This window comes from Rattus norvegicus, chromosome 7 (genome assembly GCF_036323735.1).
Source record: "Rattus norvegicus strain BN/NHsdMcwi chromosome 7, GRCr8, whole genome shotgun sequence".
NCBI classification, from domain to species: domain Eukaryota; kingdom Metazoa; phylum Chordata; class Mammalia; order Rodentia; family Muridae; genus Rattus; species Rattus norvegicus.
The window spans coordinates 132730700-132800925 of record NC_086025.1 but is presented as its reverse complement, the minus strand read 5'-3'; the positions used below and the strand labels follow the sequence as shown (position 1 = coordinate 132800925).

Genomic DNA, 70226 nt, shown 5'->3' with positions numbered 1-70226 from the left:
GTCATACCCAGCACCGAACGTACACAGTGCACATGCGTACACTCAGGCAGAGCGCTCACGTAGAAACAAAAGCAGATCTTCATTTTTTCCTTATTTGTTTATTTATTTTAATTGGGTATTTTCTTTACTTACATTTCAAATGTTATCCCCTTTTCCGATTTCCCCCGTGGGGCACCCCCTCTCCCTCCCCCCTCCCCCTGCCTCTAAAAGCAGACCTTTAAAACAAATAACGAACTTCGTAAGTGGGCTCTTTTTCTTCCTTTCTTTCTTTTTTAAAAATTTTTTTTTCAGAGCTGGGGACCGAACCCAGGGCCTTGCGCTTGCTAGGCAAGCACTCTACCACTGAACTAAATCCCCAACCCCTTAAAATTTTTTGAGACAGTGTCTCTCCCTGTAGTCCTGGCTGGCTTGGAATTGCCAGGTAGACTAGGCTGGCCTGAAACATAGAGGCTTGTCTGCCCCTGCCCACTTGAGTGGACTAAAGGAGTTCCCTGTACTACTCAGTGAAAGCCGTTTCTCAAATATAACAAGCAGATACGTTTGGAATTTTCCTTATAGTCTGTAAATTAAAAAAAAAAAATCACAGCATTGAAATATGTGCCCCCCCACCCCCACCCCCATTGTTACCTCAGGAGCGTATCTGAAGAAATACTTATCTGGAAGATCATGCTCCTGTGGCTTTAATTCTGTTTTCGTGCCTAATTCCTGATTGTCCCCATGCTGATTTAATTTGAAATTAGAACTCTGGGCTGAACCGAAAGATCAGAACATTTTAATTACAGCATAAAGGAGCACGGGTTGCAGTGAATCATAACTCGGAGATCGGGTGGGGAGGAAGGGGGCAGGGAGTAGATCCTCTTCCTGCACATCCTGTGAGTTTGTGAGCATTGGGCTGTGTCCGAGTCTGTAGGACCTCAGAGCCTCACCTCGCCACCTTTTGTTACCCAGTGCCTAAGCTCTGTTTGAACTTCAGCCTGCTGCAAAAGGACATTAGTGCTGCAGGAAATGTTCTTTAAAAAAGCAATGCACACACAGGGCGGGGTAGGAGTGGGGTGTATTTATCCTTTGAGAATTGAGAACCTCATTGGATCCTCCAGAACCGGAGTTACTGGCGGTTGTGAGCCGCCGAGTGGTTGCTGGGAATGGAGCCCAGGTTCTCTGCAGGAGTGGCCAGTGATCTTAACTGCTGAGCCATCTCTCCAGCCCCAAGGAATCTTTCTTGAAATACCACGCTTTGTCAAGCTGCTGTTCTTCCTTTAGTGAGATGTCTGAGCATGGTCTCTGGTGCGCCTACCTGGGAGTTTCTGAGTCAGTGTGTTCTGTCTGCCGATGGGCAGTGATGTCAACCTTAAGTGTACCCAACAGGTTCAAAGGGACCAGATTAAAGGGGAGGGGACAATATCCCAGGATGGATGCTCCTACAAATTCTCTAGAGCTAAGAGTCTTGTTTGGCTTTGGTTTTGGGTCATAGGGTCTCATGTAGTACAGGCCGTGTTAGCAAGCATGACCCTGGATTTCTGGCCCCTCCTACCTCTGTGATTTCTCAAGGGCTGAGGTTACAGGCATGTGCCAACCTGCCAGCAGCGAAGGCCTTTTTCTAACCAAGCACAACTTTCAGAAAAATGTATTTCAAGTCACTGAATGAAATGCCGTGTGTGAGGCCATCAGTCCGATACTTGGCACAGAGTAAACACTCGGTAAATGTCAACTGTGATTATCCTAGTTCATCCTCTGCCAAGGTAGGATTCCTGTAGTGAAAGGAGACTAGGGGGGAAAATGCTGGCATTCGAGTGTGGTCGGCCAACCACATCGTCTCCATTGTGAATGTATTCAGCTCATTAAACACCTTGATACATACACTGGGTATCACCTATTCAATCCAGCATCGAGATCTTAGACACAGAAGGTAGACCGCCTATAAAAAGGAGGGAGAGAGTTCGTTTATTTAAAGTTGATGGCTTCTGAGGAAAGAGATATATACCTAGACATAAGATCTGCTTCTTGTTAAAAAAACTGAAAATATTTTTTTGGTTTTTGTTGTTCCTCCCCCACCCCCTCCTCTGTATTCCCATTGCTCCCTCCCTGTGTCCCCCCTCCAGGGTATGGCAGTGTTTTGGTTTGTTTTCCCTTAGATTTCTATATATTACTATTTTATGTGTCTAAATGTTTCCTGTATGTATGTCTATGCACTGTGTTTGTTCCTGATGCCTGAAGCGGTCATAAAAGGTGGCCGATCCCCTGAGACTAGAGTATTGTGTTGATGATTGTGAGACACCATGTAGGTGCTGGGAATTAAATCTGGGTCTTTCAAATGAGCCCACTCTCGACTCCTGGCTTTTCTCTTTACTTTTCTTTTCTTTTTCCTGCTTCCCCCCACCCCCTCTGAGACAGCTTATACCGTAGCCAAGGCTAACATTCAACTCACAGTGTAGCAGGGGACTATCTTCAACTCCTGATCCTCCTGCCTCCACCCCCCATTGCACAACCTTTTCACAAAACAAACAAACAAAAAAAAAACAAAAACAAAAAACAAAAAAACACTTGAACAGGAAAATGAGAGTAAGAGTAACTCCCGGGTTTAATACATTACTTTTCCTCGTCACGGAGCATACTCGGCGCCATATGAGGGGTTTGTTCTCCTCGACTCCAGGGGTTTTTCTTCCTAAGATATGGCTTGAGAGTTCTTTATGAGGGAGATGATACTGGCTTGGCAGCTGAGTGCTGTCTGTTCTAGCGTTCCTCTGTAATTGAGAGGCACGCTAATATCCTCATAAAAGACGTTTGCTGCCTCTCGTTTAAATGCTCAGCTGTTCTGGGGCCGTTATTCCCCCTCAGGCTGCCAGTGACTAACTGGAGTCAGCAGGATTTTATGGCACTGGCACCCTTTGCTCTTGTATTTTTAATGTGCTTCTTAATCCTTCTTAATCTTTTTTATTCCTGCAGGTTTCTGCAACTGAGAATAGCCTGGTGGCCCACCCTGTCCCTGCAGAAGATGACACCTGTAAGTATTTGCTCTGAGCTCCGTGGTGGGGGTTCCCCTCCTCTTATTGTCTGTGGAGGAAGGAATATACCAAACCCAGCAACCAATCTCACCAGGGCCTGGGCGTTGAGGGCTGGTGCTGGATCCCCTTCACACATGTCATAGCTCGGGGAGAAGTTAAGTTAAACACCGTTAGCCAGCAGTGGCGGCACGCACCATTAACCCCCCCCCCCCACACACACACACACACACACACACACTCGGGAGGCAGAGGTGGACAGATCTCTGTGAGTTCAAGACCAACCTGATCTACAGAGTGAGTTCCCAGACAGCCAGGGAAACCTCATCTTGAAAAGGCCAAAAAGAAAAAAAAATTAAATGTGGTTAACATAGGATAAAGAGAATATTTCAGTTTTTGAGATTTTTCACCTACCGTGTGTGGGTGTTTGCCTGTAGTTGTCTCTAGTGTCTCTCAAGGCCAGAAGATGGCATCAGATCCCTAGGGACTGGAGGAGTCACCAGTGCTCTTAACCACTGGGCCATCGCTCTGGCCCTAACTGAAAGAATACGTCTAACAACATTCTCTCATCGAACTTATCCTATGTCCGTACTAAACTCTTCCAGGTCTGAAGCCACATAAACCAATCTTGACATTTTGCTCTGAATAGAGGACGTTCAGGAGAGAGTGATTAATTTTTTTTTTTTTTGGTTCTTTTTTTCGGAGCTGGGGACCGAACCCAGGGCCTTGCGCTTCCTAGGTAAGCGCTCTACCACTGAGCTAAATCCCCAGCCCCAAGAGTGGTTAATTTTTGAAGAACATTTTGAAGGCCTAGGGATTGTCCTGCTCACGTGCTAAATTTTCATATAATTTTATCCTGTTCTGGAGTATTCTAAGCCTGTTTTCTCAAAGATAAAAGATTTGGTGTTGACTTGACTCTTACCATCTCTGATTTTGGACACAGTCTCACTATACACTGTGGGCCTGGAGTTCATCGTGTAGAGGAAGCTGATCCCTCCTGCCTCCGACTCCTGCATGGGGCGGTTACAGACGTGAGATGTGCGTCACACACTTACGATGCTGGACCACTTCTGACTCTAATATTCAGAGTCTCTCTCTGCAGCCCTGGCTGTCCTGGAACTCACTCTGTAGATGAGGCTGGCCTCGAACTCACAGAGATCCACCTGCCTCTGCCTCCCCAGTGCTGGGATTGAAGATGTGCACCACTGTGGCTAGCTTACCTTTTTTTTTTAATTCTTGATAAGAGAATGATACTGTCACATTAAGGTTTTCTTGATAATTATCTCAGTTCCGGGCCAGCCAGGGCTGCACAGGCTACACCCCCTGTGTCAAAAATGTTTCCAAGGAATGGCTGGCGACTCAACACCTATCCCACGCTTTCCCAGCTTCGGCCAAAGCACCCTGGAAGTTACTGGGATTACAAAGTACCAGGAACCTGTCAGAGTCTATACACGGCCTTCAGAAATGGCAAAGGCTCCAGAGCAGAATGATGCACGGTGTGGTCCAGGTCCCAGCCTCGTGCTGCAGGTTGAGAAAGTCTTAGTGACAGCCTGACTCCTGGGGGAGCCCAGGCACTTTCAGTTGAGAACCTTCTTCAACAGAAACGCAGGGTTTTTCCTGATGCTAAAAGGACCGACCAGTCCCTGGTGGAAAGTACCCATGTTTCGCTTTTTCAAAGATCCCTTCCTGAGGTTTGCATGAGCTACTCTAAAATGCCTGTCTTGTGTAACTTCACCAGGTAACTCCCAGGGGAGGAGTGAGGCCCAGCAGCCCATATACACTAAGCCGCTGAGTCCCGACGCCAGGACCTCCAGTCTTCCGGAAAGTTCTCCTTCCAAAACAGCGAAGGTACGATGGCTCTCTTGAGTCCTAGGCTCTTGTTTTCAGTATTGTGAGTTGCAATTTTTTACTTTTAGTATTTTTTTTGAAGTTACTGGTATGTGTCCTGGAAAAGTATCTTTTTTTAAAAGATTTTTATTTATTTATTTTATATATGTGAGTACACTGTAGCTGTCTTCAGACACACCAGAAGAGGGCATCAGATCCCATTACAGATGGTTGTGAGCCACCATGTGGTTGCTGGGATTTGAACTCAGGACCTCTGGAAGAGCAGCCAGCAATCCTAACCACTGAGCCATCTCTCCAGCCCCATGGCGTGTTGCAGTTTTCATTGTTCTGTTCAGCATTACCTGTTTGTGCTTTCCTGGACGGAATGCCAGTAGGGTGTGCTTAAGAGTCGCTTTCATGGGTTGGGGATTTGGCTCAGTGGCAGAGCGCTTGCCTAGGAAGCGCAAGGCCCTGGGTTCGGTCCCCAGCTCCGAAAAAAAGAACCAAAAAAAAAAAGAGTCGCTTTCATGGGTAGGAGAGATGGCTCACTGGTCAGAACACCTATGGGTCTTTCCGACGACCTGCAGCACGCGGCTGGGACCCGGACCACGCCGTCAATTCTTGGCACCCACATGGTGGCTCACAACCATCTGTAACTCCAGTTCCAGGAGATCTACCATTCTCTTCTGGCCTCCTGGGATACCAGGAATGCATGTGGTACACATATATGTACACGCACGCAAAGCACTCATACACAGAACAACACAAAAGGGGGCAGAGCTGCTGTGATAGCCCAGGAGACTAGAAGCGCTTGCTGCGCGTAATCACGGAGACCTGGACTTGGCTCTCCCAGCATCTGTATAAAAAGCTGGGCATGGGGGTTGGGGATTTGGCTCAGTGGTAGAGCGCCTGCCTAGGAAGCGCAAGGCCCTGGGTTCGGTCCCCAGCTCCGGAAAAAAAAAGAACCAAAAAAAAAAAAAAAAAATCTCAGCTTCAGAGAAGCTGAAAGAGAGACTGGATTTAGGGCGGTCCATGCTGCTCCTGCGCCATGCACACATGTGCTGTGAGGATTTCCCTTCTGTGTCCATAATTGGTGTGTGGATGAACCCGTCAGTTCACAAAAAGGATGAAGGAAACAGAGCACGAGTGTCTGAAACAAAAAGAGAAAGCAGAGGAATCCAGCATTTAAAAAGGGCAGATTAGGAGGGCAGGGAGCAAACAAGAAGAAACGTTTAAAGGGAGCAGAAAGATCTGAGCCCGGCCAGGTAGCCAGTACCATGGGTTTGCTCCCTGTGTACCAGAGGTCAAGGTTTGGCTTGTGACTCTGGATCAAAAGTAGATTTAAAGCGGGGAGGGGACAGCTAGAGAGATGCATGCATAAGAGCACAGAACACTCCTGCAGAGGACCTGAGTTTGATTCTCAGCATCCACACTAAGCAGACTTTAACTGTCCTAACTCTGTTTCCAAGGAGAGGCAATGCCTCTGGTCTCCTTGGGTATCTGCAGCTACATAAGCACACCACACACAGACATGCATTAAAATAATAAAAATGATTTTTTTAAAGGATAGAGGGTGTGTTAGCTAGGGCCCCGCCCTGGCTCTGGGGTAGAGTACTTTCCTAATCTGTGAGACTCTGGATTCCATTCCAGAGCTCTCCAGAAAGAGGCGGGAAGGGGTTGGGGATTTAGCTCAGTGGTAGAGCGCTTGCCTAGCAAGTGCAAGGCCCTGGGTTCCCTCCGAAAAAAAGAAAAGAAAAAAAAAAAAGAAAAGAAAAGAAAGAGGCAGGAAAAGAAGACCAGTGTCCTAGTTAGGTCCCTGCTGCTGTGATAAACACTTTGACTAAAGCAAGTTGGGGAGGAAGGGATTTATTCAGCTTCCGCTTCCACATCAGTGTCCATCACTAAAGCAATCAGGGCAGGACTCAGGCTGGACAGGAACCTGGAGGCAGGAGCTGATGCAGAGGCCATGAGGGGCTTTGCTTACTGCCTTGCTCCCATGGCCTGCTCAGCCTGCTTCCTTACAGAACCCAGGACCACCTGCCCAGGGGTGACCTCACCTGCACAATGGGTTGCCCCCCTCCCGCCACCCCCAGGTACATCACTAATTAAGAAAATGTTCTACAGGCCTGTCTACAGCCCAGTCTTTTTTTTTTTTTTTTTTTTTGGTTCTTTTTTTCGGAGCTGGGGACCGAACCCAGGGCCTTGCGCTTCCTAGGTAAGCGCTCTACCACTGAGCTAAATCCCCAGCCTACAGCCCAGTCTTATAGAGACATTTTCTTGAGTTTCCCTCCTCTGATAACTCTAATGTGTGTCTGGTTGACATGAAATTTGCCAACCCTACCAGTGAAGTGGCCCAGCAGATACGGCACTTGACAAGCTGTTTGAGCCCACATGAAAGGGACCAGCTCTTGCAAGCTGTCCTTTGAATGCCTACACTGTGTTTCAAACCACCCCCGCCAAGCACACACGCACGCACACGCACGCACGCACGAAAACTCAAATGAAAAAGAAAATGGTACTAAACCCAGGGATGGTGGTGCATGTTGAGGATGGGGCAGTAGGATGTTAAATTCCAGGCTGGCCTGGACTATGCACTGAAACTGACCCTATGTGTATAAAACAATGACTCATAAGACAGACCTGGCTATGGATTCTTTGTCACTGAGGAATCTGAGCCCTGGTTTATCCGAGAGCTAACGTCTAGTCTTGAGAACATTATTCTTCAACATGGCCTTGCCTGTTTGCCTAGGTGACGCAGGGCTTGGTTATGCTGGCCCAGTTCTGGAATGAAATCCCTTCTGATTCAGACTCCAGGCCCCGAGCCAATGGGAGCTGTGTAAGAGGACATCACACAGGTGTTCCTAGTTGGTCAGAGAAGATACTTGGCTGTAGACAGATCTCTTTGTGCTTACCTCAGAGTTATGTGGGCTCCTTTGTCTCTGGTCATCAGCCTCTGCACACACAGCTCAGGGCGTGAAGCCTGTGTGAAAGACTAGGGCACGCTGCCCGGTTCCTTTGTGTTTGTCAGTAGTCCAAGGCTCTAAAGGTGTGTGGAGCGGTGCGTGGGACTCATCTTAGCTCCCCTTTGTCTAAGGGCTGTTTGTTTCCTCTTGCTTAAAGTCCCCTTGCAGCCTGTAGGCAAGAGAAATACCTCAGTAAGTATGTCTGGCAAGAGCTGCTGTCGTAACTGGTCTCGTGGCTCTAGACTTTGCATCAGAAGTCAGTTCTCTACTTTGGGAAATTACATGTAGCAAAGAATATACTTGCTCACTCAAAATAGATCTTTTTGAGTCCCACGCATCCTGGGGGGTGGGGTGGGGGATCTGTTCTTAGTGCCTGCCTGTTACTGGAAACTAGGGCATCCTAAGCAGGGAACTCAAACAATTTCAAGAGTTTTTTTTTTAATGTAAAAATCGCAGGTGACTGGAGAGTTGGCTCAGTGGTTTAGAGCACTGAGTGCCCTCGCAGAGGGCCCTGGTTCAATTCCCAGCACCCACAGAGTAGCTCACAAACTTGAGTAACTCTAAAGATTTATTTATTCTATGTAAGTACACTGTAGCTGTCGTCAGACACACCAGAAGAGGGCATCAGGTCCCATTACAGATGGCTGTGAGCCACCGTGTGGTTGCTGGGATTTGAACTCAGGACCCCTGGAAGAGCAGCCAACGCTCCTAACCACTGAGCCATCTCTCCAGCCCAGACATGAGTAACTCTAGTTCCAGGGGATCCAATGCCATCCTCTGTCCTCCTTGAGCACCAGGTACCCATACAGCACACATAACATACATGGAAATAAAACACGCATGCACATAAAACAAAAATAAATGTTGCTGGGCATGATATCACACTCTCTTAATCTCAGCTCTCCAATGTTTTGCCTGCACGAATGTTTGTCATCTGCCTGGTCCCTGAGGAGGTCAGAAAAAAAGCATCCGATCTCCTGGAACAGTAATTGCAGATGGCTGTGAGCCACTGTGTGGTTGCTGGGGATTGAACCCAAGTTCTCTACAAGAGCAGCCAGAGCAGCCAGTGTTCTTAACCACTGAGCCATCTCTCCAGCCCAATTACTTACATTTCAAATGTTATTCCCTTTCCCAGTTTCCTGTCCATAAGCCACCTCCCCCCTCCCCGACCTTGGGGATTTTTAAATACTTTTCAAAAATTGTTTTGCGATAGGATTTCACTATTCAGCTCAGTCTGGCCTCAGTTCACTGTATACCTCAGGCTAGCCTTAAACTTGTAATCCTGCTGTGTCTCCCTCCCAAGTACTAGGATTACAGGCATTTACCACCAGGCTTGGCACAGCAGGGGTTTAATTAACAGTGGTAGGGTATGGGAGAAAGACCAAGACCCAGGAGAAAAGAAAAAGCAAGAGGATGTGACCAACCCTGAGGGTCACCAATTTGTCCCCAGCTTCCTTAGATGGTCCTGCTGATGGATAAGGAAAGAAAGCACAACCAGCCATTTGGAAGGACAAGCATAGAGGTGCCCCTTCCCGTGTCTGCCTTGCTGTTCTCTGAGGGCAGGGATAAGAGGCTTTGTGGTTTTATTATATGGTGTTAGAGATGGAGAACCTCATGCATGATATGCAAACTTTTTCCAGTCAGGTCCCCACTGCCCCCAACCTGGTTTTATGTTCTTTTACAAAGCTAGGAGAATCACGACCAAAGGTCACCAGGATCCTGTCGCTGCTTTTCCCAGCTCCTGGGCCTCCTCTCGTAGGGACAAACCTATTAGAGACAGTCTATTTGGGATGTGAATGTCCTGAGAAGGGCTTCATAGAGAGTTTCCCTCAGAAGCTGCAGGCTACGCAGAGCCGCCCTCCACCATTTACTGCGTGGCAAAGAATTCCAGTTTTATTACCTCGCTGTTTTGCACAAACCCAGAAGGAAAGAATGAATAGCATTTGCGGTATCCATCTGATGAACGGAGGTCTGACCTCAGTGTGAATTCTTTCCAATTTCATTTTGTCAACCGCCCTAGCCTCCCGTTCTGTTGCCAGCTGTTTCCCTCCCCCCTCATCAGCGGATATGCCACCTACATGCCTGCCTTCGTCAGACTGAAATCGAGCATGTGTAAGACAAAGTGTCGAAAGGATTCCAGATGACAGGTAGACAAGTTGGAAACTAACCTAAAACAGATAGATAGATGCCCGTCGACAGGAGGTCTATAATGTTCTTCACAGGGGAAAGACTGTGTTGGTCAATGTGTTTATCTATTGCCCCACTCACTCCAGAATGACCTGAGGACAGTCTCTCCACATTCGAATCTGAAATCAAGCGAAGACTCACTCTCGTGAGCGTGTTGGCTGTGGGAGGGCCAGGGTGCTTGCACTGAATTAGTATCTGTCCTCTTCTCCTAAGACTTGCCCGTACAGCCCAGGGGCCTTTAGAAAACACTCCGTTGGTCTTCGAGACAGGAACTGTGGGTTTCCATCCTCATCCTGCTCTGACTGTTTGTAACCTTGCTCAGGCACCTGATACCCCTGATACTTTAGTCTCCGTGTGAGAAATGAGGCATAGAAAAAGGAATCAAACATTCCCGTGTCAGCAGGGTTCTGCATGGCTGTGACAAGTCAACCTGTTGTGGAGGCATGGGCAGGTTGTAATGGAGAATTTCGGGCACTGACTATGCTTCCTGTTGTCTGAATAGACGGGGGGTGGGGGGTGTTTACAGAAAAGTGGCTGAACACCCAGGACGGAGAATTAAAGGGAAGGCATGGCACGGCCGCTACTACTGCTCCTGTCTTTATGACAGTCTAAAGTCCCTCGCTGGACAAGCCTTAAATAATAGCAGGAGCTCGGATAGAAGCAGTGGGAAGCAGCAGGTCCCGTGCTCAGGTAGCAGGCTGTGGAGTTGATGTCAAGGAGGGGGTGACTTTTCACTTGGGTGTGGGAGGCTTCAATGAAGAAAGCAGCTGAGGGTCAGGTGTGGGAGGTGACAAAGTCCTAACAATGCGGCTGTGGGTCAGGCGTGGGAGGTAATAAGGAGGGAGGAACAATTATGAGCAAGACAGTCCTTGTGTGGGTGAGGGCTCATAAAAGCCTTCTCAGCTGAGGTTGGATTCGCCCCAGGTGGATCTGAGAGGGGCTGGGTTTTACCTCCCTTAGCAGCGTTAGAATGTGGTCCTGTTGTTGGGTCTGAGTCTAGGTGAGCTCGGCTGCAGTTGAGGGCTCCAGGGCACATGGATTACTGTGTATTCACTGAAGGTTCCTATTTGTCTCTTCCAGCCTCTGCGTCCTGCTCCTGGCACCTAATCTCTGCTCCTGCCTTCTACTTTCCTCCTAATGTGAGCAAAACCTTTGCTGTCTCTCAAGTTCTTTCTATTCCCTGGGCTGCACCCTGTTGCAGTGTGCTTCTTCTGTGTGTGTGTGTGTGTGTGTGTGTGTGTGTGTGTGTGTGTGTACGCCTGCATGCATGTGTATGTGTGTATGTATGTATGTATGTATGTGTGTATGAATGCATGTGTACACGCATGCTCTCAGTGTCCCTTCCCCTCGTTCTCCCAAATCTATTTCAACTGTTAAACATACAGGATCCCCTCTTTGCAACTGAAGGAGATCCTCAGTCCGATAAACACATTTACCCCATTGCTTACATCATTTGAGTTATGACTTGGACGGCTTCTCTCAAGTAGCTCCAGTTGCACCATTATTCTCTCGTTTTATTCTGCATTTTAATGGAGGTCCTGCTTTGGGGGGTATGGGGGGAGACAAAAAACAAAAAATAGCCACCTCATCCTCTCAGAGAAAACCTTATTAAAGGGGCAACAGTATCTCCCTTTAAATCCAGTTGTGTCTGTAAAAGAAACCTGTTATTCAAATAATGGCCTAGTGACCTCCCACAGCTCTGTGCCGTAACATGGGCCAGCCTTAGGTACTTCCCCTCATGACTGGTAAACCGAGCTAGCCTCCGGCCTTTGGTCATTTCGCTATTTTTCCTCTCAGGACCCTGCCCCAATGAAGTGAGTTGCCCTCCAGTCAGCTCTGCTCTCTTCCAGAGCCCTTGAGACGCTGTGTGAGTGAGCGAGTCAGCGAGCGTCTGCCCATCATTCTGCCATGCTTTGCTCTACACTCGAGGCTGGGTTTCCTCCCAATCTGCTTGGAGAACAGTCCCCACTGATTTTGTTTGTAGTGAATAAACTTTTTTTACAGTCTGCCTTCAGGGCCGGTTGGCTTGTTGGTTGGTTGGTTGGTGTGGTTTGGTTTATTTACAATAGGGTCTCCCTCTAGCCCGGCTGGCTTGGTGGGCACTTGCTGTATAGACCAGAATAGCTTTGAACTTGCAGCCTTCCTCTTGCAGGCGCCTCCCAAGTACTGGGATGGTAAGCGCAAGCACCCACACCCGCTAGGGTTTATTTTTTAAATCTAAAGTTTGCTTTGCCCACCACCTGGTCCTCTCAGGCTGAGCTAAATTCAGGTTCCTGGCCTGGGGATTAATTTGCATTATTTATTGTCTTACATCTTCTGCAGAGAGCCAAGCTCATCTTCCGCCCCACTCGGGTGCCTAGGGTGCCAGTGAGAGATGCCTGGCCATCTAATCTTTGTGTTGGAGCGAGTTGGGGGTATTCACACTCAGGAGTAGAGACTTCTGGGGCCCCACCCATGTAAACGCTTACAATGTTACAATGGTTTTTTTTTTATTGTTGTTTTTGGGGTTTTTTTTGTTTTTTTTTTGTTTTTTTGTTTTTTTGTTTTTTTTGGATTCTGGCTTTTATCAGGGCTACAACAGCTAACCCGTATATATTGAAGGGAAGACTTTAGGGTCTTATGAATCATAGGCTTGCCCCAAACTTGCTGTATAGCCGAGGATGACCTTGAACTTATGACCCTCCTGCTTTCACCACTCAAGTGTTGTACCACCATGCCCAGTTTTACTCATTGGTGAGCAGTGAACCCAGGGCTATGTACAAGTTCGGCAAGCTCCCCACCAACTGAGTAGTTCACAGTTAACTGAGTCGTTACTGGGCCCTGCTTTCATTCTCTGTTAGTTTTCAGACACTGTAAACAATGTATCGTTAGCAGGAGAGGCTTCCTTCTGGAAGCCCAATAAGGTAGTCTGTTTCTCTTTTTTTTTTTTTTCTTTTTTTCCGGAGCTGGGGACCGAACCCAGGGCCTTGTGCTTGCTAGGCAAGCCCTCTACCACTGAGCTAAATCCCCAACCCCTAGTCTGTTTCTCTTACAAGATGGCTTAGCAGGTAAAGGCACTGCCGAGCTTAAGGACCTGAGTTTTATCCCCAGAATCCATATGGCAAGAGGGGAGACCAAACTCACCAGAGTTGTCCTGTGATCTGCACACATGCACAGCGATGTGCGTGCGCATAGATCCAGGAATAAAATGATAGTAGACATTTGAAAAGTTTTTTTTTAATATGCCACACACATTTAGATGTAACGGCTTATGCATACAGTCTTGGCACTTGGGAAGGTTGGGGTCACCCGTGGGAGTACGACGAGTCTGAGGACAGCTTGGCTAGAATGAAACCCATCCAGAGAATAGCAAAAGATACTCCTCTGGAATTGAAATACCTTTCCCTAATTCCCAACATGCACCGCCTTCCCTTGAGCATCAGACCCCAGCCCCTCAACACACACCAGGCTGTTACAGTCACCTCTCCACTTGAGCGTCAGACACTCCCACCCAGAAAGTCACCTCCTTCCCGCCACTTGAATCAGACTTCCTCCTTCTGTGTTGTGATTTCATTTTCTCCTACTCCCTGACCTTCTAACTACAGCTCTCCATCTCCAGTGTTTTCTGTGGTGTGTGTTGTCTGTGTGTCTGTCTGTGTCTCTGTCTCAGCCTGTCTACACCTTGCTCTGCAATGCAGCCCAAGCCCACCTGACCTCAAAGGCTTCTACACTTAGGGCAGCCATGTAGTTTGGTACAGAAATCCAGGAGAGCCTCCCAGCTCTAACAAGCCAGCTGGCAGAATCCGAGCAGGTGTGGTTCCTTTGAGAATGGCCCTTAGATGAATTAACTCCTAGGCCCGTCTCGGCAGGGTAACCAAGTCATCAGTGCCGCGGCTGAAATTGTCTGCTTCCTTGTCTAGAAGTTTCAGGCACCCGCAAGAGAGAGCTGCGTGGAGTGTCAGAAGACGGTGTATCCCATGGAACGGCTCCTGGCCAACCAGCAGGTGTTTCACATCAGCTGTTTCCGATGCTCCTACTGCAACAACAAACTCAGGTGAGCCAGACCCAAGCGGGCCTCTGTGGGCAGAGTGGGAGCGTACAGGGACCGAGGCTTTTAGAACACGGGCACCACAGGCTGCTGCACTGACACTACTGGGGTTCCTGGTAAAGCAGAAAACACTGGTGGTGAGTCCCTCATATGAACGATGATGGCGCTGGGAACTTCTCATTGTGGTCTGATGTGGTGATGTGATCTGTGATGTGTGATGTAATGTGATGTGATGTGTGATGTGTGAATGTGATGTGACATGTGATGTGTTGTGTGGTGTGATATGTGATGTGGTATGATGTGTGATGTGATGTGCAATGTGATGTGTGATGTGTAATGTGGTGATATGTGTGTGGTGTGATGTGGTGATGTGATGTGTGGTGTGATGTGATATGTTGTATGTAATATTTGTAATATGATGTGGTGTGTGATGTGATGTGTGGTGTGATGGTGTGATGTGGTGTGATGTGGTGATGAACTGAAGCCTAGGATCCTATGAACTGCTAATGAAGCCCCGCATCCATGACCAGATTTAGCACAACGTTTTCCTGTTGCCTCATAGAACCATAAGCCATTAAATCCCAAGGCATTCTAGGGCTGGTGACCTGGGCTTGGAATCCCAGCTGAGGCAGAAAGATTGCAAGCTCACGGCAACTGAGTGTGAAAAAAGAGGGCGAAGGATGTAGCCAGGGGTAGAATGAATGCCCAGCATTCCTGTCCCTTGGTTCAGTCGCCAGGACTGAAGAAAGGTGGGGAGAAGGACTCAAAGGAAAATTATCAATATGGCAGACTGGGAAAAAGAGTTCACATTAATTTTAATTACATAGTTTCAGAGGAAAGGAAGTATCCAAGGTGTCACTTACTCCCCCAAGCAGGCACCCTTCTAGAATCCTCTTGAAAGACGCCCTGGCACCTACAGGACACTTACGGGGTTTTGTACCTTACCATAGCTAGACCCAGCGGTAGCTCTAGGTAGATAACACTCCTTCACACGGCGCCAAAATCTGCCTCTGGGATCTGTGCTCTTCAGTTCCTTTTCTGCCCACTGAGTTAATTCTCCCTCCCTTCCTTCCTTCCTTCCTTCCTTTCTCTTTCCTCCTCTTCCTCCTCCTTCTTCTTCTCTTGTTTTTTGTTTTGTTTTTCACGATAGGGTTTCTCTGTGTAGTCCTGGCTATCCTGAAACTCCATAAATCAGGCTGGACCCAAACCTAGAGATCTACCTGCCTCTGCCTCCCAGGCGCTCAGATTAAAGGCATGTGTGCCATCACCACCTGACTTTGAATTAATTTTTTTCAACAAAACATATATTTCTCTTGGGGAAATACTAGCATTTTGTGACCTGTTGTAAAAATATAAAACATAAAACAGTCTTTTTACCTGCTCTAGGTCCGGCACCACACTACCCCAAAATATCTGCTAGATATCTTAAGTCTCAGTCAGCAAAGCCTCTCACCCACTCTGCTCCATCCCATATCACACTGCTGAAGGCCTCCCTCTGAGCTGGCAGCCATCTCTCTACCTATCTAGTTCCCAAGGCAGGTTTCCATGCCAGAAACACATCCCAACTCCATGGCGTCCCACACACTCTCCCAAATTCAATTCTCCACATGAAAAACCACACCACACAATAACCTCTGATCCAGTTGATAAGATATAATTGCCCACCTAGACATACAAAGCCCAGTACACACCCATCCCTTAAGAACATTCATAACAGCCTGTAAAGGTGCAGCGTGGAGTCTTAACATTAGCTTCCATGTTCTCTCCGGGCGGCTTCTCTCCCGTCTCCTCCTCTTCCTTCAAACTTTTCTCCTGCCCATCCTTCCTTCTCGTCCAATGACAGGCCTGTACCTGCCTCACCTGCGTGACATCATCCCACAATGACCCTTTAATTTTTTTCAATGTATATGGGTGTTTTGCCTGCACATGTGTCTGCAAAGCCTAAAAGAAAGCACCAGATCCCCTAGAACTAGAGTTGTGAGCCGCCATCTGGGTGCTGGGAATCAAACCTGGGACCTCTAGAAGAGTAGCCAGTGCCATTAATCACTGAGCCATCTCTCCAGCCCGTTATGATTCTTTTTTTTTTTAAAATAAAGATTTATTTATTTATTTATTTATTTTATGTATCCATTGCTGCTGTCTTCAGACACAGCAGAAGAGGGCATCGGATCCCATTACAGATGACTGAGTCACCATGTGGTTGCTGGGGATTGAACTCAGGACCTCTGGAAGAGCAGTCAGTGCTCTTAACCTCTGAGTCATCTCTCCAGCCCCCGTTATGATTCTTTACAAGCTATTATATAGTGGCCTGGGCTGGGGGCACACAGCTTCAATTCCAGCGCTCAAGAGGCAGGGGCAGGCGGATCTCTATGACTTCAAGTCTATGACGTCAAGAATAGCCTATTCTACATAGTAAGTTCCAGGTCAGCCAGGGCTACCTAGTGATTCTATCTTTGAATAATTAAAAAAAAATTAAACTGAGTAAAGTGTTATCTCCTGTTCCTTCTCCTGTCAGCATGACTTGTTTTTATCCCGTCAGGATTAGACACTGAGAACCAAATATTTGCAGCTCATTGGATCCATTCTAACAGTGTCGTTATTTTAAAATTAGCACAGCTGATAAACTAGGAAGAAGAAGATAGAACTTACAGGTTATAAATGCTGAAGAAATGTATGAGTGGGTTAAGACAGACTTATAGGAAAAGTAATTTTTAAACATTTTCACTGAGGAGAATGAAATCACTTGAAAACGAGGAATTCATATCCATTAGGATAGTGACCAGGGAAGGCTTAGTCCAAGGAGTGAGCATGTTTTGTGTAAAGGTAAAGACAGTCATGGCACTGCACACCTGAGATCTTATCAATCAGGAGACTGAGGCAGGAGGATTTCAAGTTCAAGGCCAGCCTCCGTTTAGCCCCCCAAACACACACACTCGAAAAACTAAAACAAAACAAAACAAAACAAAAACAAACAAGCAAAAAGCCTTAAAAGAAGATCAGGCAGGGCTTGAGAGATGGCTCAGTGGTTGAGAGCACTGACTGCTCTTCCAGAGGTCCTGAGTTCAAATCCCAGCAACCACATGGTGGCTCACAACCATCTGTAATGGGATCTGATGCCCTCTTCTGATGTGTCTGAAGACAACTACAGTGTACATATATAATAAATAAATGAATCTTTCAAAAAAAAAGGGTCAGGCATTAGGATAGGTCATCTATGCGCTTCTAAAGATATTTTCCTTGGACTGGGGTACACTGTTAGTATAGTGTTTGCCTGGCACACACAAGACCCTACACATTCACAGTATCTACCCTCCAAAGGGGAGGAGGCCTTTCACATCTTCAGAAAACACTGGCATTACCAGAAGCCTGCTGGTATAAGTGGGAGTGTAAAGGAAGAGTCACTGACTTGGTGTCTTCTCTTTTGGTGACAGTCTAGGAACATATGCATCCTTACACGGAAGAATCTATTGTAAGCCTCACTTCAACCAACTCTTCAAGTCCAAAGGCAACTATGACGAAGGCTTTGGGCACAAGCAGCATAAGGATCTGTGGGCAAGCAAAGGTGAAAATGAAGAGACTTTGGGGAGACCAGCCCAGCCTCCCAGTGCAGGGGAGACCCCCCATAGCCCGGGTGTAGAAGATGCCCCCATCGCCAAGGTCGGCGTGCTGGCTGCGAGTATGGAAGCCAAGGCCTCCTCTCAGAGGGAGAGGGAAGAGAATAAGCCAGCGGAGACCAAGAAGCTGAGGATCGCCTGGCCTCCCCCAGCCGAGCAGGGCAGTTCAGGAAGTGCCCCGGAGGAAGGGTTCAAAGTGTCAAAGCCCAAGTGGCCTCCCGAGGATGAAGTCTGCAAGACAGAGGCGCCGGAGGATGTAGATCTGGACCTGAAGAAGCTGAGGCGCTCTTCGTCCCTGAAGGAGAGGAGCCGCCCGTTTACTGTCGCGGCTTCCTTTCGAACCTCCTCGGTCAAGAGCCCCAAGCCCTTGTCGCCGTCCCTCAGGAAGGGTTGGAGCGAGCCGGAGCCCGAGCAGAGTGAGGAGTTCGGAGGAGGGACAGTGACACAAACGGAAAGCCCCAGGCCCTCTCGGGAGAAGGAGAGTGTGGGAAAATCACGCTGGCAGAGCGAGGAAGCGGAAGCGGAAGCGGAGGAAGCGCCGAGGGGCAGGGACGGTCGTTCTTTTGAGCTGGAGAGTGAGAGTTTTATAGGAAATGGCGCAAGCATAGCTGAAGACGACGTCGCCCCAGCACAGCGGTCTCCATTAGAACCCGAGTCTCCGGGTTGGCCTGGCTTTGGAGACACCACGACTGCTAAAGAATTCAATCAAAAATCCCAAGATGTCGGGTTCTGGGAGGGGGAAGTGGTCCGAGAGCTGTCCGTGGAGGAGCAGATAAAGAGAAACCGGTACTATGACGAGGATGAGGATGAGGAATGACCGGCCTCCAGCCTTAGATTCCTGTTAGCAACTCACTGCCCTTTATCAAGTGCTGCGCACAAACAGGCAGCTCGGCGCCACGGGTCTTTTACGTGGGAGCAACTTTGGAAATGAATTCCTGCTTGCAAAACAGAACAAAACCAACCCAAAACAACACCCCAAAACCAATTCTAAGTGCATTGTGGAAACACCATCTTAAACCTGGTGTGGTGGCACACACCTTTGAATCCCAGCACTCTGGTGGCACAGGTAGGGGAGTCTCTCTGAGTTGGAGGCCAGCCTGGTCTACAGAGCAAGTTCCGGGACAGCCAGGGTTACCCAGAGAAACCTTGCCTCAAAAGCAAAACCAAACAAAAACAAAGAACCCCTACATTTTAGCAGGGAAGGGCTAAGCAGGGATTTCTCTCAATGATGCAGCCCATGGTCTGCCGCATTCCCCCAAAATCAATATTAAAGTGACTAGATATTTAGAGGCACATTTTCACACTACAGAGACCATTGTGATATTAGAGACATTCAGAACACATTCAGGAGCCCAGCTCTCAACCAGAAGCACTTTAGCATAAAGGGCACAGTGTAGCAATTTTACCAATTTCATTTTTTTTTAATTTTTTTTAGTACTCAACTGCTGAAATCAAATATTTAGTCTTTTGAGCTTTTTAAATGCATTTTCTTCCTCTGGTAGATATGGGAAACTTACTTTCATCCTACTCTCTGCACTTTTAATTACCGAGGCACAAAACAGCAACCTTTGGCCAAGTGAGATGGCCCGCTGCCGCCAGGTAAAGGTGCTGATTTCAAAAGCCTCAGTGCCTGAGTTCAATCCCCAGAGCCTACGCCCAGGTGAGCGAGAAGCCTGCACACGGTCACCCTCTGACAAACGTCCCCTGTGGCTCACATTCCCGTCATCGGTAATAATAAACAAGTTGTTAAAACAGAGCCAACATTACAAACACCTCTGAGAGAGAGCCAGACATGGTACCCAGGTGATCAGTGCCCTATGCCAGTGTGCGCCTGCACTCTGGGTGTCTGCTGTCTGTCCTGGCTTCTCACATCCTACCGAAAGCCGCAGTGTTTGTATAAGACACTGTGGATCACCGTCCACCACACTCCAAGCGAAAGAGAACCGAAGATCTGACCTCCGAAGCCTCAGGGTTGAGGCAGATCTCGTCAGTCCTTAAGGCTCTAGAATGTATCGATTTTCACGGCAGATGATATTTCCGTCTTGGTAAATCAATTTTAGGCCTCTCTTCTCAGGCGGTGTCCTACTTTGATTCATTGTTGTGATAAAACGCTGGGCAGAAGCAACTTAGCAGAGGAAGGTTTGTTTCCACCCACAGGCCACAGTGAAGGGAAACCAGGCCAGAACCTGGGGGCAAGAACCGAAGCCGACTGTTCAGGAACAATGCTCACTGGCTTCATCTCTCTGGCTTACTCAGCTGGCATTCTTACGCCACCCAGGGCCACCTGACCAAGGTGACCCTACTCACAACACAGACAGACAAGGCCCACAGGCCATTCTGTTAGAGGCAGCGCCTCAGCGCAGAGTCCCACGTCCAGGCGAGCCTGTCAGGCCAGCAGACACTGGGGAGCACAGGTGGACTTCTCTGGTATTAAGGCTTTAGAACAGTATACGCGAGTGCATTTCTTATATGTAACTGATAATCCCAAATTATGTGTAGGAAGGGGACGGGGTGTTTTAAGATAGAGGCCGGGGTTGGGGATTTAGCTCAGTGGTAGAGCGCTTGCCTAGCAAGCGCAAGTCCCTGGGTTCGGTCCCCAGCTCCGAAAAAGAGAAAAAAAAAAAAAAGATAGAGGCCTTTTTGCATTTGTAGAGATTTAGCTCCGTTTTAGAGATGTAAGATAATCTGTTTCCTCATGATCTTGTTTAGCCTAAAACATTTTTATTCAATAAAGCTTTTAATTTACATTCTAAGTGTCCGCACCGCTCTTCTTTTCCACCGTTTCTTTTGCATTGTTAGAGTCTCTCCGGACCTGCTTCTGTTTGAGCAGTTTGAGGGGGTAAGTGCTATGAATTCATCTCACCACCAGATGGCGATGTTGAACCGAATTTGGCACATTTCGTCTATCCTGAAGAACACATTTTTTTCCCCCCTGAAAAATTGCAAGTAATTTGGCAAGAGAATTGGTGTGTGCATTCAGAATGAACTGTTTGTTTTACCAACTCAAATTCCAGTGGCAGTTTTTTTTACTGTTTACGGTACGCAACATTTACTAATTCACCTTACCATTGTGCCTAACACACAAAACAGGATTTCCAGCCATCTCTGCTGAAGACGCAGGCTCTTCAGTCTGGGTGTGAGCGTGTTTGGTTGATTTCTTGTGTAGAATCGGCTTCCCCAAGTGTTTCCTGCTACCACTGGTTTGTGGTTTTAATAATAGCCTGGAACCCAAATGTGGTGGTGGTCCATGCGTGTAATCCCAGGACTCAGGAGGCTGAGGCAGGAGGTTTACTAAATTGGAAGCCAGCCTAAGCCACAAAGCAAGACCAGATCTCGAATAGTCTGGAGAGACTGGAGAGTTGGCCCTGGATTTTATAGTACGTGCTGTTCTTCCTAGCACCTTCACAATCATCTGAACTCCAGCTCTGGAGAGTGTGATGCCCCCTACTGACACACACAGAAACACACTTAAGGGCCGGAGAGATGGCTCAGCGGTTAAGAGCACTGACTCCCCTTCCAGAGGTCCTGAGTTCAAATCCCAGCAGCCACATGGTGGCTCACAACCATCTGTAATGAGATCTGATGCCCTCTTCTGGTGTCTGAAGACAGTGACAGTGTACTCACATAAATAAAATAAGTAAGTCTTTAAAAGAAAGAATCCCAGCTACAGTCTTGCATACACTACTGATAGCTGGCCTTGAGCTCTACCAAGTTGGGGCTTTTCACTGGGTCACTGCAAAGACAATTTCCCTCCCTCGACCTGAGCTTCGAGAGGATTGCCCCACGTTAAGTACAGTCGTTTAGACATCACAGGGTTGTCCTGCTCAGAAGGGAGTTCTCCAAAGCCAGTGCAAGCTTCTTGGAACAGTGGCGACCCCAGAGTAAGGAGCCTAGAAGCAGGTGTCATGGCCACTCTATAACGGTCCTGGGGGCAGTGGTCCTGGAAGCTGAGCTGTACTGCCCTCAGGGTATGAAGCACTCACAGTAGCTGGGATGTCAAGATGGCTGTCAGCCGATCATCACTAGAAGGGTGGCTCGGTTATCAGCTCCTGGTTAAGTCAGGGCAGCTACGCACAAGTGCAGGGTCTGACAGCTGTCGGCTGAAGGGTAAAATGGGCGGATCCTCGGGACGTTGGCTTATTTGGAGTAAATATTAAAGAGTATGTACCAAAAGGCCTGTCCTTATAGCCATTTTAGCAGTGTTTAATGCCTAGCCAAACACTCTTAGGAAAAGTTAGATTCTTCAGCTCGTCTCACTTTATCATCTGTTTCAGTAGGAACGTTGCTAATTAACAAGCTAAGAATCGGTACATGCACATTTGGGAGGCGGGGGATTTTGAATAACATCTTAGACCAAAGATCATTGTATACCACTTCCCATATGTTCAGCTGACACGTTCTGAGTGCTCAGATTTAAACCCTATGGATCCAGAAGGCTATTTCTCTCTCGCTCTCGCTGTGTGTGTGTGTGTGTGTGTGTGTGTGTGTGTGTGTGTGTGTGTGTGTGTGTATTTCCAGACATGGTTTCTCTGTATAGCCCTGGCTGTCCTGAAACTCGTTCTGTAGACCAGGCTGGCCCCCAACTCCAGAGATCCACCTGCCTCTGCCTCCCCAGTGCTGGGATGGAAGGCGTGGGGGTAAATGGATTGTATAAAAGTCTGACTAGGTGAGCACAGACCTTAAATCCCATCACTCAGCGGGTAGAGGCAGGAGGACCTCTGCGTTAAGGCCAGCTGTATTTAGAGTGAGATCCGGGACGGCCAGGGATATGCCAAGAAACTGTCTCAGGAAAAAAAAAAAAAGTCCTACCAAGTGGGCAAGATAAGACCTGGATTCCTTGTTAGAAGCAAGTTTTATTGATGTTAGAATGAGAAGACCAATAAATAATGCTTTTTGCAAAGTCTATAAAAAATTACAATGACCCGGGGCTGGAGAGGTGACTCAGTGGTTAAGAGCACTGGCTGCTCTTCCAGAGGTCCTGATTTCAAATCCCAGCAACCACATGATGGCTCATGACCGTCTCATGTAATGGGATCCGGTGCCCTCTTCTGGTGTGTCTGAAGACAGTGACAGTGTCCTCACATACATTAAATAAATAAATCTTTTTTTTTTTAAAGGAAGAGATGCTGAGGATATAGCTCAGCTGTAGCAAGCATGCTTCCCATGTGCAAGGCCTAGAGTTCAGTCAACAACACCAAAAAAAGAAAAACAGATTAAATTCACTCCATGGGTTCTGTTCCGAGCGTCTCTGGTTGGGCCCAGAAACCTTAGAACACTCTCCATATGGGGCATGGGGTAAACTAATGTCTGAGAAGCACTGAGGTGAGGTAAACTTTTGAGTGTCCTCCCTGGATGGCTCTTTCATGACTGGCCCTCACCTCAAACCTTAAGGTGGTGAAGTTCCTTTATTCGTTGTTCTCAGAACATAAGTTGAGATTATTATCACCACCATCCCTAGTTAGTTTCTGGCTGTTAACCTTGTGGCTAGGTTTTAACCAATGTTCAGGGCTCTCTGGCAATTGAAGGACAGTTTAGTACCCTGAGAACTGCCTCGTCTCTTGTTTCCTTATTTATGTAGATTTACAAGAGTTCAGTGTTCACTTTGAGCATTTAAAGTTGAGGTTTGTAGGATAAGGAAACCAGGGTTCTGGAGTCTAAAGAGTTTCTAGTTACAGCTGTTTATATGACTTTGGGCAAACTATTCTGCCTCTCTTTGGATTTCAGTTTATTCCTCCCAAACTTCTACAGGACAGATTTCCTTTGCTTTTTCCCCCCACTCCCTTCTGCCCTGAGAGCCCTATATTGTATGTAAACTGGTCTTTAAACTCATGACAGTTCTCTTGCTTCAGACACCCAAGTGCTGAGATTACAGCTGTGAAAGACCACCTCCTGCACACACTCGAAAGGGAATGGGGGTGGGGTGGGGAGGTCTCATGAAGTTCGTGTTGGCCTTGAATTTGCAGAGAATAACCCTGAACTCCTGATCCTCCAGCCTCCAGCCCCCAAGTGGAATTACAGTGGAGGCTGGAATTACAGGCTTTTAATCCAAGGATATTTCAAAGCCCTGTGTTTTCTTTGAGGAAAAGTGAAGGTAACTTTTAAGGCCTAAAGCCAAGGAGGGGGGTAGAAATCAAGGAGGTGCACAAGAGACGTGGAATCAATTAGGATGAACAGCACAGCCGACTGGCTGGGACACGGGTCCTGTAAGAGATGATCAGGACCGTATAGACCGGCCCGGAGCCAGAATGGACTTGAATCTGCTGGACTAGGAGGAATGTTCCCAAAAGAGAGAAACTAGCCTGAAGTAAGGGTGTGACCACGGTGAGGTTAAACCTGCTGCAAGAAACTGGGCGGGGCTTGGGCTGCAGGTGAGGGGCGTAACCAGGACAGGTGGGCGTGGCCAAGACGAAACGGGCTAGCGGGGCGAGGCTGGGCTCCACCTGAGGGGCCTGGGCTGCTGGGGAAGTGGGCGGGAAGGAGGGATGGGCCGGGAGGAGGCCAGGCCTGTGGGAGAGGCGGGCTGGGCGTCTGGGAGGACCCGAGGACGGAAGAGGGTGGCCGTAGGCCGGGCCCCGCCCCGGGGCCGCCTTCCAGCGGGTTCTTTTTGCCTTGGCTGCCTCGGAGGCTGTGGCGGCAGTGGCCGCCGGGCGCGCGTAAGATGGCGACTGCGGCGGCGGAAGCCCTGGGCCTCCTGTGGGGCTGGCTGTGGAGCGGGCGCTTCTGGCTGCCTCAGAACGTGAGCTGGGCGGACCTGGAGGGCCCGGGCGACGGCTACGGCTACCCGCGCGCCCGGCACGTGCTGTCGGTGTTCCCGCTGGCAGCAGGTCTCTTCTCCGTGAGGATGCTGTTCGAGCGGTGAGCGCTGCTGCGCGGGGCCGGGAGTGGCGGAGGGCGGCGGGGGCCGGAGGCCGAGGGCCGGAAGCCGAGGCGCCGGGGCGGGGGCCGCGGCGAGGATGCTCGGAGCCCGGCGGCGCGCCCCGGGAGCCTGCGTGCGTGCAGACCGCGCGAGTCTGGGGTGTGGACGAATGAGAGTCGGGGGAGCACTGGGCCCCAGAAGTGCAGACCCCAGAGTCATGTGAAGCTCTTGAAGGCTGCCTCCCAATCTCCAGGAACCCGAGAGTGAGTCGTGCTCCCGCAGAGCCCCGCGAGAGGGACGGGAAGGGCCCGAGAGAACCAGAAGTTGGGGTCGTGGAAGCTTGTGGGCTCAGTGCAGGCGCCAGACCTTCCGTGCTACATAGGATGCGTGAGGCGTAATGCTTACTAAAGCTACTTTACTCCTGAGGTTTGAAGCAACAGGATCAGTTAGGCCCCAAGCCCTGATTTGTTAGCGCGTGGACGTCTGTGAGAATGACAGCGGACGTCTAGCTAGGATAGGGTGTGGTGAAGCCCGAGGCTTCCAACGCTTGGGGAAGGTGTCAAGAGGAACTGCTGAGCGGGCCTTGGAAGCCTGAGATGGGAGGAGTGGTCATTTTGAAGGGGATGGAGCCTGAAACTTTATTGGAAACAGCTTTGTGAACCAGTTTCTAAGGTTGTAGTATTCACAACATACTTGGCCCAACCATGTGCTCTGGGCTAAAGTTTTCCCCTTTCTTCGAATGGTTAGGCTTATCTGCTGCCAAAAAGATACTATTTGACAAGAATCTAATGCGATATGTTATGTGGATCCATCATAGCAGTGTTTTTGATAAAGCTTATTCGCTCTCCAAGGAAGTACTTTTCGCATAGGCAAACGCGCCTTCTGTAAAAACCTTATCTAGAACAAACACGACTGTGATGCAAGAATAGTGTGGAGATGTGGTTAGACAAAATAATCCACTGCTCAGAAGCGTCTGTTTTGGATTACTCCTGTGATTTGTCTATGAGGGTTTTTTTTTTTTATTTATTAATACTGTTTTTCTCTTGTAAAAATGCCATGCCAGACACTCAGATGCAAAAGTAAATATATAACGTAGTAAGAGAAACTCAGTCTTTTCTGGGCCCCCAAGAACTTAGTTTTTCAAGATAGTCATCCTTATCTTAAGTAACCCCGAGGTGGAGGTGCAGACTTAGGAGAAAATGATCCTGGTATTCTCTTCCATAGTGACAGCTGAAAACGAAATGTAAGGGCTATCAAGAAAACAGACAATCCAATACATTTTCCATTGTCATACAAGGAGTTTTTGTTTCTCCTACAACAGTTTTGTGGCTTACCTCTGCTGTTGGTACACATCTCTCTCTTCTCTCTCTGTCTCTCTCTGTCTCTCTGTCTCTCTGTCTCTGTCTCTCTCTCTCCATATATATGTGTGTGTATATATATGATATATATGTATATATATATGTGTGTGTGTGTGTGTATGTGGGGTGTGTGTGTGTGTGTCCGTCCATCCATCCATATATGTCTACGGATGGATGAATGGATTCCAATTCTAAAGGGCTCCCTCAGATGGCTGGAGACTGTTCCCCAGAGGAGTCACTGGAAACGATCCTTTCCCTGAGGGAATTCTATCTGCATGTTTCTATAGTGCCCCAGTGTCAGGGGATGAACAGCATTCTTTCTAATTCGATACTTCTTGTTTGTTTATCATATGATCTTAGGAAAAGTTGATCCTAGAAACAGTCTTGCTATTTTGTTTCCCTTTAAGACCAGCTATCTCAGAAAGTGCTTGGAATTGACTGCTGTTCTTTTGTGTGCTGCTCTTCGGTAAGGGAAACAAAAGCTATAAAGTACAGTAAAAGCCTATCTAAGGGGTTGGAGAGATGGCTCAGTCATTAAGAACTGTGCCAGAAAATCCAGTGCCTTCCAGAGTACCCCTGAGTTTGATTCCAAACACTCACCTGGCAGCTCACAACCAGGTCAGAGGATTGGAGGTCCTCCTCTGTCTCCAGGGGCATGCATAGATGCATGTCTATGACGTGAGACATCCATATATCCATATATATATATATATATATGTTATGATTTTTTTTCTGGGCATAGTGACACACACCTAGGTAGATGTCTGAGTTCAAGGCCAGCTTTGAACCATAATTAGTTATAGGACTACAATGAGATAAAAAAATTTCAAAAAAAAAAAAAAAAAAAAGCACACACCCCTGAAAAAAAGTCTATCCAAAATAACTGAGAAATTGTTTTTTTCCTGCATTTTCTTATTTCCCAAATCCTGCCTGTTTGTTTCTAGAAACAAATGATGTGGCAATCATAGACTGGTAAGTGGTAGATGTCAGTCCCCTTTGAGACAGTGAACTGAGTCTAACAAGAACTGGGGGTTTTGCTCTGTGGTAGAACACTGAGTTTCATCCTAGTACCTCAGAGTTTGGTGCCAGACCTAGCATTAATCTCACTTCCCATGATGGCGTTCTTTCAGAGTCTATGATAGGACTGTTTGCCTCAAGCCACCTTCAGGTGATTTTTGTTTGCTTGCTTGAGCTTACTTTAAGCAGGAGCTAAGTTATGAAACTAGCTGGCCTGATATTTTATATAGGTTAGCTGGTCCTGAACACACAGGAGGAGTTCTCTTTCCTTAGCTTCCCAAGTTCTGAGCTAACATTTATTTATTGTTTTGGTTTTTTTGTTTTTTGAGACAGGCTTTCCCTGTGTAGCCCTGGATGTCCTAGAACTCACTCTGTAGACCAGGCTGGCCTTGAACTCACAGAGATCTATCTGCCTCTGCTTCCCAAGTACTGAGATTAAAGGCATGTATAACCACTTCCAGGCCCTGGGATTACAATTTAATATGGGCTCCTACACCCAGCTATAATATTTAACTTCTACCCCAGTACTCAAGAAGCTGAGGCAGGAAGATCATCAACTTGGGACCCAGTTTCGACTATATAGTGAATTCCAGGCCAGCCAGGGATATGTACTAAGTAAGACTAACCTTTTGCAAGGGGAGGAATTCATGTTACTCCTGTACTTGCTTTAATGTGTTTATATGGGAGGGAGACTGAATTTTAACTGTATGTCTTTATATTATTATATTATATATTAATATAATATATATAAAGACATATATTTAAGGTATATATATACTTGAGATATGTAAATATATAAAAATAAATACTTTTTTTTTTTTTTTTACTAAATAGGATTTGGGAAATGAGAAAATACAGAAAAAAATTTTCCGATTATTTCGGATATGGAGTGGTAAATATTAAATAATGCATGTGGGACACCAAGCACCATGCTACTCACCTCATGCTACTCTGTCCCCAGTGGCGTCTCCATCTCCATGGCTAGCCCCACATTGGCTCCTGCTACTCTCTGGCCCCAGCAGCAGCCTCCCACTCTCTGCTTTGAACTCTGCTCACATTCCCAGCATCCGTACTCTGTTACAGTCAAAACTCCCAGTAACCTATTAAAATCAAAACTCAGTAACTCATAATTTATCAGTCAGATTTATATCAGTAAATTCTAACTCCACAAAACATCCACACAACAAACTCAGAGCCAATTGATATCGATATAAACTACCCACCTAGATAAGACAAATTGTCCTGTAAAAATCCATCCCTTATGAAATATTCATAGCTACCTGTGGCACTTTAAGGCCACACAGATCTGGGTGGTCCTTCTCTGCCTCCATCTTGGTTGTCCTTCTTTTGTGGGGTGAGAATTTACTAATATAAATCTGTTCGATAAATTACCAGCTTCTAGAGTTTTGATTTTACCAGGATGCTGGGAATTGTGATTATAACCACAAGGATGGCTGAATGGGGCAGGCTTTGGCAGCAACCACTACCATGGGAACTAGAAGGCAGTCGGTCGGTGGGTCGGTCAGTGGGTCGGTCAGTGGGTCGCTTCTGGGGCTAGTCATGGTGGCAGGGCCCAGAGAATAGCAGGTGGCAGTGTGGGATGGAAATTGGGAATTTAGGGAGTCAGGTGGAGACATTTTGCTGATTGAGATGAAAATACCCTGTGAATGCCATGTGGCCCACTGGTGCTGGCGATAGTGTGCGTTGGTGCCTTTTCTATTTTTAATATTTACCACAACATAGATAAACTTTGTTTGTCTGTGCGCGCACACATGCACACAGTAGTAATTCTGAGTGTCTTAAGTTATACAGTAACAACACAGTAACATTTAAGATAGGGTCTCTCTGGCTGTTCTGGAACTTGCCATATAGACCAAGCTAGCCTATGGCTCACAGAGATCCTCCTGCCTCTGCCTCCTGAGCCCTGGAGTCAAGAATTATATTTTATGTTTTAAGGAGTCTTAAATATATCCTACTTGGTAAAAAGCTTCCTCCTCCAGACAAGATCTTGCCATATATTCAGGGCTAGCTCTCAACTCAAAATCCTCCTGCCAGGGGTTGGGGATTTAGCTCAGTGGTAGAGTGCTTGCCTAGCAAACGCAAGGCCCTGGGTTTGGTCCCCAGCTCTGAAAAAACGAAAAAAAAAAAAAAAAAAAAAAAAGAAAGAAAAAGAAAAAGAAAATCCTCCTGCCCTTGCTAGGGTCATAGGTAGGCCCAGCCCGGTTGTGTTGTCTCAGCATCTCCTCCAAAATAGAGTTTACTTCCTTTTCCTTCTCATGAACCACAGTGCTCTTTTCTTTCCATATTCCCTAGAGAATTGCAGCCTCTTCTAGTAGAGATTACTTGAAAAACTATTTGACCATAAATAAAATATCTCTCCGCAGTCCAGACTGGCTTCAATTCTGTGTCACTTAGCCTGGCCTCTCATTCCTGAGAGGTTTTGTGCCCCCACTGATCAAGTGCTAGGGCTACAAGCACGAGCTGCCACACCTAGCACTATTATCTGTTTTGCTCAAGAATTGCAGTGTGGGCCTAAGGATATATAGGTAGGAGATCAAGTGCCTGCCCTGGGCTTTCTCTCCAGTACAGCACATGCAAAACCCAGAAGCAGGTACTACCTTTCAGCAGTGTGTGTGTGTGTGTGTGTGTGTGTGTGTGTGTGTGTGTGTGTGTGTAGTCCACAGTGAGCATGTGATCAATAGATATTCCCTGAATGGCTGGAAAGGGACTACTCATCTACACAGATACTCAAAGGGGGATTATCGGGAATATAGAGATTTCAGTATGAAATAGATATTTGCATTGACTCAGAGATGAGGATTCTCTGCCACCTCCCACCGTGTTGTGTGTGCTTAGTACTTTTCTATAGCTATAGCCTCTATCTTCCTTCCCTCATATGCACACTTAGGATCACTCTACCACAACATTTCTCTCTCTTTCCTTCAGTATTACATTGCTAGTTGAAAGCTGGAAGAGGGTTGGAGAGATGGCTCAGCGGTTAAGAGCACCCGACTGCTCTTCCAAAGGTCCTGAGTTCAATTCCCAGCAACCACATGGTGGCTCACAACCATCTGTAAAGAGATCCGATGCCCTCTTCTGGTGTATCTGAAGACAGTTACAGTGTACTTATATATAATAAATGAATAAAAATTAAAAAAAAAAAAAGAAACCTGGAAGAATGCTCTAAGTTAGATACGTTGTATCTTATTTTTGTTTGTTTTGTTTCTGAGACAGATAAGATCTCTCTCTTACTCAAGCTGCCTTCCCTCTTCCTGATTGTTGAGATTACAGGCATGAACAACTGCTCTGGATTTTTAAGCTCAACTTTGATATAAAATTGTTTAAACTTGATATCCAGCTCCTTGAGTATTTGTTAAATACCGATACACCAAGTCTAGGTAGACTAATTACTTGGGGTATGCCATTGCAATAGAAGCTTCAGTTGCTAGAAGACAGTTACTTTGTGAATCATGCAGAACATAGGTGAGCACTTTCATTTTGTTTATTTGTCATCTCAGTCCTGTCACTTCAAGCAGCTTCACTAGGGTGTCCAATGCTACCTTCCAGATAGCATGTCCTGTGGCTAGGAACTGAGAAGGCTTACTGCCGGCCTGTTATGTGTGACCTATTCTCTGAGGTGGGAGTCTCGTTATATAGCCTTGGCTTGCTTAGAACTTGATATGTAAAATGAACAGGCTGGCCTCAAACTCAGGGATCTCCTCTGCTGTCAGAGTGCTTGGGTTAAAGGCGTGCACCACCACAACTTGTTGGCATATTTTTTAAGCCTGTCTTCTCTCTGCCCCCACCACAGAGTTTCTCTGTGTCCTGGCTGTCCTAGAACTTACTCTATAGACCAGGCTAGCCTTGAACTCACCCTATCTCTACCTCCCCAGTGCTGGAATTAATGATGAATATGCCCAGCTTTTTCCTGTTTTCTCCCTCTTATGAAATCTTGGTGTCTCTACTACATAGCACACACACACATCCACCCAACCAGTTTTCCTCATGTCTACTAAGTGTAGCTCCCCCAACCGCTCAACCCCCCATAGCCCTGGCTTTCCTGGAACTTGCTTTGTAGACCAAGCTGGCTTAAGAGATTTCTCTCCTAGGTGCTATATCAAAGGCATGCACCACCATGCCCAGATCTAAATGCAGCTTTAATTTTCTTTTTTTTTTTTTAAGATTTATTTATTTACTGTATATAAATACACTGTAGCTGTCTTCAGACACACCAGAAGAGGGCATCAGATCTCATTACAGATGGTTATGAGCCACCATGTGGTTGCGAGGATTTGAACTCAGGGCCTCTGGAAGAGCAGTCCATGCTCTTAACCACTGGGCCACCTCTCCAGTTCTTGTTTTGTTTAAATAAGTAGCCTGGCTGCCTCTTCTCCTTGTCACATCATGTTAGCCCAGAATTAAAGTCCCCTAGAGACTAGCCTCTGAGAGGAATAGCCATGGAAGCTGATTAGTTAGAAGGAGTACAGCCCAAGCCACTGCTCCCTGCATTTGTTCTTGTGAGCATTATTGAATTGCAAATCATAGAATTAAATGGCATTTGCACATCTGCAGGGCGAGGTTGGAAAAAATGGTCACATGGCTCCATCTTAGTTCCTGAGAGTCAAAAGCTCCCTGTCCCTGCTCACTCTGTAAAACCTTCCCTCCACAGGTTTGTTTTTTTTTTTTTTTTTTTGGTTCTTTTTTTCCGGAGCTGGGGACTGAACCCAGGGCCTTGCGCTTCCTAGGCAAGCGCTCTACCATTGAGCTAAATCCCCAACCCCCCTCCACAGGTTTTTTTCTGCACAGTAGATGTTGGTATTCTGCAGACAACTCTATATTGTTGTCTTAGTTAGGGTTTTCACTGCTATGAAGAGAAGCCATGACCCAGGCAACTCTTATAAGGACAGCATTTTATTGGGGGCTGGCTTACAGGTTCAGAAGTTCAGTCCATTATCATCAGTGCATGGCCACATCCAGGCAGGCATGGTGCTGGAGGAGGTGAGAGTTCTACACATCATCCAGAGGAAGCCAGGAGCAGACTGTCAGGCAGCTAAGAACAGGCTCTCAAAGCCCACCTCCTAATAGTGTCAATCCCTGGGTCAAACCATCACATTCTACCTTGGTCCCATTCAAGTGCATGAATCTATGGGGGCCATACCTAGGCATTGCCTAATACAAAATATGTTTAGCCCAACTTCAAAAGTCCCATTGTCTGTAACAGTCTCCACAATGTCAAAAGTCTCTTCTGAGATTCATGCAATCTCTAAACTATAATCCCTTAAGAAATCAAAATCAAGGGCTGGAGAGATGGCTCAGTAGTTAAGAGCACTGACTGCTCTTCCAGAGGTCCTGAGTTCAAATACCAGTAACCACATGGTGGCTCACAATCATCTGTAATGAGATCTGATGCACTCTTCTGGTGTGTCTGAAGACAGCTACAGTGTAAATAAATCTTTTTTAAAAAAAGAAAAAGCAAAAGCAAAAGGCAGATATCTTACCTCCAGCATCACAGGATACAAATTACCATTCCAAAACCTCATGGTGAGGAAATACTGGGCCAGAGCAAGACCAAAAGCCAGCTGGGCAAACTCCAAACTTAGCATCTTCATGTCTGATATCAAAGTGCTCCTCAGATCTCTAAGTTCTTCATCTTTATTGACTGCAACAAACTTTCTCTTGGGCTAGTTCTACTCCCCATTAGCAGTTTTCCTCAGCAGGTCTTCCACAGCTCTGACATCTCTTAACATCTTGGGGCCTCCAAGGCAACTTCAGCCTTACAGCTTCTTGTTCCAATGTCTGTGATCTACACACAATGTCCTGGGCTTCTCCAAAGAGTTTGGGTAACTTCTTCAGCTCTGCCCTCTGTAGCACTCTAGGTTCTGGTTGACTCCACTCCACTCCTGCTGCAGTTCTTGGTGGTCATCCCGTGATACTGGCATCTCTAATACGCTGGGGTCTTCTGCTGCAACTAGGCTTCACTAATAGCCTCTCTTAGGTTCCCTCTGTGGTGCCACACCTCAGTTTCTTTGCATAACCCCTTCAGTCCTGGGCTATCAACTGCAACTGAGGCTGCACCTTCACCAATGGTCTTACCTGGCCTCTGACTGTGCAAAAAGCCTTAGCTGCTCACCATAACCTCTTCATACCTTCAAACAATACTGGGCAACTTTTACACGTTACCAGATCCATCTACTAGCATGAGGCACAACCTTGGTTATCTCTGGAACACAGTTTCTCTGTGTTCTCAGAACACACTTCCCAGATTTTACCTCAGTGATGCTGTGTGCCCCCGCCCCCACAACCCCCTGGCTGGGACATGGCTCCTTGTCCTATTACATCATCACCAGCTTTCTGTTTTCCAACTCCTTCACTGCCTGAGCTTGGCTGTTCTGGAGCTTGCTCTGTAGATTTGCCTGAATTCACCAATCTGCAGGGCTCTGCTGAATGCTTTAATCCCAGCTTTTCATGGCCATGATTCCTCAAGATCTGGATCACAGGTTTGCCCCCACCCCGCTTTTTCTGTATTGTACTTCATTCCAGATTAAAGGTTCAAATGAAACCAATAACCAGATCATAATAGTTCTTAGATATGACTATCCTATCTGCAACTGGAGAATCCTAAATTCAGCTATGTGGGATCTTGTCCTAAGGTCACCATTCCCTTAATTTCATTTAATGTCCTTGAACACAGGATTTAGTTGCACTCCACTTTCTGGCACCCCTTTACTCTTTGAATCATACGTTTTGTATTTTTCCTTTCTATGCTTGCTCCATTTCATTAAAGTGCTCTTCATAAGAGTGAACTTTAGTAACCACACAACAGGATTTACACCAGGCATGAATGCCTTTGTCAAAGAGTAAATAAATCTCTTCACCTTAGCCTCAGGCAAACTCTTTCAACAATAGCAAAAAGCAGCCACATTCTTCACCGAAATATCATAAGATCAGTCTCTTAGCCACATACTAAAATTCTCCTTTGAAACCTGTAGAGCCCAGCTTCAACAGTTAAATCACTCAGCAACAAAGTCTTCCGTATACGTGCTAGGATAGCCCATTAAGCCCCACTTAAAGCATTCCATTGCTTTCCAAATTGCCAAAATCCATATTCTTCCCAAGAAAAGCATGCTCAGGCCTATCACAGCAATACCCTAGTCCCTGGTACTAACTTCTGTCTTAGTTCGAGTTTTATTTCTGTGAACAGACACCATGACCAAGGCAACTCTCATAAGGATAACATTTAATTAGGCCTGGCTTACAGGTTCAGAGGTTCAGCCCACTGTCATCATTGGGGAACATGGCAGTGTCCAAGCAGTCCTGGCACTGGAGGAGCCGGGAGTTCTACATCTTCATCCAGAGGAAGCCAGGAGCAGACTGTCCTCAAGCAGCTAGGGGAGGGTCTCAAAGCCCATCCCTGTGGTGACACTTCCTCTAACAAGTGTCACCTCCTAATAGTGCCACTCCCTGGGCCAAGCATATTCCCACCAGCACAGTTGTCATGACTGGGACCAGGTTCTGATGTATCCCTAGAGACTGTGTGTCTGTCATTGAAAAGAAACGTGCTCCTTATTTTTTGCTGGCACCAAACCTTATTCAAAATAATGGTAGAATCTTGTAAATGGGTAAAGAAGAGGTTAACGAAAGAACAGAAACAGCAGTTGTACCTCCTTATAGAGTGGGATGGGGAGAGCTGCCTATTTTGAATTCCTCTCCAGAGATATTTTCAGGCAAACAAAATTTTACTTCTAAAGAATATAGACAGTTTTGACCATTTGTACTTGAATCTATTCCAGTTTTATCATTAGGGAAATTAACTGAGATGATACTGCAAAGGGAGTTAACTATTTCCAAAATCAAACAATGGCGCCAGTTTCCTAGGTAGAATAATTAGAATTCTATTGTCCAAACCAGCAATCACTACGTACTACATGTCTCTGAGGATTTCAAGTGTGAAGACTCAGAGCTGAGATGTAAAGTAATACACAGTACACCCTGGCTTTAAAACACCTCAGTCTTTACTTTTATTGAGGCAGGGTCCCTTGTGTCACAGGCAGGCCTCAGATGACCAGCCTGTCTGGTTTATAAGTCAAGGGCTCCCTTGGTGAGCACTTGAACAGCCGAGCTGCACGCTAGTCTACACTTTTTGCATGATTTACGTATTGATACCTTATACAGCTTTTGTCTTGTTTGACACAGGATCTCCTGTAGCCTAGGCTAAACTTAAACTCCTTATGTAGCTGAAGATGGCTGGCCTTGGACTCCTGCTTTCACTCCAAGAGTGCTAGGATTACAGGTGTGTACTATCAAATCAGGTTTAGCATTTTAGATTTGTCAAATAAAATCAATATAGTAAAAAACAACCCGATAGTGGCGGTACACTCCTTTACTCTACCACTTGGGAGGCAGAGGAAGCAGATTATTGTGAGTTCAATGCCAGCCTGATCTACAGATTGATTCCCAGGACAGCCAGGGCTACACAGCAAAATTCTGTTGGGGGAAATAAATGAATAATGTAAAAATAATGTTTTGGTGCTGATAGTGATAGCAGTTGTAGGTGGTTTGAGACAAGGTCTTACTTGGCCTCAAACTCGTAATTTTACTGCCTCTGCCTCCTGAATGCTGGAAGTGCAGTCGTAACCTTCTAGCTCTATTTTTTATAAAAGATGTATTCATTTATTTATTTATTTATTATATATAAATACACTGTAGCTGTCTTCAGACACACTACAAGAGGGCAGCAGATCTCATTACAGATGGTTGAGCCACCATGTGGTTGCAGAGAATTGAACTCAGGACCTCTGGAAGAGCAGTCGGTGCTCTTACCCGCTGAGCCATCTCTCCAGCCCATAGCTCTGCTTTTGATCTCCTAAAAATTGTGGCTAGTAGGAGCTGAAGAAATGGCTCAGTGGACCCAAGTTGGGTTCCTAGCACCCATACTAAGTGACTTACAATCACTTGTAACTCCAGCCCCAGGGGACCTAATGCCCTGGCCTCTATTCACATCTGTGCTCAGGTGTATAGTTAAAAATAAGTAGCAATAAATGAAGTTTGTCTATTAAAAATTTTACTCCTGTGCCTCATAAGTTTATTATCAGTACATTTATCTGTTGTGTTTGGAGTGTGTCTGTGTATGCTCCTGTGCAGGTGTGTGCATCCTTAAAACACTTGTGGAGGTCAGAGAATAACTTCGTTCTTTTTGAAAGTCTCTCTATGGGGGTTGGGGATTTAGCTCAGTGGTAGAGTGCTTGCCTAGGAAGCACAAGGCCCTGGGTTCGGTCCCCAGCTCCGAAAAAAAAAGAAAAAAAAAAAAAAAAAAAAAAAGAAAGTCTCTCTATTTAGCCCTGACTGTCCTGAAACTTCCTATGTAGACCAGGTTAGCCTTGAACTCACAGCTGCCTCCTGAGTGGGGGACAAAGGCAGGCACTACTACATCCAGCTTAGAGGACAATGTTGTTTGGTTTGGTTTGGTTTGGTTTTGGTTGGTTTGGTTGAGACAGTGTTTCTCAGGCTGACATTGAAACTCAGAGATCCACTTGCCTCTGCCTTCCAAGTTAACAAAAGATGTGAGTTATTATTTGGGTTCTGGGAACCAAAAATGGGTCTTCTCTGAGAACAGCAAGTTCTCCTTACTGCCTAGCCATCTATAGCTCAGTTTTCACAGTCTGGAGACACATACCTTCAATCCCAGCATCAAAAGCAGAGGCAAAGCCTGCCTGATAACAGTGAGTTCTAGGGCAGCCAGGGCAGTGGAGAGGCCTTACCTCAAGCACATAAAAACCAGGCATGCTGACATACATTATCTTATCATTAAGGATGGAGGCAGGGGGAACCAAAGAGCCCAAGCTCCAACCCCCACTGCCAAAAGTAGTAAGGAATCTAATCAACGCTGCCAAGTAGTGGAGTGGATCAAAGACTGACAAGATCAAAACCTCCGTTTGTCTGTTTGTTCGTCTTTTGTGTTTGTTTTATGGGACATGGTCTCTCTGTGTAGCTCTGGCTGGCTTAGAACTTGCTATATAGGCCTGGCTGGCCTTAAGCTCTGAGATCTGCCTCCTGAGTGCTGGGATTAAAGATACACATCACCTAGTAACAAAATCAATATCTTAACAGTGAGCAGGCTGAATGATTTTTAATATGTCAATTGTCTCTGAATGATAAGTAACCAAATATTCTATTTTCAGTAATGTTTGATAGGAACTAACAGGTAACTGTTGCTCTGTATTTTTACTTTTTGTCTAAATCTGCTCAGTAGTTAATGATCTATAAACAAGTTTGCCAAGTATCATATACGCACAGAAAGCTGCACAGCTGAAGAGGGCAGAGAAAATAATCACATTCTGTGTTCTCTTGTAAACCCGGGATTTCTAATTAAGTGTGGTGACACAAGCCTGTAATCCCAGTACTCATAAGACTAAAGCAAGATCACAAATTTGAGGGTGGTCTAGGCTATAGAGTCTGTGTCCAAAATAAACCAACACTAGAGGTGGGGGGGAGGAATTAAAGAGGATGTTTCTTGTAGATTTTAGCTTGTGGGTGGCATCTGTCTTAGAAGTCTCCATCACAGGCACAGAGTGTCTCCCATTAAATCAGACGGTTGTGGTTGTTGTCTTTTTAGGGAAATCTCTGATCGTAGATTAAAGTTGGTTAACTTGGGGCTGGAGAGCTCTCATCAGTTAAGAGCACTTATTGTTCTTGGGGAGGTTCAGTTCCCAGCATTCACGTGGTGACTCAGCAGTCCGTCCCTGACTGCATTTCCAGGGACCTGACATACTTATCACTCCCTCAAGCACTAGGCATACACTTGCAGGCAAAGCACGCACACACAGAATAGAATTTTGGTTAACTTCATTTCTGATTCCTCAGTAGTCAGTGACATCCTGCTTTGATAATGCACAAAGTTGACCCAGGAAGTGCTTTGTCTTTAAAGGTGGAACTGCACCATCTAACAGGGATTTTTATGATGGAGTTTATTCATTCATTTGTTCACCCATTCACCTGAGCGGGGTCTCATTGCATAGACTGAGCCGGCCCAGAACTTGCTGTTGTAGTCCATTTCACTTCATGGATAGAGGAGTATGTCATTGGTCGTTGTTCTTCGTTTGCCTTGTTTGGCTGTCAGTGTCAGATGCTGCTCCTAAGGTCTCATAGGTTCCAGGCAATGCTTTCTACCACTGAGTTATGCTCTCCACCCCCACCACTCTTTTTTTCTTTTTTTTTTTTTTAACTTTTTATTTTGAGATGGGTCTTACTAAATTGCACAGGCTGGCTTTGATCTCATTCTGTAGTTCAGGTGGGTCTTGAACTTGTGACCATCCTGTCACAGTCTCTGTGGCGGTTTGAATAAAAAGGCCTCCCCCAACCCCCAACACCTGTAGGGAGTGGCATTATTAGGAGATGTGACCTTGTTGAGTAGGTGTTGGGGGATGGGCTTTGAGGTCTCAGAAGCTTTTTTTTTTTTCTTCCTTTTTTTCCAGAGCTTGGGACCGAACCCAGGGCCTTGCTCTTGCTAGGCAAGCACTCTACCACTGAGCTAAATCCCCAACCCCAAGGTCTCAGAAGCTCAAGCCAGGCCTAGTGGCTCAGTCTTCCTTCTACTGCCTTCTGATCCAGATGTGGAACTCTAGTCCTTCCCCACATTATGTATGCCTGTCCTGTGTACATGCCACCGTGCTTCCTGCCATGACTATAGTGGACTAAACCTCTGACTGTAAGCCAGCCTCAGTGAAATGTGTTCCTTCATCAGAGTTGCCATGGTCACAGTGTCTCTTTGCAGCAGTGAGCCCTAGCTGAGGCAGTTCTGCGTAGGTATGAGTACAATCCTGTGCTGCCATGCCTCGTCCAAAACCTGTTCATTCTTCAGCAACTGTTTACTAGAGAGGCTAACTATGATACATACTTCGAGGACAAAGTGTAAATAATCTGGCTTTAGAATATTTGCTAGCATTCCAAAAAAGGTTTGATCAAAAACCATACAGAAAACTACCACCCCCACTAAAATCATGGCTTCAGTCTTTAGTGGGGCAGCCATAAAGCCAACAGTTAAGGTGTAGTCAGTGTGGTAGGCCCAGCACACCTATAATCACAGCACTAGGGAGGTGGAGGCAGGAGGATCCAAAATTCAAGGCTTTCTGTTACATAGACTGTTGGTGGACTGCCTGAGACCTGTGGTGCAGGGCTGTTAAACCTGGAAAAGTGCACTTTAGTTCCGAATACAGGCGCAGAGTCTAGTGAAAGTTGTTTATAGAATATGAAGTATGATAAGACTTTTTTGAGACAGAACAATTTTTTGTTGTTTCCTTTCCATAATCTGTGCTTCACCTTGAAGCACGTGCACTGAGATGTGTAATCATGAAAGTTAAGCGGGGCTGCAGGGATGACTCAGCAGTAAGAGTGCCAGCCGTTCCTCCAGACCAGGTTTACATCCCAGCACCTAGCACACTTTTTTTTTTGGTTTTATCTTATTTTTGGCCAGGCAGTGGCGGCACACGCCTTTAATCCCAGCACTTAGGAAGCAGAGGTAGGCAGAGGTAACCATGTCTTGAAAAATCATTAAAAAAAAAAAAAAAAAAGAAAGAAAGAAAGAAGCTAAGTAAGGGTGGGATAAGCAACTTGAGAGGGAAGGAGGGTTGTGGGCTGGTGAGCTGGCTTAGCCTGGTACCCTCTCCCCTCTTACCCTACTGAGCCATTGCTGCCCCTTGTGTTTTCCTGCCTTTTGTTTGTTCTGCTCTGTTATCTTGTGAGCATGAACAACTTATGTTAGCTCTACCTCTAGAGAAGGCCGCCCCCCTCCTTTAGCCATTGTTAACTGTCTGTGGCTCCTCAGTGTACCTTCCCTTGTTGTTTTGAGATAGGGTTTCATTGTGTAGTTTTGGCTGGCCTTGCTCTGTAGACCAGTGTGGCCTTGAACTCACAGATCTACCTGCCTCTCGAGTGCTGGGATTAAAGGTGTGTTACCACTGCAACCCTTTATTCTTGTTATACAACCACATTCACCCTTGCAGATCTAACTCTCACCTTCTTTTCACTCAAGTTCATATACACCCTTCTTCTTGCTGCCCCATTACTGCACCAAGTGTAGCTGCCTTCTGAATAGTGGTATCCATTTGACATTCAGCACACATCAGCAGATCGATCACTCACAAATGCTTGTCTTATTGTCTGTTTGGTAGATAACATAATTAACCTAGTGATCCCAAAGTTTCCTAGCCCCATAGAGCATTCTTGAGAGCCAGAATAGGTGTCTCAGTGTACTAGCCTATTTGTATGGCTTAAAACAAATCATCAATTAAGAAGCAGTCTGGACTTTAGATATTCCCGGATAACTCACATCCAGCACTGATGATAGAACCAATCATAGACGTAATAGAAGTGTTAGTGTCAAGAAGCAAAGTAGTAGGTTGTTATACTGACTCACCTGCTCAGGTGTTAATAGAGGAAGGGCAAAATGTAGTCATCCCCACAGTGCAGGTATACCTCACCTTCAGGCTGATCCACTAGACTTCCATCCTGAAGTAGTTAGTGAGAAGAACAGCTTTCAGGCGAGGCATGGTGGCCTGCTGCCCCATGCCCACTTCTCCTTCCTGGTAGCCAGGCCCATTGCACACCAAGCTGGACTGGAGGAAGGGAAGCTTAGCTGGTCTTGGGGTGGGTGCAGTATAGGATCTCAGTCTGCCCTGAGTATGCAGGCAGCAAACACACCTGGAACAGCTTTGGAGAACTGGCCTGTTTATTGGGGTGGAGAGGTGGCCAGGGTCTCTACAGCAAGGTCCGTGTGGCTGTATACCATTGGCCAGGGCAGAGGTGGGGGGAAAACACTGGACAGTCTTATAAGATCGACAAGGAGTGAAGCCTGATAAGTGTCAGGGTAATCAATTCTTTATTAGGGTTGATGATGGGGGAGCTGGTTTTATAGTGCCAAGTTGTAAGCGGGTAGGTAGCCAATTCCTGCTGTCCTCACGTTTAAGATATCCAGAGTTAAAACTTCCTCCACACTTCTTCCATAACCCTGGGCCATTACAATCCCACAGTGGCTCACAGTTATAATCTTATAATCAAGAGACCAACAAGAGGATTGCTGTGAATTCTGTGCCGGCAAGATCCTGACTCAACCACCTTACCAACCCCCTCACCCACAATACTTTTCAGGCTAAGGAGATAGCTCAGCAGGTAAAAGTTCTGGCTGCACAACCTGAGTTCAGATCCTCAGAATCTAAATAAAAGCCGGACCCAGTGTCCCTGCGTGTCCCATGGTAGAGGAGATGGGAGGTGGAGGCCAGAGAGTCACCGGAAGCTGGTAGGCCATCTAGCCTGGCTTATACAATAGTGAACAGAAGAAACTCTGTCTTAAACAAGGTGGGCTGTCCCCTGAGGCCACCTCTGATAGCCACACAGAAGAAATAGCTCCCATAGACTACTCACTGCCTGCTGTAAGGAGTAATTTCAACAGTTGGGAGCAAATTACCAGCCTGAGATACGCGTCACGACCCTGCCTCAGCAACAGTGAAGGTCATTCAGGGTCTTAAACGGGATTTTACTTACGTGAATAAGGTCTACTGATGTGTACTGCTACAGAAATTAAAAACTTTTAAATGTAACATACATTTAATAGTTAAAATAATAATGAGCTTGCTACATGGTAATATAACATCTTGTAAAAATAATTTTTCCAAACTAAGAAGAAGAGTAATTTGATAGCTTTGTCTGCTCACTGTCTGGCAGGTCTGTTCTCACGTTAGCTCTGCATCCATTCTGTCACAGTTGGATATGCCAAGTAGCTGTGTAGTTTCATTGTAAACCGATGGGAGAAAAGAATTGTTACAAGCTCATGGAAGTACTATGAAGGCAGTTTTGGCTTTATAGACCTTCTGAAGGATACAAATTCTGGGTCAGTAAGATGGCTCATTAGATAAAGGTACTTGCCTCCAAGTCCCACTGTCTGTCCCAGTTTGATCTCTGGGACTCACATGGTCAAAGGAGAAAACTTCCACATACTAATAAAATAAAGTCACTTTTTAAAAAGTGTTTGTTTTGACCAGACTATGGTTGTGCATGCCTTTAATCCAAGCACTCTGGAGGCAGAGGCAGATGGATCTCTGTGGGTTCAGGACCAGCCTGGTCTACAGAATGAATTTGGGGACAGCCAGGGCAAAACAGAGAAACCATATCTGGAAAAACAAACAAAAAGTATATATAAGTGCACTGTGTGTGTCAGAGTCCCTGGAGCTGGGGTCCCAGGTGTCTGCACCCACTCAGTATGGTGCTAGGAAATGAGCTTGGATCCTCTGGAAGAGCACACAGCAGAGGATCTCACTGACGCGGAAACTGACCGGTAGGCCAGTAGGCTGTCTAGAAAGCCCTGGAGATCCTGCTGTCTCTGCCTCCCCAGTGCTGGGGTTACAGGTGCAGCATCACACCTGCTGTTGGTTTGTTTTTCTTTACTGTAGATCAGAGGGTCTGCACACGTGCAAGGCACACACTTTACTGAGTGCACTATCTCCCCAGCCACAGGGTCCTCTCCCCTCCCTTCTCTCTTTCTCAAAAACAGGGTTTCCCTAGGTAGCCCTGTGTGGCTTTGGAACTTGTTTTGTAGACCAGGCTGGCTTCATGGTTTTCCACTGAAACTCTGAACTAATGAGGGTAAGAAATGAACTGTGTTAGCTCTAGGATCCCGAGTCCATCCCAAGGTCAGATAAGAAGAATGATAAGATCTCAGCTTTACCTGTGAGTGAAGTAGACTTCTTGCTCCGCCTCGCTGAGTGTGTCAGTGAAAAACCCAGATTGAGACTGTGTTTGTAGTGGGAATGACAGTAGACATGTGCCTGGAGCACAGGGTCTTCATGGGCATGGGCATGAGCTTCACAGGCACAGGCCACCACTCACAGCAGAGCCTCATCCAACTAAGCCCTGCTCTCAGTCCTGCTGTACACCTAGGGATGAACACTGAACCCCTGATTCCTCGGCCTTCCCCTCCCCATGCTGGGGTTACAGGTGTGCAGTACTAAGGATCAAGCCCGGGGCTTCACACTTAATAGGCACACTATTACCAATGGAACTACTTCTGTCCTGAAGTCATTAAAGCCACTGTTAATGAGTGTTTACTATCAGGTGCCAGACTAGCTGTACATCGCGTCATTCCGTCTTTAAAATAATCCTGTGAAGTGACTTGGAGGGAAAGGGCACTTGCTGCCCAGTTTATCATCCTCAACTCAATCTCTAGAATTTACATGACGATGAACTCTTATTCCCACAAGTTTCATCTCACCCTCCCTCACACGTGAGCATATATATAGCACAGGAGTATATATATCTACACACACACACACACACACACACACACACACACACACACACACGTACGTACGTACGTACGTACGCTAAATAAATGTTTAAAAAATTTTAAACATTTTGAGCTGGTTGTGGTAAAGGACTTTAATCCCAGCACTCAGAGACAAAAGCAGATGGGTCTCTGGTTTTGAGGCCAACCTGGTGTCATAATTTCAGGTCAGCCAGGGACACACAGGAGACCCTGCCTCAAAAACAACAGCCATAAAACCTTGGTTCAGATGGAGACAGCTGAGCACTTAACCACTGCTCTTCCGAGTCCTGAGTTCAGTTCCCAGCAGCCACATGGTGGCTCACAACCGTCTGTGATGGGATCTGGTGCCCTCTTCTGGTGTGTGCAGAGGGCTGCAGACAGAGATGGCTCAGCATTTACCTCTCCCAGAGGAGCCAGCTGGGTTTCCTAGCATCTATGCTGGACGACTCACAGACTCTTGTAACTCCCAGTTCCAGGGGAGTCCAAAACATCTGGCTAAGTACACAGTGAAATAGCCATTGATTGATGTTGCTTGGTTCTGTAGGCATTTGACCTCCTTAAGGTCTTGGTTGACAATATCTAACTCCAGGTCTGAACTTATTTCACTGTGCCTTTGGGTTGAAGAAGGGACTTGGGTAAGGGGCTAATTTAGGAACCACAAAGGCTGTTTTCTGCTTTTGATCTTCATAACTTATGTGGCTAAGAGGATATGCCAGGGAACCTTTTGGTCTCTGATATGGTGTGGCTTCAAAAACAAGACGACTGCCTTGATTGTCCTTTTGAATGATTTTCAACCCCAGATCCAAACTGAGGTCTAGTAGAGCAAGAACAGGTTTCTCTAGACCAGTTAGTTACCCGACAGTCAATGAATATCACTGTTAGAGTTTCTGTTGCTGTGATAAAACTCTAGAGCCGATAGCAGCTTGCGGAGGAGAGTTTATATCAGCTTCCACTTAACACTTCACAGTCCAGCGCCGCGGGACGTCAGGGCAGGAACTCAGGCAGGAATCCAGAGGTAGGAGTTGATGGAGAGGCCATGGAAGAGTGCTGCTTCCTGGTTTACAGACCCTTATTAAATAAAAATATTGTCTAGTATTTGTGTTTATAAGGACTCTGAATATAAGCTGGAGGTTAAAATCTAGCAGCACCAGCTTGGAAATGAGTATTTACCACCTATGCTGAGAAAGCGGGCTATAGGTGTGGCTAAATCTGTACTCTAAGTAACTGTTTGTCTAAAGTTTTCATAGAAGATATGACTGCTTCTTTATAAGAGAAAATAGTAAAGTTACTTATTCTTAGCCCTCAAAGATAATTAATGCTGAACTGGGGGCTTAGTTCTGAGCCAGAGAGACAGCTCGGTAGATAACGGTCTTGAGGGCCTTCATTGACTCTCCTGGGTAGGGCAAGCACTTCTCCTGTCCCTCTTGTTCTGTTCCTGCAGTGAGATGGAGTAGCTCACAGGCCAGCTATATGCTCCCAGAGCAGCAAACAACGAAGGGACTCTGTCTCGAATAAGGTTGTCTCTTACCTCTAAGGGTGCCCTGGCACACTTGCACACACATCATATGTAGACCAAAGAGAAGAGGAAACTGCAGTCTGCCTTCTGTCTCTTCAGCACACATGGTATACATGCATGCATGCAGGCAAAACACCCAGACACATAAGATTACCTAGGTCTAAAAAAGAAGAGAACATCTGGCCCCAGATATTGCATAAAAAACATTTGAGGATGATTCAATCCCCAGCAATAAAACAAAATGACCTGGGGACAAAAGAGCTGGCTCAGTGGTAAGAGAACTAGCTGCCCTTCCAGAAGACCCAGGTTTGATTCCCAGCACTTACTGGTCCAGGGGTTCTAATCCATCTTCTGGCCTTTTTAGGCACTGCATGCACATGGTACACTAACATGCAGGCAAACACACACACACACACACACACACACATCTTTAATTTAAAAAAATTATCAAAAAAAAATCACCCTTACTCCCCAGGGACTAAATTGAGATATTGAGATGGGAGTCTCTCTTTGTACTATGGGCTAATGTTCAGTTCTCTGCCTCAGGACCCCCACCCCCTCCCAAGCATGGGACCATATGTATGTGCCACCACACTTGGCTTGGTCGTCTGATGGGAGGAAAATGAACACTTCACTTGTGACAGTATTTCACACTCGTCTTTATTATCGTTATTTGTGTCTGGGAAACGCTGTCTTACTGGCTCCCTAGTGCTAGAATTAAAGGCATGTACCACCTACTGCACCACCACACTGGAAATCCAACTCTTTTGTTTTGTTTTTGTTTTTCTGTTGTTACTTTTTGAGGCAGTATTTCTCTTTGTATCTCTGGCTGGCCTGGAACTTAGAGATCCAGCCACCCTCTGCCTGTGCTGAGATTAAAGGCATACCCCACCACACCAGGCCCACTCCATCATTGTTTTGTTTTGTTTTTGCTTTTTTGACAGGGTGTCTTTTTATAGCCATAGCTATCCAGGAAGTCATTCTAGACCAGGCTGGCCTCAAACTCACAGATTCTCTTACCTCTGCCTCTGGAGTACACCACCACTACCCAGCCCCAAATCTAACCTTTTCAAATAGTCTTCCCAGGAAGTGAGTCAGTGGCAGAATAGGAAACCAAATAACAAGTTTCTGTTACTAGTCTTGTGTTCCCACTTTTTTCTCATATTATTATACTAATCAGGACCCCTCTGTCATAGTAGCAAACTATATTTAGAATTGGACCTTGCGTTTTCTCTGTTACAGATTTATTGCTAAACCCTGTGCACTCCGTATTGGCATTGAAGACAGTGCTGTCTACCAGGTGGAATCCAATGTCACCCTTGAGAAGGTGTTCACATCTATCTCTAAGGTACGTAAGCAGGACAAAGACCACAGGAAGACTGCTCCATAGATGGGGAAATAGCATATGTGAGGAAGGTAAGTGTGGTTGTTTGAATAGGTATGGCCCCCCATAGATTCATGTGTTTAATGCTTGGTTAGAGGAGAGGAGCACTAATAGGAGGTGTGGCCTTACTGGAGATGGGCATGTGACCTTGTTAAAAGAAGCAAGGCCCTGGGTTCAGTCCCCAGCTCCGAAAAAAAAGAACCAAAAAAAAAAAAAAAGAAGCATGTCACTGCATAGATGGGTTTTGGAGCAATATGTATCTGGCTGCCTCCAGCACCGTGTCTGCCTACACGCTGCCATGCTTCCCACCATGATGGTCTGAGCCTCTGCAACTGTAAGCCAGCCCCAAGTAAACATTTTTCTTTATAAGAGTTGCCTTGGTCAGGTGTCTCTTCACATCAGTAAAACCCTTAGACAGAAGTTGGTACCAGGGACCAGGTTATTCCTGTGATAGGCCTGACAGCGCTTTTGTCTGGAGGAATGTGGATTTTGGCACTTTGGAAAACAGTGGAATGAATGCTTTAAGTGGGGATTAATGGGCATCCTCGTAAAAGCATGAAAGACAGTGATGCTGAGGGGATTTGAACTCTGGGGACCTGGCTCGAGAGGTTTCAGAGGAGAAGAGTTCTAATATGTTACTTAGAGATCATTCTTGTGATGTTTGTGAATGTGGCTTCTTTTTGTCCTCATCTGAAGAGTCTTCCTAGGCTAAGGAGAAGAGATTTAGATTAATTGCATTGACAAAGGAAATCTCAAAACTGCCTAGTGTAGACTCTCCTGTGGTTCCTGTGGTTCACTCTTATGAAGAGTGTTTTGTTCAAGTGTAATAGCAAGCTTAGAAAAAAAAAAAGTATGATTCAAGGGTTAAAGGGGTACCAGAAAGTAGAATGTGGCTAATGTGTTCAAGGATATTAAATGGAATTAGGGGAGTGGTGACCTAGGCAAGGTCCTACCTAGTATCAAAGTAACCCGGGATGGACTGTTAACAGCGATTCTTGGTTGTCAACTTGACTATATCTGGAATGAACTGCAATCTAGAATTTATAAAGATCTTGTGTAAGGAATTAGGGAACGGTTAGGTCTAGGCAAGGTGGTAAATACCTTTAATCCCAGGAGCCAGAGGTAAGCAGGTCTCTGAGTTCGAGGTCAGTCTAATACAGAGCAAGATCCAAGTAAAGAAAAGCTCAGGTCCAGGTCTGATGCTACACACCTTTTATCCCAGCACTCGGGAGACAAGCATGCAGATCTCTGAGTTCAAAGCCCACCTACAGAGCAAGCTCCAGAACAGCCAAACTCAGGCGGTGAAGGAGTTGGAAAACAGAAAGCTGGTGATGATGTAATAGAATAAGGGGGCCATGTTCCAACTCCTGCAAGAAGCAGAACTTGGCAGCTTCAGCCATGTGGCTCTGGCTTTGAAATCAAGAATGGAAGGGACTACTGGGACAACTGATACTTGTTAGCCGGAGCTAAGAAATTATCAATGATTAAGAAGAGATCAGCTTCACTAGGGTGAAATCTTCTGGGAAACGTCTTCTGAGAGCACAAAGAAAGCTCTGTCCTAGAGGTAGACCTTGTCGCTGATGACCAGACTTGATGATAAGTGCGAGTCACCCACGTGGACTGGTTTTGAAGGCATGAAGGGGTCATGAAAGTGCAGCGGAAGAGCCCAGTCTGTCAGAGATGCCAGGACCAAAGGATGATCACCAAGAACAGCAGCAACAGTGGAGTGGAGACTGCCAGATCCTGGAGTGCTACCGAGGGCAGAGCTGGATGAGTGACCCAAGCAAGCCCTTTGGAGAGCCCAGAAGATCATATGTGGATCCCAGACGTTGGAATGAGAAGCTGTTAAGTTGAAGTTGCCTTGGAGACCCCAAGATGTTGCAGATGCCAGAGCCATGGGACACCTGCTGAGGAAAGCTGCTAACAGGGAGTCGAGCCAGCTCAGGAGAAAGAAGTGTGTTGTAGTCAACAAAGCTAAAAGGAATTGGACGTCAGACATGAAGGTTCAGAGTTTAGTTTACCCAGCTGGTTTCCAGTTTTGCTTTGGTCCAGTTTTTCCTCACTGTGCTCTCTTCCCTACATTTTGGAACAGTAATGTATGCCCTGTGCCATGATCTATTGAATGTATGTGATCTGTTTTTGATTTTGATTTTAATAGAGGATTACAGTAAAGAGATTGTGTGGATCTCAGAACATTGAATTTTGAACTTTTAAACATTGCTAAGACTGCGATAGACTGTAGGGACTTTTGGAGTTGGAATAAGTGCGTTTTGCATTATGTTAGAGCTATAGGCCTATGGGGTTCAGGGAGTGGACTGTGGTTGCTTGAATAGGTATGGCCCCCATAGATTTATGTGTTTGAATGTTTGACCTATGGGGAGTGGCACTAATAGGAGTTGTGGCCTTATTGGAGGTGTAACCATATTAGAGGAGGTATGGTGTGTGGTTTTGTTAGAGGAAGCATATCACTGTGGGTGGGCTTTGAGGTAATATATATGCTCAAGCTCTGCCTAGTGTAGTCCCCTTCTGGCTGTCTTTGGATCAAGATAAAGAACTTCCGGCTCCTCCAGCACCATGTCTGCCTGCATGATGACTTGCTTCTCACCATGATGATGATAATTGACCGAACCTCTGAAACTGTAAGACAGTCCCAATTAAATGTTGTCTTTATTAGAGTTACCTTCATCGTGATGTCTATTCATAGCAATAAAACCCTAAGGCAGTAAGGATAGGAAGGGGTGACTCTTCACACCTAGGTGGTCTCTTCTGTCTCTCTGTAGAGAAGGTTAGCCTCTTGGGATACCTTTCAGCCAGAATCTCTAAACTGTAACATGGACTAGAGAGATGGCTCAGTGGTTAAGAGCACTGACTGCTCTTCCAGAGGTCCTGAGTTCAAATCCCAGCAACCACATCCATCTGTAATGAGATCTGATGCCCTTTTCTGGTGTGTCTGAAGAAAGCAACAGTGTACTCATGTAAAATAAATAAATAGGGGCTGGAGAGATGGCTCAGCGGTTAAGAGCACCGACTGCTCTTCCAGAGGTCCTGAGTTCAAATCCCAGCAACCGCATGGTGGCTCACAACCATCTGTAATGGGATCTGATGCCCTCTTCTGGTGTGTCTGAAGACAGCGACAGTGTACTTACATATATGAAATAAATCTTTAATAAATAAATAAATAAATCCTTAAATGTAACACTTTTAAATTTTAATCCTTCTTAGCATCTACCTCCATTCCTCGTCCCTAAACACGCATGCATCATGTCTTTTTTTAACTTTTTCTTGCTCCGGCTTTTAATCAGTATGCATGTGGTTCTAGTGGCCTTTGTGTTTTTTGGGTTTTGCTTTGTTTTTGTTGTAACATATATGTGTTTTGCCTGCGTGTGTGTAATGTACCCCATGTGTGTGCCTGGTGCTGTTGGGGGACAGCAGAGGACATTCAGGTCTCCTGGAACCTGAGTACAGATGGTTGTGAAGTTCCACATGTTGTGTTGGGCGTTGAACTTGGTCCCTCTGCAAGAGCAACAAGTGTCTTAACCAATGAGCCATCTCTGCAAGCTGTTTGTGTTTTTGTGTGTGAGTGTGTGTTTGTGTGTCTGTGTGTGTGCGCTTGTGCGCATGAGGTAAATGGAAATAGAATTGATGGTGCTAAGTATAAAGTGCTAAGTAAGCTTAGTTGCTTTAGAATTGCCATTCCATTCGAACTGTATGGGAGTCCCCAAGACATACAGAGTTTGACACTGGGCAAATGTTTGACTTTATTAAACTAACTGATGTTTTAATTAAGTTAATTAGAATTAAATGGCATCGTTAAAATGATTTGGAGGTAAAACAGAGAAAGCACTTGAAGCCACTGTGGCTGTCATCCTTTGCCGCTCAACTAGAGAGGGTTTTACCGGGGAATTGTGGAGAAGGCGTGTTCTAACTCTGGCCATACATGTGCAGTATCCTGATGAGAAAAGGCTGAAGGGCCTATCAAAGCAACTGGACTGGGATGTTCGAAAAATCCAATGCTGGTTTCGCCATCGGAGAAATCAGGACAAGCCTCCAACGCTCACTAAGTTCTGTGAGAGCATGTATGTGTCAGTGGGGACAGAGAACGAGAAGGGTGGGATACAACTGTTCTCTTTTGGGAAATCAGTTTACTATTAGGATAACAATGTCTGACTCTAATGCTCAGGGGTAATGGAAGTGGAGCTTACGTCCTAGTGCTTCTCAGCTAGAGCTCCTCAGTGAGCCAAGAGCAGCAGTGAGAAAGGGCGAACCTGGAAGCCTGCTCACTCACATGTATTTACTCCCCTGCTTGTCCCTGCCACTAAGGCAAGATGATTCCCTTCTGTTCCTTCTTGGCAAGTAGATGGAACTTTAATCCCCAGCATTTGGAGGCTGGCATTGGCTCTCCAGTTCAAGACCAGCCTGGTCTATATATCCAAATTCCAGGCCAGCCATGATTACATAGTGAAACCCGTCTGCCTACCCTTTTTTATTTAAAGTGACCTGGAGAGTTGGCTCAGTAGTTAAGTGCGCTTAATACACTAACAGAGGGTGAAAGCTTCCTTCCTTCCCCACATCAGGGAGCTCCTAACAACCCTCTGTAACTCCAAGTCCAGGAGATCTGAAGCCTCTCGTCTCCTTGGGTACCTGCCCTCAGACACACACACACACACATACACACACACACACACACACACACACACACACACACACCAACTCCTGCATTTAAAAGTTAATGATACAATATATCTGTTTTTAAAAAGCCTGGGAGTGAGTTCCATTGAGTGCATTTAGATAGGTGGGCATGTATACCCTGCCCACTGTGACAGAATAGTGCCAGCTCGCTCTATATTTAAACTTTGTGGGAAGTTTTCCTTTGCTGAAGAATGCTGTACCTGAAATCAGAGATTTAATTCTCTCAAAATGGCTATTAGTCACTGCCGTGCAATTTAAAAACTGGGAACTGTGAAGGGTCTAATAGGCGAGTGTATTCTTGTGGGACTCTATTCTAAACAGAGGCTCAAAGCTGATGCTGGCTTTCTAGAGGACAGTTGTCCTAGTATACTGTCTTTATTTTCCCTAGCTGGAGTTTCCCCCCTTTGGAGTAGACATTTAAGTAACCTCTATTCTTTGCTCATCCAGGTGGAGATTCACTTTCTATTTTTGTATCTTCTGCTACGGAGTCAGATTTCTCTGGTCGGTGAGTCTGAACTCTCTGTCCTCTCACTGGGTTTTAGCCATGTCGAGATGCCTGGGTTCCTGAAGCGAATATAAAATGGCTTCAGCTGTTTGTGCCTCTATTGAGGTAAGGCTGCCCTTGAGCCTCAGCCTCAACCTCAGGGATGACAGGTGTGTGCCGGCACCACTCCAGCAGAGGGCAGTGTTTCCCTTAGGTTTTCTATTGCCGTGCCCAGTGCAGTTTACATACTAACCATCATCTTCTACCGTGGGTTTCACTTCACTAACTTCAAGACCCCACTGTCAGACTAGTCAGACTAGTATGTAATGACTTACAGAGCACTGAGAAAATTACTGTTCTAACGAGAGGAAATGAGGTTGCTGACCACTCATTTGGTTTATTCTGAGATGCAGTCTCTGTGTTGCCCTGGATCTAAGTGATTCACAAGCTTCTCCCTCCAAAGCACTGGGATAAAAAGTGTGGGCTACCACGCATGCCTCACCTTAATTTTTGCGACAGGCTTTCTCAGTAGACCTGCAGCAACCCTGTCTTTCCCTGCACTGGAGTTGTAAATCCTCTGGTGTTTTATATGGTAGCTGGGGAACCTAACTCAGGCCCTCATGTGTGCTTGGAAAGCACATTACCAACAGAGCTCTCTTCTCATCTCCCCAGAGTTTGTCTCTAAGACAGACTTTGACTGAAGCCCAGGCTCTCCTTGAGTTCATGGCAATCTTCCTACCTTAGCCTCTCAAATGCTGGAATTGTAGACAAGACACTACCACGCTTGCTTGGAAGCTTTGATTACTTTTTTACCCTTGTACATGTTTTCCTTTAAATGTTATAATTGAGTCTTCAAAGGTAGATGAAAATTTGATAGATCTAAAGGGAGGCACAGACAACTGCATAGTCACAGACAGAGGAGCCATGTTCTTATTGACTATCTATACAAAACAGTTTGTTTTGTTTGAGAAAGTGTTTCTCTGTGTAGCCTTGGCTATCTTGGAACTTGCTCTGTAAACCAGACTGGTCTTAAACTCACAGAGATCTGCTGTCATCTGCCTCCCAAGTGTTGGGACCAAAGGTGTGTGCCACCACCACCACCACCACCCAGTGTGCATTGGTGTTTTGCCTGCTTGTGTGTCTTTGTGAAGGTGTCAGATCCTGGAGTTACAGACAGCTGTGACCTGCCATGTGAGTGCTTGTAACTGATCCCGGGTCCCATGGAAGAACAGCCAGTGTTCTTAACCACTGAGTCATCTCTCCATCCCCATGGTCCTTTCAATTATGTGACTGTATGTCTGTGTATCTGTACATGGGTATGTGTGCGTGTACCCATGAAAGCCACAGTGCTCCCAATGTCCCCCTCCCCCAAGAGCTGAAGGTATAGGCATTGTGAGCTATGTAATATGGGTGCTAGGAATTGAACTTGAGTCCTGCAAGAACAGTAGTCCTCTAACTGCTGAGCCACCTCTCCATCCTCCATATGCTTGTATTTGAAAAGAAAGGAAATTTAAAGTCTGTAAGCTTTCCACATGTACATATATGTGGCCATGAATTAAGAAGACACCAGGCAGGGGACATTGGAGGGAGACAGGAATTATAATAGTTATTTATTTATTTATTTATTTGTATTTTTAGGACAGTGTGTCTCTAAACAGCCCTGTCCTGGAGTCTACTGTGTAGACTAGGCTGGCCTCAAATTCAGAGATCCTTCTGCCTCTGCCTCCTGAGTGATGGGATTAAAGGTGTGTACCACCATACCTAGCTGTATATTTTAATTTTTTAAAAAGATTTATTTATTATATATAAGTACACTGTCGCTGTCTTCAGACACACCAGAAGAGGGCATCAGATCCCATTACAGATGGTTGTGAGCCACCATTGGTTGCTGGGATTTGAACTCAGGACCTCTGGAAAAGCAGTCAGTGCTCTTAACCACTGAGCCATCTCTCCAGCCTATTTTAATTGTTTTAAAGTAATTTATTTTTATTTTATGTGCATTGGTGTCCTGCCTACATGTATATTGGTGTGAGAGTGTTATATCTTGGAGTTACAGACAGTAGTGAACTGCCACGTGGGTTCTGGGAATTGAACCCTGGTCCTCTGGAAGAGCAGTCAGTGTTTTTACCCACTGAGCTATCTTTCCAGCCCCTGTATATTTTAATTTTTAAAACTTGCAAAAATAAACATAAATTTTTAAAAGGAACAATAAAGAAAAGTGGGAGCTAGAATATTAGAAAGAGAAAGAAAGAAAGCAAAAGGGGCCAAAGAGATACTGAGTGGTTGAGAGTGACTTCCGCTTTTCCAGAGGAACTGAGTTTGGTTCCTAGCACCCATGTCATGAGGCTCACCACTGCTTGTAATTCTAGCTTAGGGGATCCAACACCAACGTCTAGGCTCTGTAGGTGCCCACATGTGTATGGCAGACACTTACATAGGTGTGTACACATACAAGAAAATTTAAAGATACAAAATGTAGAAAAAGAAGAACAAAGTAAATCTAAAGTAAATTAAAAGAAATAATGGACAGTAGAGACTGAAGTGTGGCTCCCTCAGTGAGGGCCTGGATATGATCCTGGGACTGTGGGTTGGAGAAGGGCAGAGTTCATGATGAAAACTCAATAGGCAAATGCCAGTCCTCCAAAAGGTTCAGTTAAAATTGATGTCGCCCACCACACCAGGCTCAGTGGCACTTACCCATGATCCAGTGACACATTGACACACGAGGTCCAGGAGTGTGAGAGCATCCTGGGCTACATAATGAGACCCTGTCTCAAAAGAAAATTTTTTAAAAAATTGTTACACTACAGATGGAAATATGAATTACCAATATAAAGGGATCACTATAGACCCTCTAGACTACTGAAAGGATATGAAGATAGTATTGTGAGCAATTTAAACATTTTAAAAAAATATTAACATTTGCTGAGCCTGGTTATGTACACCTTTAATCCAAGCATTTTGCAGGCAGAGGTAGGTGGATCTCTGAGTTTGAGGCTAGCCAGGGCTACACAGAGAAACTCTGTCTCAGAGGTGATGGAAGGAGAGAACAAATGACATAGAGTAGGCCTCTGACCTGTGGGTGCCATAGCACACACTAATAATCAGTAGGCCAAGCGAGGTAGCCCACACTTTAATCACAGCACTCAGAAGACTAAAGCCAGCAGGCCAGCCTGGGCTACATAGTAAGATCTTGTTACAAAAAAAGAAAAGAAACAAGAACAATACATAGGGTGGAGACCGCTGGGAAGATGGCAGTGTTAAGATGATCACTGCTAGTGAGAGAGGACTCAGCAGTTCAGAGCACTGGCTGCTCATCCAGAGAATCTGGGTTCAATTCCCAGCACCCACACGGTGGCTCACAGCCATCTGTCTATGGGCACTGCACACACGGACACAGACAGATGTGCAGGCAGAGCACCCATAGACATATGTGGTAAAATGAACAAGAGTGCATCCTGATCATGCAAAGGACTAAAATCTAGTTCCCAGCTGCGGGGCAGCTCCTAACTGATTCCACCTCCAGGGCCTACGAGCTCTGGCCTCTGCAGGTGTCTGCACTCGTGTACACAAATACACAGACATAGTTTAAAAACATGTCTTTTAAAAATTCTGGGGCTAGGATTGAGAGACAGCACACAGGTTAAGAGTGTGCTATGTAGAAGATCTGAGTATAACTCCAGCCCCAGGGAATTTAAGATTCTAATCCGGCTTTTGGGCACCCAGGCATGTGCACAAACTCACTAGCTAAAGAATGGGGTTAGGAAGATAAAAACTGAGTTGGCAAAGTGCCCATGAGAACACAAAGGCCTGAATTGGGGTCCCTAGTGCCTCTGTACCACAGGCTGGCCTAGAGTTCATGCCAGTCCCTCTGCCCCTACATGCACAACTACACCAGCTTCTCTTTGTTTATTAACATAAGGCCTCACTATGTAGTCCAAGCTGGTCCAGAACTCACTGTACAGCCTAGACTAATCTCCAACTCAAAATCCAGAACTTGAGAGGCTGAGGCAGGGGGATTGCAGTGAGGTCAAGGTGAGCCCGAGCTTTCTTTCCTTTTTTGCCTCTTCTACCGTGATGGTGGTCTGCTTTTGGTTTGGCTTGGTTTACTGAGACAAACTCTTGCTAGGTAACTCTTGCAGGGCACTAACTTGCTTTGTGGTTCAAACTGACCTCAAACTTGACATTGTTGTCTAGGTATCCCACAAGCTGAGATTGCTGGTGTACCACGACAGCTAGCTCTCCTCTTTCTGTACCCCTAGCTTAGGTAGCTCTCGTAGCAATGTTGGAGATTGGAGGCCAACCTAGATTCTGTTTTTTTCTTAGATGCCTTGGCTCTGGGATACCCGACAGTGCTGGTACAACTATCCATATCAGGTAGGATCTCAGTCGTTTCAAGACTTTGTATTTGTGTAAGGTAAGGTGGGTGACAGTGCATATCAGTCTAGGACAGGTAACGCCAGCAGTGTTCCCTGACAGTCCTTTGAGGCACAGATTCAAGGCATCTATATCCAGGGCGTAGAGCAGAAACACCAGTGAGCTTTTTGTTCAGGTCCCACTTCTGCATGGCCCTGCTGTACTGGGAGGAAACGCAGTTTTCTGGTGCTAATAGGTCCTTGCTGACTCGGATTCAGTCATTGTACATTGGGAGCTATTAGAATCCTCATGGGGCATCTTGATTAGTCTATACTTTGAAAGTGTCAGGGAAGTGAAAAGTTGTGGAAGAAAAGAAGGCCTAAGGCCACTCTGCCCCTAATTCCAGACACAGTAGTCAGGGTGTGGTATGGGCTGTGTTAGCCTTACCTCATCTCTAAAAGATGAGAATGGAGAGGAGTTTACAAAGGTGCAAAGGGAAAAGGCTGATGTCTTACACCAATCCAGTCTTGGTGTCTTGGGAAACAGTGAAGAAGAAAGGGACTGGGAAGGCTCCGCTGACCAACTGCTCCTTTCTCTTCCAGCCACTCTCAAGAGAGCTCTATTACTACTATCTCACACAGCTGGCCTTCTACTGGTCCCTCGTGTTCTCTCAGTTTATAGATGTTAAAAGAAAGGTAAGGACATCAACCCCTCAGCTGCTTTCTAACAGTTCTGCCACTACCGTCATGACACTCTCTCCCTCATTGACAGAAAGTGGGTGTGACATCACTGTCATTAGCTTGACGTGGCTAATGGTGGAGCATGTATGAGGTGGTCAGGGCAGCGGCGGAGCAGCCAGGCGGCCAATATGCATGCTCCGTCCTTCTTCGCTCTAGTGGTCCTTTACACCAAAGCTCAGGGAGTCAGTCAGAACTTGGGGCACCAAGGCCTGGTTCGGGGAAAACCTAATTTTAGAAAATTAAGATTCAGGCTGGAGGGGTTGGGGATTTAGTTCAGTGGTAGAGCGCTTGCCTAGCAAGCCCAAGGCCCTGGGTTCAGTCCCCAGCTCTGAAAAAAAGAAAAGAAAAGAAAAAAAAAAAATTCACAGGGGCTGGGGATTTAGCTCAGTGGTAGAGCGCTTACCTAGGAAGCGCAAGGCCCTGGGTTCGGTCCCCAGCTCCGAAAAAAAAAAAAAAAAAAAATCAGGCTGGAGAGATGGCTCAGAGGTTAAGAGCACCGACTGCTCTTCTAGAGATCCTGAGTTCAATTCCCTGCAACCACATGGTGGCTCACAACCATCTGTAATGGGATCCGATACCCTCTTCTGGTGTGTCTGTAGACAGCCACAGTATACTCACATCTGAATCTTTAAGATTCAGAAAAGTGAGTTGACTGTCCACAATGATAGTTCCATATGACTTATATTTTATAAAACTATATTTGACAGAAACAATTTAAAGATGAAAAGTTCATTTTGGCTCACAGCTTCGAGTTTCCTTCCGTCATGCAGGGAAGGTGCAGGGGTAGCTGAGTTCATGGTAATAGGTGTAGTGGAAGCCAAGTACATCACTGAAACAGGGGGCAGAGAAAGTGCCCTAGGAGCCCTCAGCCAGCCAGTGTAGCCTTCAGATGACGGCCCCCTCTCACCTACCTCCAGCTGGGCCCTGCCATCCCTAAAGTTCCACAGCCTCCCAAGATAGTGCCACCAGTGGGCAAAGAGCCTGTGGACACTTCACTTCTACACCGAATCGTGTAACAACTGTTGCAGAGTGCCTCAGGGTCAGTTTGGCCTATGAACTCAAGAAAGACAGACTTAAACCTCAAAGCCTTAACTATTTGCAGTAAGATGAATTCTTGGTGGGTAGAGGCACAGCACCTTAATCTCCAGACAGGCGAATCTCTGAGCTCGAGGCCACCTGCAGAGTGGATTCCAGGACAGCCAGAGCCATACAGAGAACCCTGTCTCGAAAAACAAGACTGGGGTTGGGGATTTAGCTCAGTGGTAGAGCGCTTGCCTAGGAAGCGCAAGGCCCTGGGTTCGGTCCCCAGCTCCGGAAAAAAAGAACCAAAAAAAAAAAGAAAAAGAAAAAGAAAAACAAGACAGCAACCAAGCTGATGAATTGCAGCTAATCAGCCGTTCTCTGGAGTTAACTCCAGTTGTGTGTGTCCTGTGTTGAGTTCAGGGCCCGCAGCGGCCAGAAGAGGGTGCTGTGGAGCTAGAGCTGACAAACAGTTGAGGTGCTTGCTCTTAGGCACTGAGGGGTGCACAGGTTAAGACTCTGGGGACAGCAGCTGGTTGGTTTGCACAGCCTGTCCTTTGCTGCCCTCCCTCCCTCCCCAGGACTTCCTGATGATGTTTATGCATCATTTGATCGCCGTCACGCTCATCAGTTTCTCCTACATCAACAACATGGTGCGAGTGGGAGCCATCATCTTGTGTCTGCATGACTCCGCCGACTCCTTGCTAGAAGTAAGAGCCCATCCTGATGGTCGGGATTCCTATCTCCTTTTCTTGACATGTGAAGACTGACTTTGTCCCCAACTCATTTTTATCTTTGTCTAGGCTGCCAAGCTGGCCAATTACGCCAGACAGGAGCGGCTCTGTAACACCCTCTTTGTGATCTTTGGTGCAGCTTTTATGGTTACTCGTCTAGGGATCTTCCCTTTGTGGTAAGTCTCAAGGCTGTGAGCTGTGGCAGGTATTGACAGTACCTCTGCCAGCCTAGGTTTTCCAGTCTCCTCTTGCCAGTCGAACACTGAGACCCATGTGCTCTGGACTCTGCAGGACCTCGGCTGCTGTATGCAGTGTCTCCAGTGAGCCCGCACCCCTCCTCTGCCCTCTTCCTCATCCTGACCAGCACAGACATGTGCATGCATGTCCCTTCTACAATCTTGACCTTGACTAAAGTCAATGCTCTTAGAATTTCTTGCTTTGTATCAGCAAATCAGTTACCCACTGTCCTCTGTACCTGAGCCTCAAAACCATTCCCAGGATACAGGCCTACTGCCACCCTGACTGTGAAGTGATTGACAGTAAGATACCCCGTCACTTCCTAAGACTCCATCTCTTCCTCTTGTCTCAGAAGGTAAAAAACACCGTCGGTGTCTTCCTTTTCTCTTTCATTCCCTATGGAAGAACTATCCCTGTCACTGCAACAGAGAGAGTGTGCAGGAGGAGGACAGAGGATCCGGGTCCTGGCCGTCGTCTCTTCTCGTCTGCCTCACTTGACTCTACAGTTTGACTGTTGTCTCCTTCTTCTAGGATTCTGAACACAACCCTCTTTGAGAGCTGGGAGATTATTGGGCCCTTTCCTTCCTGGTGGCTCTTCAATGGCCTCCTCCTGATCCTACAGATGTTGCATGTCATCTGGTCCTACCTAATCGCACGAACTGCTTTTAAAGCCTTGGTCCGGGGCAAGGTAAGGAGGAAGCAGCCTACTTTCTTTGGACCATGCAGAAACATGGCTCTGACTCTGCAGACGTCTGCCCAGCCTGGGAGCCTCAGCTACACAAGTAGGCTAGGGTGCAGCTCGGTCACCATGATGTAATGCCGAGGGAATGCTGAGTTTGATACAGAACCAGCACGGTGGCCTACGTATGCCTGTTACCCCTGTGCTAGGGAGATGGAGCCGGAAAATCACAAGTGCAGGTTGTCCTTTGCTGCCTGACAAGTCTGAGGCCATCCTGGAATACTTGGCAAAAAACAAAAGGGTGGCCGTTGATGTGGAGCTGCAGATGCAAACTGGAAAGCCAGAGGGTTGGGCTGTCTAGGAATGATGTAAAAGTCTCTAGTTAAGCGAAGGCAGCTTTACACAGGATTGGTCTCTAAACATCTGCCTCACTCACTGGTTGAAGCCAGAGTCTTCAATAAACACTGAAGTGTTATATGTTTTAGTGCAAAAGTCACAAAGATAGCCCTGTCTTTTAAGACAGTGTGGAAAGCTGAGCCCGGGGTCTCATGCGTTCTGTCTAGCTAGTTCCATCCCCGAGAGGGGCCATTTAATCTAGAACATAATTGAAATTTGCAAGTTCTAAAGCAGTCACACTGGATCAAGCCAGAAAGCTGTCAGTTGTGCAGAGTCCCAAGTGGGATGGTCTCTCCAGACCGCACGCACAATGGGTGTAGCCTGGGTATTTATTCTCTTGTCATTGTTCTTGATGGCTGTAATTGGTTTCAGAACTTGTATGTGTGCCTGGGCATCTTGCAGCTACTGGACATCTCTCTTCCTCCCTGCGTTTCTCTCCTGACTAGGTGACCTACCCAGGAGGGATTAGCCCCGGCTCTGTACCCTCTGCTCTTTTCTCACCTCCTTCCTCTTTTCTATGCCTGGTGGCAGCTGGACAGTCCCATCCTCTGCATGTAAGTGCACTTCTGTGCTTCTGGTGTTGAGAAGCACCTGTCTGAACGGCTCTCCCTCCAGCTGTACTTCCTGTCCCATCTGTCTTAGAATGTGTTCACTCACCTAACCTACGTGACTGTTGTTGACTGGAGCTGAGGTGACCAGATTCCGTCCCCAAATTAAGTCTAGTCTGTAATGTGGTTTGCCTTTGAACCTGTCCTTACGTCACTCTGGAGACATCATGCCCTCTGGGAATTCCCTAGACATTTCTCTGAGTTGAGAGTCAACTGCAGTCACACACCATCTAAACCAACCGCCCTTCCTTTATAACAGCAGCAGCAGGGGCCATGTTCCTTCCTACTAAATGCTCTTTAAATAACATGCGTCTGTCACTGTTTGTATGTTACAGGGGTCACACCACACACACACACACACACACACACACACACACACACACACACACACGTCACTGAGTTTTCTTTCCTTTTATGGCCCAATACAGAGAAACAGAATTTGAAGCACTCTCATATGCAGGTGACTCATTGGAAATGCTGCCCTAATCCACACCTCTCATTTGAAATACAAAACAAAGGGCAAAGCCACCGGGTCAGTAGGATTGGGAAGGCTCCACACTGCCGGCCCATTCCTGGCTTTACAGTGGCCTGGGGAAGCCAGTGACAGCTGTCACCTGAACCCAGACAGGCAAGAGAGTGGGCTCTCCTGGGCTTCTGTGACTATGGGAAAGTATCATGTTTGCTGTGCTTCGTTCTGTCCCACTCAGGTGTCTAAGGATGACCGCAGTGATGTAGAAAGCAGCTCAGAGGAAGATGAGACCACACACACGAACAACCTCTCTGGCAGCAGTTCCAGCAACGGTGCCAACTGCATGAACGGCCGCATGGGAGGCAGCCACTTGGCTGAGGAGCAGGGGACTTGTAAAGCTGCTGGCAACCTACACTTTGGGGCCTCCCCACGTATACACTCCTGTGACTAGAGGGACCGCCAGGCACTGAGGAGAATCTGAGAAACAAATGTTTTTGTGTTTTAAAGAAACTCTGCCATTTTGTATTTAATGCCCTGGTCCTTCAGTGACATCACTGGCTCTTTGTCTGTGTGTCTGTGCGTCTGTACATGTGCATCATGCATGTGGATGAGCGTCATCCACTAGGTTGGGCACAAGGCTGGATTACTAGTCAGTGTCTGGTCACTTCTGAATCACCTCCGGTCCAGCGTTCGCTGTATCTTGAGTTAAGCTGTCTCCCAACCAGCTGTGTCCTCTTTCCGTGGCTCTTGAGACTCTTCAGTTCCTGGTCCATGGAAGTCAGTGGTGCGGCCACTTGGCTCCAGCACTTGGAGACTGTTCTTTTGGAGGAGGAAGTAATTTTCACCTGATGGAACACTCTGGATAGACACCAGGATCACTGTAGCCACATGCCCCCTTCCTGCCACCCGACAGTGTCAGGGACAGCCACTGACGCCCTGCTGCTTATTCAATGGTACGCAGGGAGGGGAGGGGAGGGGAGGGTGAGCTGAGATTCGGAGAACAGCAACCACTGGTTGTGCTGTTAATGATTTTATACTATTGTTTATTCTTCTGTGATTAAAGTGTTTCAACCCTCTACTGTCTGTCTCTTTAGTAACTATCCCTGCTGCAGCTTTGGCTGCCTGAGCCTCCTCAGTGCTGAGGTCATAGACATGCTCCATGATTAGGAAGTTTTCCATGGGCTGGAGAGTTCTTGCAGAGGACCCAGCTCTGGTCTCTAGCCCTGATACAGGGTTTTAATGTAGACATATTTAATTGGTGTGCTAGCAGGTTTTATATCAACTTGACACAAGTTATAGTCACTTTGAAAAGAGGGACCCTCAGATGAGAAAACTCCCCTAGATTGGCCAGTGGGCAAGCCTATATAGAGCATTTTCTTAACTGATGATTGACTGGGGGCAGGCAGCCCATTGTGGGTATGGGGCCATCCCTGAACTGTTGGTCCTGGGGTTTATGAGGAATCAGAGCAAGCCATGGGGAGCAAGCCAAGGGCAGCACCCTCCATGACCTCTGCATGAGCTCCTGCCTCCAGGTCCCTGCCCTATGTGAGTTCCTGCCCAGACTTGCTTCTGTGATGGACAATGCAGTGGAAGTGTAAGCTGAATAAACCCATTCTTCCCCAAGTTGCCTTAGTTTGTGGTGTTTTTGTCCCAGCAATGGTGACCCTAAGACATGGCCACAGCAGCTTAATAGCTCAGCAAACAGTCATGGACCAGAGTAAAAGAGTTTGCTGGGAAGCCAAGGTTTGTCAGGGTGCCTGTTCTCTCATCTGTTATCACAGAACTTACTACATCATGTTTGAACATGTCGTAAATGAGCCCACCATGTCTATGTAGTTCTTATTTTTCTCATGTGGTAACTATATTCCAGAGCGATTTTCTGCTTAGTGATCATTTAGATTATAAAAACATTTCTAGAGGGTGTGCTCGTGGAGGTGTTAGTGTGGCGATGAAGTAAAAGTTGAAAGTTGTGTGTGATTTAATGCCTGTAACCCAAACACTTGAGAGGCTGAAACATGAGTTCGGGGTCAGCCTGAGTTACAGAGATGTTGTCATAATAAAGGAAATGGAGCAGAACTGGACAGATGTACTACTCCTTCAGAGAACCCATCGAGTCTCTTCCCAGCCCCCACGGGGGCCCACAAACATCTAATTCCAGCTCCAGTGTCTGACACTCCTGGGTACATGTGCATATGTACACACACACACACACACACACACACACACACACACACACACACAGTTAAAAATATAAAGACAAGACTGGGTATGGAGAAATGAAGTTCTACATAGTCATTTTGTCGGAGCTAATCAGAAAGGCTAAGACAGTCTTTAGTTCTTCAACCAGCCATGTTGACTATCAGTGTGAAACACGAGTGACAGTGCTTTTGAAAGTCAAGGATACATAAATCTTACCTTCAGGAACTTGTTTAATTGCAGTCTGGATTGACTGGCATGGAAGTTGTAATCTCACAGTAGATGCAACCAAGTAGTCCAACAACCAAAAACAGTAGCTAAGGTGTAGCTCCTACCACACGGTAACGACATGCTCAAGAAGCTGGGTTTGGTTCTTTGACTGCTTAGAAAGGGATTCCTCTCATCCATCCATAAAGGAACTCAAGACTTCTGAAAGCCAGATGCAGTGGCCTACATCTTTGCTCCAGCACTCAGAAGGTAGAGGCGGGCAGAGCCCTGAGTCTCGGGCCAGTCCATCCAGGGGTTCATAGTAAGACGTCTACAGCAGACACAGAACTGTGTTTTTTAACTTTATAATTTGGGTCGGGTGTGTGTGTGGTGAGAACAGGGGCTGGACTGGGTGTGTGCCTTTGAAGGGTGTATTTTGTCCCTCTCTTTCATCCTTGTTTCCTGGCTACTGTGATAGCAGAATCATCACTGTACCCCATGTTCCCTTCCATGATGGCTCTGAACAGCAGAGCCAAGTACCATGGACTCAAACACGAGCCTGTTAGAACCGCCTTTCTTCCCTGGCCCCAGCCCTTTCCCTGTTACTGGACTGTCTTTTAAAGCTGTTTACTTATTGTATGTACAAGTGAATGTACAAATCAGTGTAGAAATCAGGACGACTTCTAGGACTCGGTTCCTTCCTTCCACCATGGGCTCCAGAGCTCGGATGCGAGTCATCGGGCATGCACAGTGAGTTTATTCCTGTTGAACCACCCCAGCAGCCCGAGTTATCAGTTTTAACTCAGGAAAGGACGCATTACATATTCTAGGTCCGGGTATTTATCATTACCGTGTGTGTGCACACATAAACATGACATGCAGACCTCGAAGGGCAACTTTGTAGAGTCCACTTGTGGCCTCCCACGTTCATGTGGGGCCTGAGGATTGCCAGGCATGAGCAGCTGGCATCTTTACCCTCTCCTCTGAGCCGTTCAGAGTCTGTTGGTGGTGAAGACCAGATAATCTGAGATCAGTATCTTTTTTGTTTGTATGTATGTATGTATGTATGTATGTATGTATGTATGTATGTTTTTGCCTGCGAGCATGTTGTATATTCTGTACATGACAGAATGTGATGTCAGATCCCCTGGAACTGGAGTTACAGACAGTTGTAAGCCTCCATGTGGGTGCTGGGAACCAAACCCAGGTTCTCTAGAAGAGCAGCCAGTGCTTCTAACCACTGAGCCTCTCTTCAGCCTCCCCCCCCCCCCCCCCGTTGTCTATTGAATTCAAACCAAAGGCCTCCTCCCCACCCACCCCCCAGGAGCCATGTTAAGTCATCTTTCTCAGTTTCCAATTCTGGCTTTTATGTTTCTTTCTTGGAAGCTTGTCTGTTTCTGGATGCTTGTCTCAGTATATCTGAGAATGCATTAAGCTAGAACTTGCCTACACTCCTACATAATTCCATTCCTTTTCTTCTCTACAGGATTCTATTTCTGGGTTTGTTTTTTTTTTCCCATTATTTTAAGCTTCATTTAAGGTACTAGAGAGATAGCTCAGTGGCCATGGTGCTAGGATTGAAACCAGGTCATCTGCAAGAGCAGCCAGTGCTCTTAAACTGCTGAGCCATTTATCCAGTCCCTAATTTTTTACTTATTTTGAGACAGGGTCTCGGCATGTAGCTTTGGCTAGCCTGAAACTTCCACTGTAGACCAGGCTGGCCTCAAACTCAATCCTAACTTCTGCATCCTAAATTCTGGGATTAGAGGTAAGTGCTACTATGCCAGTGACTGTCATTTTTATTAGGAAAACAAAATAAAAAACCCCGTAGTTTGAGACACAGTCTCACTTAGTCATGGCTTCCCTGGAACTCTCTATGTAGACTAGATTGGCTTCAAATTCAGAGACCTGCCTGCTTCTGCTTCAAGTGCTGGGGTTAAAGGCTCGAACACCATGGTCACACTCACCTACACTTTAAATTTTTATTTTATCTTATGTCTATGAGTGCACTGTCGCTGTCTTCAGATACACCAGAAGAGGGCATCAGATCCCATTACAGATGGTTGTGAGCCACCACGTGGTTACTGGAAGAGCAGTCAGTGCTCTTAACCACTGAGCCATCTCTCCAGCCCCTCACCTACACTTTAAATCTTGACAAAAGTAATACCGAAATTAAAGATGTTTTTGATGCTGACCCAGGGTAAATATATTTTTAAATATTCCATCTGCTGGTTTATTTTTCACATATATTTTCAGGATACTTTTGTTTGACTTAGGGCCTCTGTGTAGCACTGGGACTCTGTTCTACATGGGAAACCTGCCTGCCTCTGCCTCCTGAGAGCTGAGATTAAAAGCGTGCACCTCCGTGTGTGGCAACCAGAGAATGACTTTCAAGAGCTTGTTCTCTCTTTCCACCATGTGAGTCCCAGGAATCAAACTTAGGTTGTCATCTTGGTGGAGGCAAACACTTTTACCCACTGAGCCATCTTGCTGACATTTGACATATTTTTCTAAGTTAGAAATTAAATATCGGGGGTAGGGGGCTCCAAAAAAAAATTAAATATCTTCTATGTCACATTACATAGTCTTTTCTAAAATTTCATCACATCTTTCATAGAGATAGAAACATGGACATACTTTAATCTATCTATCTATCTATCTATCTATCTATCTATCTATCTATCTATCTATCTATTGAAAAGCCTAGATCTTTCATTCTTTGGGATGGCCAGTCTGAGAGCAGCCAGTTGGTGTTTGAATACTACTTCCTGCTGCTTCTAGTAGACAGCCCTACTTCACTCTGTTACCTTTTTTTTTTTTGCTTCTGAGACAGAGACCACACCCCCCAGCCCCTTTGCCTCCTTTAGTGCTGGAACTAAAGACAGGTGCCATCCATCATACCTGCCAAGTGTCACGATTCAGAAATGAACAAACTGTATGTTTGTACTCTAACTGGTTTTACCTGCTTCTCTCCAATGGGCTGGGCACTGCAATGTATAGACCCATAAACCAACTGACATCAAATTAAAAAAAAAAAAAAAACTTTAAAAAGAAAAGGTTGGGCTGGTGAGATGGCTCAGTGGTTAAGAGCACTGACTGCTCTTCCAGAGGTCCTGAGTTCAATTCCTAGCGGCTACAGCCATCTATAATGAGATCCAATGCCTTCTTCCTGCATGTGGGTGTACATGCAGATAGGGCACTCATACATTAAACAAATCTTTTTAAAAAGTAGTTTTGTTTCTAGGGACAAGGTTTCTGTGTAGCCCTGGCTGCCCTGGAACTCACTCTGTAGTCCAGGCTGGTCTTGAACTCAGAACCTCTGCCTCTGCCTCTGCCTCCTTAGTACTATGAATAAGGGCATGTGCTAGCACTGCCCAGCTAATTAAACTTTTTAAGATTTTTATGTGTACGGGTGTTTTTCCTGCACGTATATCCGCACCATGTGCGTGCAGTGCCCAGGATGGCCAGAAGAGGGAGTCCTATCTTTTAAGTCTGGATCACCGATGGTTCATTATCGCCAGTGGGTGCTGGGAAGTGAACCTGGGTCCTCTGCCAGAGCCAAGTGCTCTCACGTCTTTGTTAGGTATGGGTTTGTAATGTAGAAAATAATAAAAATGCAACTGTACTCTCCACTCCCAAGGAGCAGAGGCAGAAGGGTCACTGCAAGGTCAAGGCAAGAGACTCGGACTCAGAAAAACTAAGTATGGCTGAGGCTTTACTTGAACATATTTTTTTTTAACATTTATTTGGTGGGGTCACACAGACCATGCTCTGTCCATCATGCAGGTGTCCAGGATCAAATTCAGGTCGTCAGGTTTGGCGATCAGCTCCCACTGAGCCACCTTCTGAATCATCTGTCCTTCTCTGTTAGAGCTACGTGCAGACTCACTACGCTCTAAGCAGCAGGGTTCAAAATCCACCCTTCTGCTGCTGGCTTCAAATGAACTGTCTTACATGATAGCCAGCAACCCTTCCTTTGTGAGCTAGCCCCCTTCCACATCTGTCTTCGCTGAGCCAGAGGTACATGAATGGCCGTGCTGACCAGAGCACCCCGTTCCTTAGACGTACTAGTCCGTCAGACATGGTCCCTTGCACAGGGAGTTTTCAAGGGTCTTCTGTAACATAAATGCTAGGACAGAGGCTGGAGGTGTGTCTCAGCAGTAGAGTGCATGCTTATGTACAGTACGCACAAGGTTCCCGTGTCCTCTGACCAAAACTGTTAGGCAAATACGCAAAAGCAGATTTCCCCTATGATACTACTGCTAAAACTCGGTGTCTAGATTCACGGTGATGAACACTAAGGCCCAGAAACCCCAGAATGGCCCGCATAGGCTCATCAATTTGATATTTGGTCTCCAAATGGTAGAACAGTTTGGGAAGAGTTGAGAATGTGACCTTGTCAGAAGGGGTGTGTCCCCAGGGGGATGGTTTTGAGGTTTCATAAACCAGCCATTCCCAGATAGCTCTTGCCTTATGCCTATGGACCAGATGTAAGTCCTCAGCTTCTCCAGGGCCATGGCTGCCGGCCTGCTGCCACGCTTCCTACCATGGTGGTCGTGGACCCCTCTGAGACTATATACCCCAAATAAACCCTTCTCTGAGGTGACTTCAGAGGTGTCTTGGTGTCTTCACAGCAACAAGAAAGGTATTGCTAGACATGATGGCGCAGGCCTTTAATTCCAACACGTGGGAGGTACAGGAAAGAGAATCTCTTAGTTCAAGCTAGCCTAGTCTTTTTTATAGAGTCCCAGGACAGCTAGGGCCACATAAAGAGACCCTGTCTTGAACAAACAAAATAAGACAGAGACCAGGCTTTAGAGAACTCAAGGTCCCCACCTCTATGATCCATACACTCTTTGGGTACATAGAAACACTAAACACAAACAAAGCAAAATATTTAATCTCTGTATTGAACCTCACCCTCACGTTCCCATTTACTTTGATGGCCTCCATAAATCATCAAAATGACACAAGCCAGCAGTACCACAGAAACCACGGCAGGTTTGAAAGGCATCGTGGCCTAGTTCTCGCCACGGATGGCATTCCGGGAGGTCTTTTCCCGTTTCATGCCTCATGCCTCATGCGTCGGCTGCGCCAAAGGAAGAGCTGAGCTCTACAGGACTCCTGAGGTCTTCTGCTCTTCCGCGGCCTGGCGCCTGGCACTGCGCAGCTGGAGGTAATGGTAGGCTCGTACGCTGCAGAGGTAGCCCCCGTACACAGTGAGGAGCATCATCGAGGCAGAGAAGGTCTTGTAGCCAATGTCGGCTAGCTGCTTGGCAGACGGCATGTCTTTCCCTACAAAGACAGGTCGGAGTTGGTCTGCAGGACAGGCCCCACCCCTCCAGAGACCCCTTCCTTATTCTCACCTTCACCTCATCGATGCACCCTATGCTGGTGACCCCTGTGGCTGCTCTTACAAGGGTTAAGCATGGCCGTTTCAGAGCTCTGACTCAAAATGACTACACCTGAGGTGCAGAAGGCAGGAAACCGGTGCATACGACGCCATCAGAGCTGACACGGGCTCTCCTTATTTGTGCTTAAAAGGTGACCAGCCCACTCAGACTGTGCTGGGAATCAAACCCGGGTCCTCTGGAAGAACAGCTAGTGCTCTTAACTGCTGAGCCATCCCTCCAGCCTCAGAATCATATTTTATTTAATAAGACTGCTGATTACAGTAGTCAAATTCTACCCTCAGGTCAGGACCTGAAGATAGACTTGAGGATGTGTGTTTGTGTGTGTGTGGCAGGGGGGTGTGTGTGCATGTAATGTCCTCCCTGCAGAGTGTGGGGTCACTTCACTCCGGTGAAAGTTTAGTTCCTCTTGTTCACTGATGGAGAAGATCTGAGTATGATTTAAAGTGGGATGTTAGTGTGGCAGGCACAAACCCCAGAACTGCATTAAACGGAGCATATGCTGGAAATCCCAGCACTCAGGATTCCGAATCCTAAGTTCAAAATCGTCCTAAGCCATTTAATAAATCTCAAGCCAGTATGAGCTACATGAGACCCTATCCAAAAAAGGGGTGGGGGTGGGGGGGATAGTGAAACAAACAGAAGCACATCCAGGATAGCCTCAAAAGGCAAACATGTAAACAACAGCAACAATAAAATCCTGAAATTAGAAGCCCAGGTACAAGGATCAATTCTGGAAATAAATGGAACTCTTGAGATTGGCAAGTTTTCATCTGCCGGGCATCCTTCACAAAAACAGTTAGGAATGGACTGCGGGTTTCAGAAAAACATGGGATTAATCATGATAAATGCCACAGGGTATGGTTTGCAAGAGTTTATATGACTCTTCGATTTTCTGCCCTCTAAATGTTGAGAGAAGCTCAAGGCTCACGCTTCTGGAAAATTCTGAGCCCCTCGTGATAGACTGGGTTCGATCTGAACACTGCCCAGTGAATCAAACACACACACACACACACACACACCCCTAATAAGTCACCCGAGCTGAGCTGCTGTCACAACTTCTGACTAACGGAGCCTATAAAGGTAAGCTATGAACCCCATACCCTGTTAGATCACAGAAGGTGGCGAGGACCGCAGAGAAGCGGCTGTAAGGGACCGTGAGGAGCTGGCGGAAGGCTGTGGGGTTGGGGCGGTCTTATTTAGAAGGGAGGTCAAGGTCATGACAGCCTGGGACCCGGCAGGAGCTAGCACAGCGCACGGTCCCGGAACCGCGCGCTCTCAAGGAAACAGGCGCGCGATGCGCGGAGCAGGGGAGTGCAGTGCGGTGGACAGGGGAACGGAGGGGCACGGAGCAAGGAGGCGGAGCACGGAGCGGAGGTGCGCGGTGCGGTGCGCAGAGCAGCTGAGCGGGCGAGGGAGAGGGGAAACAGGGGAGTCTGGCCGCCCGGCCCGCGGCCTACCTGCAGACTGCAACTCGGCCTCGTCAGAGCGATTCCTGCTCAGTCAGAGTCGCGCGACCGCAACAGAGAAAGGCAGACACCAACACGGTGCGCCTCAGACACTGGTGACCGACCCAACACCCCTGCGAAAACTCGCCCACTAAGGAGAGAGCCAGCCTTGAACTTCCGATTTCCGCCTCCCTCTTACGCACGCTCAGTCTAGTCTTCCTCTCGGAAAGGCCCATTGAATTCTGGGGGTTGTGGTTCTGCTCCAGCAAATGCGCTCCTTGGAAAACCGGAAAATTTTTAGCTCAAAATCAGCCAATCCGCAGTCTACGATCAGTTGCGTAAACTGTAGCTAGGTAGATCCTCGGGATCCTCCAGCTTTGGGCCGCGCGCCCCCTAGCGCCTGAAGTGGCCCTTTACAGGGTGATCTGGAGGTGGCCGACTTCAGGTAGGGACTGGACCAGCACTAACAAGTGAGGCCACAGAATGGGGGTT

General features: G+C 46.6%; 3 protein-coding genes and 1 long non-coding RNA gene across 11 annotated transcripts in view; 2 read left to right on the top strand and 2 right to left on the bottom strand.

Annotated features, from left to right (window-relative positions):
• Positions 1-20370, top strand: part of Lima1 (LIM domain and actin binding 1) — a 99788-nt gene extending 79418 nt beyond the window's left edge. Inside the window, exons 8-11 of one of the 2 annotated variants that reach the window (NM_001191615.3) lie at positions 2944-3001; positions 4738-4847; positions 13876-14009; positions 17435-20370. In NM_001191615.3, coding sequence (NP_001178544.1) covers positions 2944-3001; positions 4738-4847; positions 13876-14009; positions 17435-18434 — 1302 coding nt within the window. In that variant the 3' untranslated portion in view covers positions 18435-20370. The remainder of the gene's footprint in view (positions 1-2943; positions 3002-4737; positions 4848-13875; positions 14010-17434) is intronic. The other variant, XM_006257354.5, reaches the window with a different exon arrangement.
• Positions 15637-17543, bottom strand: LOC134479573 (uncharacterized). Of its 2 annotated transcripts, none has more exons than XR_010053092.1 (2): positions 17410-17543; positions 15637-15863 (listed from the first exon to the last, which is right to left on the bottom strand). It is a non-coding gene; the product is annotated as an uncharacterized LOC134479573 (long non-coding RNA). The 2 variants fall into 2 exon arrangements; XR_010053093.1 differs by having other exon boundaries at positions 17363-17490.
• Positions 20371-24005: 3635 nt separating the features above from the next.
• Cers5 (ceramide synthase 5) lies at positions 24006-62092 on the top strand. 6 transcript variants are annotated; one of them, NM_001108993.1, is made up of 11 exons: positions 24140-24472; positions 45919-46024; positions 50006-50136; positions 51197-51254; positions 55560-55610; positions 56192-56284; positions 57931-58059; positions 58153-58259; positions 58852-59008; positions 59842-59949; positions 60711-62092. In NM_001108993.1, exons 1-11 carry the CDS (start codon positions 24276-24278, stop codon positions 60921-60923), a joined length of 1350 nt encoding a protein of 449 aa, NP_001102463.1. In that variant the 5' UTR covers positions 24140-24275; the 3' UTR covers positions 60924-62092. The 6 variants fall into 6 exon arrangements, with proteins under 6 accessions (XP_006257436.1, XP_006257437.1, XP_063120139.1 ...); XM_006257374.5 differs by lacking the exon at positions 59842-59949 and having other exon boundaries at positions 24006-24472; positions 60711-61550; XM_063264071.1 differs by lacking the exons at positions 24140-24472; positions 59842-59949 and adding an exon at positions 24480-24736 and having other exon boundaries at positions 60711-61550.
• Positions 62093-67766: 5674 nt separating this feature from the next.
• Cox14 (cytochrome c oxidase assembly factor COX14) lies at positions 67767-69857 on the bottom strand. The gene is made up of 2 exons (NM_001377081.1): positions 69747-69857; positions 67767-68170 (listed from the first exon to the last, which is right to left on the bottom strand). Exon 2 carries the CDS (start codon positions 68160-68162, stop codon positions 67989-67991), a length of 174 nt encoding a protein of 57 aa, NP_001364010.1. The 5' UTR covers positions 68163-68170; positions 69747-69857; the 3' UTR covers positions 67767-67988.
• Between the last annotated feature and the right edge of the window lie 369 nt (positions 69858-70226).

Bases quoted from the DNA above. Each gene is read 5' to 3' on its own strand.
- Cers5 (NM_001108993.1), top strand. From the start codon at position 24,276: ATGGCGACTGCGGCGGCGGAAGCCCTGGGCCTCCTGTGGGGCTGGCTG. The intron at 58,260-58,851 runs GTAAGTCTCAAG...TCCTTCTTCTAG, and splicing joins CTAGGGATCTTCCCTTTGTG to GATTCTGAACACAACCCTCT. The intron at 59,009-59,841 runs GTAAGGAGGAAG...TCTCCTGACTAG, and splicing joins AAGCCTTGGTCCGGGGCAAG to GTGACCTACCCAGGAGGGAT.
- Cox14 (NM_001377081.1), bottom strand. From the start codon at position 68,162: ATGCCGTCTGCCAAGCAGCTAGCCGACATTGGCTACAAGACCTTCTCT.